This window comes from Saccopteryx leptura, chromosome X (genome assembly GCF_036850995.1).
Source record: "Saccopteryx leptura isolate mSacLep1 chromosome X, mSacLep1_pri_phased_curated, whole genome shotgun sequence".
Taxonomy (NCBI): Eukaryota; Metazoa; Chordata; class Mammalia; order Chiroptera; family Emballonuridae; genus Saccopteryx; species Saccopteryx leptura.
The window spans coordinates 57,811-129,012 of NC_089516.1; the positions used below are offsets into that span (position 1 = coordinate 57,811).

At 55.2% G+C, this 71,202-nt stretch overlaps 2 protein-coding genes across 3 annotated transcripts; both read right to left on the reverse strand.

The window, feature by feature from the left end:
* Window positions 1-7,586: 7,586 nt before the first annotated feature.
* LOC136385710 (acetylserotonin O-methyltransferase-like) lies at window positions 7,587-31,489 on the reverse strand. The gene is made up of 8 exons (XM_066356872.1): window positions 31,418-31,489; window positions 28,439-28,613; window positions 24,665-24,794; window positions 22,985-23,053; window positions 21,210-21,328; window positions 18,168-18,308; window positions 16,954-17,076; window positions 7,587-7,798 (listed from the first exon to the last, which is right to left on the reverse strand). The coding sequence occupies exons 1-8, from the start codon at window positions 31,487-31,489 to the stop codon at window positions 7,587-7,589; spliced, it is 1,041 nt and encodes a 346-aa protein (XP_066212969.1).
* A 7,648-nt stretch (window positions 31,490-39,137) lies between these two features.
* Window positions 39,138-49,616, reverse strand: LOC136385721 (A-kinase anchor protein 17A-like). Of its 2 annotated transcripts, none has more exons than XM_066356891.1 (6): window positions 49,555-49,616; window positions 48,022-48,070; window positions 47,153-47,923; window positions 44,696-44,844; window positions 41,168-41,408; window positions 39,138-40,232 (listed from the first exon to the last, which is right to left on the reverse strand). In XM_066356891.1, exons 3-6 carry the CDS (start codon window positions 47,912-47,914, stop codon window positions 39,276-39,278), a joined length of 2,109 nt encoding a protein of 702 aa, XP_066212988.1. In that variant the 5' UTR covers window positions 47,915-47,923; window positions 48,022-48,070; window positions 49,555-49,616; the 3' UTR covers window positions 39,138-39,275. The 2 variants fall into 2 exon arrangements, with proteins under 2 accessions (XP_066212988.1, XP_066212989.1); XM_066356892.1 differs by having other exon boundaries at window positions 47,153-47,930; window positions 49,555-49,595.
* Window positions 49,617-71,202: the final 21,586 nt, after the last annotated feature.

Consider the following 71,202-nt stretch of genomic DNA (forward strand, 5'->3'; position numbering starts at 1 on the left):
GGTGACAAGGGTGACACCCGGCGCCACCTCCCGGTCTGCACCAGAGCGACGCGCCTCTTGTGGACACGGTTCCCTGCGCGGGGCCTGAGGGGTCACGGTGCACCCCGAAAGCTTCGGGGAGGGGGGGGCTGGGGCCTGACAGATTGGGGGGACGCTCTGCAGAATGTAACAGGTTCATCTGTGGGAGCAACGCCGCCATGGAAACCAAGTCTCTGTGTTAGATTTCAGGGGTGGCCACGGCCTGCGGTTTAGACACTATGGAAATCTATCTTCTCTCCGTTCTGGAGACCAGACGTCTGAGGTCCAGGGGTCCCCAGGGCTGCGCTCCCTCCCTCTGGGGGCTCCAGGGAGGGTCCCTCCCTGCCTGTCCCAGCTCCTGGGGCTCCAGGTGTCCCCCGGGGCTGGTGGCCGCCTCCCTCCCGTCTCTGCCTCCGTCCCCACGTGGCTTCTCCTCTGTGTCTGTGACTCCTCCTCCGTCTCTTCTAAGGTCCCTGTCACTGGGTGCCTGCCTGGACCCAGGGTGACTCCTCTCAGACCCTTCCCTTCATCCGTTCTGCAAAGACTGTTTCCAAATAAGGCCCCGCTCACAGGTTCAGGGGGGTTTAAATGGTGACACATTCTGGGAGGGGTCAGGGCACCATTCTTCCCAGTATGTGCTGTGATTTCCGTATAGACCGCAGAATCCGTCTGTCCACCAGGCGGCTGTGACACTGTCGACAACAACAAGAACCAGAGCAGAAACCAGAAACTGACCTGAGCATCCCAGCTGTCCCTGAAGGTCCCTGTCCCTGACGGTCCCTTCCTGTCCATGCAGCTCACAAGCCTTTGATGTCATGAAACTCCCGTGGAACCAGGTACAGCAATCAGTTCACTTTTTTTCTTTTCTTTTTTTTTTTCTTTTGCTTATTTCTATAAATTCCCCAACGGTCATCAGATTTCCTCTTCCGAACGAAATGACTCAGCATTCCCGTATATAAATAAACGTGCTGACTCGGGTATAAAAACAGCAGACCGCCCTGGCCGGTTGGCTCAGTGGTAGAGCATCGGCCTAGCGTGCGGAGGACCCGGGTTCGATTCCCGGCCAGGGCGCACAGGAGAAGCGCCCATCTGCTTCTCCACCCCTCCGCCGCGCCTTCCTCTCTGTCTGTCTCTTCCCCTTCCGCAGCCAAGGCTCCATTGGAGCAAAGATGGCCCGGGCGCTGGGGATGGCTCTGTGGCCTCTGCCTCAGGCGCTAGAGTGGCTCTGGTCGCGGCAGAGCGAGGCCCCGGAGGGGCAGAGCATCGCCCCCTGGTGGGCTTGCCAGGTGGATCCCGGTCGGGCGCATGCGGGAGTCTGTCTGACTGTCTCTCCCTGTTTCCAGCTTCAGAAAAATGCAAAAAAAAAACCCCAAAAAACAGCAGACCACGTTGGAGGGGAGGGGGGATTCAAACAGAAACACCTTTAAAAAAACACAAAAAAACGCAGGCTTCAAAGTTTACGAACGAGGGAGAAAACCCCTGAAAAAGCACGTTCCCATCGCAAAGGAGACGGAGAAGGGAGTCGCGATGCGGGCGCTGGTCTGCGGGTCTCGAAAGTGGACGAGGACCCCGTGGAGGGAGAAGCAGGTGTCCCCCTCAGCTGGGGGCAGGCCGCCTGGGTTATGCAGAACGACCCTGGCTTCTTGGTGACCTGGAATTGGATCCGGGGTTCTGTAGCCCGAGTGAGAACTTCAGCCCCTCTTCCCGGCTGTGTAATATTCTGCCGTGTGCGGTAGACGAACCCTGTTCTGTGTTCCTGTCCGTCCATGGCTGGACACGTGGGCTGTTCCCACCCTTCTTGGCTGTTGTGGGCGATGCTGCCACCCATGTTCCCACAATGGGTTTTTGTGTGGACGCACGCTTTCCATCCTCTGGGGCAGTTTGAGTCCCAGGATGCCCGTGGTCATGCCAAGCTGTTTCCCAATATAGGTAGATGAAGTCTATAGATTTATGTATCACCTTCCTTCGTTTCTCTCTTGTTTCCATCCATCCATCCATGATCTATCTATCCATGTATCTGTCCTGTATCCATCCATCGTCTAACTATCCGTCCGCCACCTGCGTATCACTGTTTCCAAGTTTTGTTTTTTGTTTTTTGGTTGTTTTTTTTTTTTTTTTTTGTATTTTTCTAAAGCTGGAAACGGGGAGAGACAGTCAGACAGACTCCCGTGTGTGCCCAACCGGGATCCACCCGGCACGCCCACCAGGCGGTGACGCTCTGCTCACCAGGGGGCGATGTTCTGCCCCTCCGGGTGTTGCTCTGCTGTGACCAGAGCCACTCTAGCGCCTGGGACAGAGGCCAAGGAGCCATCCCCAGCGCCCGGGCCATCTTTGCTCCAATGGAGCCTCGGCTGCGGGAGGGGAAGAGAGAGACAGAGAGGAAGGAGAGGGGGAGGGGTGGAGAAGCAGATGGGCGCTTCTCCTGTGTGCCCTGGCCGGGAATCGAACCCAGGACCCCTTGCACGCCAGGCCGACGCTCTACCACTGAGCCAACCGGCCAGGGCAGTGTTTCCAAGTTTTTTTTATCTGTGTTTTTATCTCTCATTCATCTAAGAGCTGGGGCTGGTTTATCCAAAGACGATTCTTGTCAACATCTGGAGAGAGTTTGATTTGTGACTCATTGGGGTGGGTGCCCCTGGCATCTTGCGGGAGGAGACCAGGGAGGCCGCTCAGCACCCCACAGGGCACAGGGCGCCCCACGTCAGAGACTCAGCAGCCCCCAAACTTCAGTCGTTCAAGTGCTCCCCCTCTTCCTGTTGAATCTCTGGCCGCAATGAAGACATCTGAGCCCCCGGGAAGGCTTGGTTATGTCCACGGTGCCCTGCAGGCTTTGGAAGGGAAAGGCAGAGAGAGGTGAGGCCGTGACATTAGAAGAACACGAAGCAGTCACAAGACACTCTGCCACGCAGGCGTGTCAACACCGGGAGAAGGCGGAGCAAAGACTTGGGAAGGGGCCACGCCGGGACAGGGGGCGCCGTGGGTCCCCGTGTCATCCCGGCCACGCTGGAGCAGGGACACGGGGCGGTCAGAGAAGGAGCCGGGGCCCACGGCCGCTGAGCCGCGTCTCCGTCACTCGCGGGGGGACCCCGGGGCTGACCTGCTCAGGGAGCCTAGCGCCCCGTGCTGACAGCAAACGTGGAGCCCGTGGGCCACATCGGAGGGCGGTCACTGCTAATGAGCAGGCTGCCGGCGGGGGGCTGCTCTTTCTGAAAGGTCGAGATTCCCTGGTAAACCCACCCCCCAGCGGGATGGCCAGCACTCCGTCCCTGCTCAGAAAGGCTCGGCCGCCCAAGCACGACCTTTTCCCGTCTCTTTTATCTTCTCCACTTCACGGTCAACGAATGTCACAGCCTCTGACTGCAGGGGCGCAGGACCAGCCCTGCTGGGCAGCGGGGAGATTGGGGGGCCCCCCGCTCACACAGTGTCTCACGAAACACTCAACAGAGAGAACACGGGAAAGCCAGCATCTGCCGCCTCTCTGCCTGTGTCCTGACGTTTCGTGCGCTTGAACGACTGACGTTTGGGGGCTGCTGACTCTCTGATGTGGGGCGCCCTGTGCCCGGTGGGGTGCTGAGCGGCCTCCCTGGTCTCCTCCCGCAAGATGCCGGGAGCATCACCCCAATGAGTCACAAATCAAACTCTCTCCAGATGTTGACAAGAATCGTCTTTGGATAAACCAGCCCAGCTGTTAGATGAATGAGAGATAAAAACATGGATAAAAACTTGGAAACACTGCCCTGGCCGGTTGGCTCAGTGGTAGAGTGTCGGCTTTCTTTCTTTTCTTTTCTTTCTTTCTTTCTTTCTTTCTTTCTTTCTTTCTTTCTTTCTTTCTTTCTTTCTTTTCTTTCTTTCTTTCTTCCTTTCTTCCTTTCTTTTTCTTTCTTTCTTTCTTTCTTTCTTTTTCTTTCTTTTCTTCTTTCTTTCTCTTTCTTTTCTTTTCTTTCTTTCTTTCTTTCTTTCTTTCTTTCTTTCTTTCCTTCGTTCCTTCCTTCCTTCCTTCCTTCTCTTTCTTTCTTCTCTTTCTTTCTTTCTTTCTTTCTTTCTTTCTTTCTTTCTTTCTTTCTTTCTTTCTTTCCCTCCCTCCCTTCCTTCCTTCCTTCCTTCCTTCCTTCTTTCTTTCTCTTTCTTTCTTTCTCTTTCTTTCTTTCTTTCTTTCTTTCTTTCTTTCTTTCTTTTTTCTTTTAATTTGTTCACTTTAGAAAGAGAGAGAGAGACAGAGAAGGGGGAAGGAGCAGGAAGCATCCACTCCCCTATGTGCTTTGACCAAGCAAGCCCAAGGTTTCAAACCGGCGACTTCAATTTCTCTCTTTTTTCTTCTTCTTTTTCCAACTGAGAGGAGGGGAGGCAGAGAGACACAGGCCCCTCACATGTGTGCCCCGACCGGGATCCACCCGGCGACCCCTCGTCTGGGGCCCCGTGCTCTGCCCATCTGGGGTCAGCACCCTGGCAGGGACCCAGGAAACATCATCATCGGGGACGCAGGGACAGACGGCGGGTTTCCAACAAGACTCAGGGACCCTGGGCTTGCCTGGTCAAGGCACATATGGGAGTTGATGCTTCCAGCTCCTCCCCCCGTTCTCTCTCTCTGTCTCTCCCTCTCCTCTCTAAAATGAATAAAATAAAATAAAAAAGACTCCAAGACTCAGGGACCTGACCCCCGGAGCCTGACCCCACTGCCCGAGGCTGCCACACTGTCTTTATCAACGAACGCTGCCTTTCCGGAGAGACGGACGAGAAGACGATGGGACCACAGTGCCCCCTGCTGTCCGTTGTCACAACTGCGCTTTCGTGGCTGCTCCCGTCCACTGGGATGTGGCTTCCGGAGGTGACCACACCTCCGTCCCTCTCTGTCCCGGCCACCTCACCCGCACAGGTGTCCTCTGGCCCCGCCCACCGCTGTGGCTCCACCTCCACATCTGGAATCCCTCCTCTTGGGCAGGGGTGCTCTCTGTCCCAGGCAGGTGAGCCCAAAGCAGGGGCTGGGGGCCGGGGGCGGCCATCTGTAACCCTGATGCCAAAATACCGGCCTGCTGATGGCTCGCCAGGTGTGCCCTGACAAGCCGCCGCTTTGGGGAGTCAAATAGAGCAGTGGTCCCCAACCCCCGGGGCCGCGGACCGGTACCGGTCTGTGGGCCATTTGGTACCGGTCCGCAGAGAAAGAATAAATAACTGACATTATTTCCGTTTTATTTATATTGAAGTCTGAACGATGTTTTGTTTTTTTAAAAAAATGACCAGATTCCCTCTGTTCCATCCGTCTAAGACTCACTCTTGACGCTTGTCTCGGTCACGTGATACGTTGATCCATCCCACCCCTAAAGGCCGGTCTGTGAAAATATTTTCTGACATTAAAGCGGTCCGTGGCAAGCCCTGGCTGGTTGGCTCAGTGGTAGAGCGTCGGCCTGGCGTGCAGAAGTCCCGGGTTCGATTCCTGGCCAGGGCACACAGGAGAAGCGCCCATCTGCTTCTCCACCCCTCCCCCTCTCCTTCCTCTCTGTCTCTCTCTTCCCCTCCCGCAGCCGAGGCTCCATTGGAGCAAAGATGGCCCGGGCGCTGGGGATGGCTCCTTGGCCTCTGTCCCAGGCGCTAGAGTGGCTCTGGTCGCAACAGAGCGACGCCCCGGAGGGGCAGAGCATCGCCCCCTGGTGAGCAGAGCTTCGCCCCCTGGTGGGCGTGCCGGGTGGATCCTGATCGGGCGCATGCGGGAGTCTGTCTGACTGTCTCTCCCCGTTTCCAGCTTCAGAAAAATACAATAAATAAATAAAGCGGTCCATGGCCCCAAAAAAGGTTGGGGACCACTGAAATAGAGAGAGTAAGGAATAGAGTCGATAACATGGTCATCACTGTGGAGGGTGCCCGGTGGGTACTGGAAATAGTGCCGGGGGTGGGGGGGAGGACAGGGGGTGACGTGGCACAGTATAAACTGGAACTCATACCCTATTGAATGCCCACGGGAACGGACAGAGAGCCACTGCAAAGAAATCGAATGAGTTGCCTTTTTATTTTCTTTTTTTTTATGCTCAGTGAAATAAGTCAGAGCCAGACGAGTGCTGTGTGATCGTGACGTGTGTGTGTGTAATCTGAAAGGGGAAAAGCAAAGACCGCGAAACAGAACTCGCAGGTGCAGAGAGCAGATTGGCAGTTGTGGGGCGCGGGGCGTGGGTGAAGATGGTCAGAAGATACCAACCCCGGGGGAGGGGACCAGGCGTAGAGCGTGGGGACTCTGGTTAGCAACGCCGGGCTGTGTCTGGCGAAGTGGCTAAGGAGATACACCTTGGAAGTGCCCCTCGGAAGAAGAAAACACGGGTTGTTGCTACGTGGGCTGAACGACGTCCCCAGGAGTGACTCCGGTCCGGGCGCGGAACAGACAGACACGGAACCGTGACGCCGTGCGCCCAAAACCGACAGAACGGCGTGGGTCGGTTATTCTAGAATAATATAAACGACCCCATGAATAGTGGCCGTTTCATCGTCAAAGCTAAAAGAAGACTCTTTGAATTCGAGTGTGTCGGTAACACACACACACACACACACACACACACACACATCTCGCGTGACTCCCAGAGTCATTTGACAATGAAGAAAGAATTCGTCCCATTGTTTCCCTTTACGGGGGTGCTGGGAAGAGGACCCTCTGCAGGGAGCCCCGTGGAGAGAATTTGCTCTTCAAATTATAGACGTGATGATCTGATTGCACGGCCGGGGGTCTCAGGAAAGAGTGAGGGAGTTAGCTTCCCCCTGAGGCGCCCGTGACAGACACAGTGGGGACCTCTGGTCAGGAGACTTCGCTGTCGGGGTGTGGCAGGGCTGGAGCCCATCTGTGGAACCACGGGGTCAGCCTGTTTCACCGTCAGGGACAGAGTGGGCAGGGCACAAGGGGGCCACGGGAAAGGGGTTCATTTTGGGAACTGCTATGACAGGACATGTAGAATAATGTCCCCAAAGGTGTCCACATCCTAATCTCTGTGTGCAGATAGAATAATGTCCCCAAAGGTGTCCACATCCTAATCTCTGTGTGCAGATAGAACAATGTCCCCAAAGGTGTCCTCATTCTAACCCCCACATGGTAGACAGAATAATGTCCCCAAAGGTGTCCACATCCTAATCTCTGTGTGCAGATAGAACAATGTCCCCAAAGGTGTCCTCATTCTAACCCCCACGTGGTAGACAGAACAATGTCCCCAAATGTGACAACATCCTAATGTCTGTGCGCAGATAGAATACTGTCCCCAAAGGTGTCCACATCCTAATCTCTGTGTGCAGATAGAATAATGTCCCCAAAGGTGTCCACATCTTAATCTCTGTGTGCAGATAGAATAATGTCCCCAAAGGTGTCCTCATTCTATCCCCCACGTGGTAGACAGAACAATGTCCCCAAAGGTGTCCTCATTCTAACCCCCACGCCCACGTGGTAGACAGAATAATGTCCCCAAAGACACCCACGTCCTCTCCCCCGTGTGGCAGACAGAACACATTGGAACCATTAGAACAGAACACAGCAGAGTCCAGTGAAGAAGACAGGAATGAAATAAAATAAATAGATCATAGGGGCCGACCCGCAGGGGGCGTCACTTTCTGGCCAGGACAGCACCGTAAATGCCCCGGGTCCTCTGGCACCGGACGTCCCGGAAGCCGGCTGTGGCCAGGAGCGCCTGGTACTGGGCGGGGGTCCGCTCCTGGCCCTCCGTCTGCACCAGCATGTTGAGCGAGAAGAGTTGCGTGGTCAGGGGGCCCCGCCCGTCGGCGTCCAGCAGGCTCTCGATGACCAGGACGCCACCGCCTGCGGCAGGGAGAGGCGGGCGTGAGGGACGGAGGGACGGCCGAGGCCGAGGACCCACAGTGTCCTCTGTGATGTCCCCTCCCCACGCCCCGCTGCCCGCCCGGGGGACGCAAACCTGATACCCCTCGCTCCTTTCAGGTCCGGTCAGCCGTGCCCTTGGGCGCTGACCGCCTCCAGGTAAGTGGCCAGAGGTGCGTGCCTGCCCACAGCCAACCAACCCCGTCTGGCAGGAGGAGCGTGGGGGACGCTGACCTCTCAACATAGGGGATGACCAGCGGCCCCAAGCGCCCAGGGCGGGGGCTGCCCCTGCTGCCTCCCCCCCACGAGAAGTCCAGTCGTCCACACGCACCTGGCGGCGGCTAGGACCAGCATCCCCGCGCCCCTCGGGGAGTGGGCCGTCAAGCTCCACAGGACGCTCACCTCCGCGTGGCCAGCAGCAAGGGAAACATTCCGTTTCTCCCTCAGACATCCCACGAGCGGAGAATTTCCGAGGGCACCCCCACGGGCGCGGGGCGTGTGGGCATGGGGCAACTTCACGTCCCCTGTACCGTTCACCGGCCACCGCGGTGGACACTTAAGACACAGAGAAGGCCTGCCTGAAGCCAAGGACGCCGCTGACCAGGTCACGAGGAGCAGAGACCGACAGTCGTCCCGTGAGCGGCCCCCACCACCGTGGAAAGCTCTCGGCGACCCTCACACAGGCGACGTCAGGGTGCCCTCCGTTGGAAAACCGGGCGTCCCAGACACAAAACACCGTGGTCCCAACAAGCCCCCTTGGCCCCCTGATTGGAAGGAACCAGAACCACCAGGACCCACCGTGCATTGTTTGAAGACACACACACACAAAAAAGAAATCTGTGAATTCACGACGTGCATTTCCTAGCTCTCTCTGGCGAAGGGAGTCTAGAAATGGGGGGGGGGGTTCCCAGTGATCAGCATCTCGCCACAGCTCGGTCTCCGAAAATGACCCTGCACCCCAGAACCACAATTTCCAGGGTGGGGGTGGTGGAGAGGAGACATTCTTGAGCAGGGAGCCTGTGACAGGTGACATCACGAGGCACCCGGGAAGGGCAGGGAGACTAAGCCCACGAAGATCATAGGTCCCCAGAAGAATATGAATTTCGGATAAGGGAAATATTCGCTGGAGTCGGCAGGCCCTCTGAAATGTTCACAGTAAACCAGTTGGGAGGCGTGTTATGTTCCCTGTGCCGGGGTTTTTTCATGTAAATCGTGGAGATATTTATGGGTGGTTTTCCACGGAGTCACACCAGCTGGTGGTGGGAGCCGTTATTCGTGCGACGGGGAGGGGGTGATTGTTATAACAAGTGTGCCCATGTCCTCATGAACCGTAGTGAGCATTGCTGAGAGGGCATGGGAGGCAGTGTTCCCAGCAGACAGAGGCTGTGTCCACGCCCTCATGGACCATCGAGAAGGACAGACATCACAGGACAGCTGAGAAAGTGTCCCCACCCCACACGGAGGCTGTGCCCACGTCCTCTGGACCACCAGGATGGACACACCTCACAGGACAGCTGAGAAAGTGTCCTCACCCCACATGGAGGCTGTGCCCACGTCCTCTGGACCACCAGGATGGACACACCTCACAGGACAGCTGAGAAAGTGTCCCCACCCTACACAGAGGCTGTGCCCACGTCCTCTGGACCACCAGGATGGACACACCTCACAGGACAGCTGAGAAAGTGTCCTCACCCCACACGGAGGCTGTGCCCATGTCCTGTGGACCACCAGGATGGACACACCTCACAGGACAGCTGAGAAAGTGTCCTCACCCCACACGGAGGCTGTGCCCACATCCTCTGGACCACCAGGATGGACACACCTCACAGGACAGCTGAGAAAGTGTCCCCACCCCACATGGAGGCTGTGCTCACGTCTTCTGGACCACCAGGATGGACACACCTCACAGGACAGCTGAGAAAGTGTCCCCACCCCACATGGAGGCTGTGCCCACGTGCTCTGGACCACCAGGATGGACACACCTCACAGGACAGCTGAGAAAGTGTCCTCACCCCACACGGAGGCTGTGCCCACGTCCTCTGGACCACCAGGATGGACACACCTCACAGGACAGCTGAGAAAGTGTCCCCACCCCACATGGAGGCTGTGCTCACGTCTTCTGGACCACCAGGATGGACACACCTCACAGGACAGCTGAGAAAGTGTCCTCACCCCACATGGAGGCTGTGCCCACGTCCTCTGGACCACCAGGATGGACACACCTCACAGGACAGCTGAGAAAGTGTCCTCACCCCACACGGAGGCTGTGCCCACGTCCTCTGGACCACCAGGATGGACACACCTCACAGGACAGCTGAGAAAGTGTCCTCACCCCACACGGAGGCTGTGCCCACGTCCTCTGGACCACCAGGATGGATACACCTCACAGGACAGCTGAGAAAGTGTCCTCACCCCACACGGAGGCTGTGCCCACGTCCTCTGGACCACCAGGATGGACACACCCCACAGGACAGCTGAGAAAGTGTCCCCACCCCAGACAGAGGCTGTGCCCACATCCTCTGGACCACCAGGATGGACGGACCTCACAGGACAGCTGAGAAAGTGTCCTCACCCCACACGGAGGCTGTGCCCACGTCCTCTGGACCATCGAGATGGACACACCTCACAGGACAGCTGAGAAAGTGTCCTCACCCCACACGGAGGCTGTGCCCACGTCCTCTGGACCACCAGGATGGACACACCTCACAGGACAGCTGAGAAAGTGTCCTCACCCCACACGGAGGCTGTGCCCACGTCCTCTGGACCATCGAGATGGACGGACCTCACAGGACAGCTGAGAAAGTGTCCCCACCCCACACGGAGGCTGTGCCCACGTCCTCTGGACCATTGAGATGGACACACCTCACAGGGCAGCTGAGAAAGTGTCCTCACCCCACACGGAGGCTGTGCCCACGTCCTCTGGACCACCAGGATGGACACACCTCACAGGACAGCTGAGAAAGTGTCCTCACCCCACACGGAGGCTGTGCCCACGTCCTCTGGACCACCAGGATGGACGGACCTCACAGGACAGCTGAGAAAGTGTCCTCACCCCACACGGAGGCTGTGCCCACGTCCTCTGGACCATCGAGAAGGACGGACCTCACAGGACAGCTGAGAAAGTGTCCCCACCCTACACAGAGGCTGTGCCCACGTCCTCTGGACCACCAGGATGGACACACCTCACAGGACAGCTGAGAAAGTGTCCCCACCCCACACGGAGGCTGTGCCCACGTCCTCTGGACCACCAGGATGGACAGAGCTCACAGGACAGCTGAGAAAGTGTCCTCACCCCACACGGAGGCTGTGCCCACGTCCTCTGGACCACCAGGATGGACAGAGCTCACAGGACAGCTGAGAAAGTGTCCCCACCGCACACGGAGGCTGTGCCCACGTCCTCTGGACCACCAGGATGGACACACCTCACAGGACAGCTGAGAAAGTGTCCTCACCCCACACGGAGGCTGTGCCCACGTCCTCTGGACCACCAGGATGGACGGACCTCACAGGACAGCTGAGAAAGTGTCCTCACCCCACACGGAGGCTGTGCCCACATCCTCTGGACCACCGGGATGGACACACCTCACAGGACAGCTGAGAAAGTGTCCTCACCCCACACGGAGGCTGTGCCCATGTCCTCTGGACCACCAGGATGGACGGACCTCACAGGACAGCTCAGAAAGTGTCCTCACCCCACATGGAGGCTGTGCCCACGTCCTCTGGACCACCAGGATGGACACACCTCACAGGACAGCTGAGAAAGTGTCCCCACCCCACATGGAGGCTGTGCCCACGTCCTCTGGACCACCAGGATGGACAGAGCTCACAGGACAGCTGAGAAAGTTTCCTCACCCCACACGGAGGCTGTGCCCACGTCCTCTGGACCACCAGGATGGACACACCTCACAGGACAGCTGAAAGGGTGTCCTCACCCCACACGGAGGCTGTGTCCACGTCCTCTGGACCACCAGGATGGACACACCTCACAGGACAGCTGAGAAAGTGTCCTCACCCCACATGGAGGCTGTGTCCACATCCTGTGGACCACCAGGATGGACGGACCTCACAGGACAGCTGAGAAAGTGTCCTCACCCCACACGGAGGCTGTGTCCACGTCCTCTGGACCACCAGGATGGACACACCTCACAGGACAGCTGAGAGGGTGTCCCCCACCCCACATGGAGGTTGTGCCCACGTCCTCTGGACCACCAGGATGGATGGACCTCACAGGACAGCTGAGAAAGTGTCCTCACCCCACACGGAGGCTGTGCCCATGTTCCCTGACCACCAGGATGGACACACCTCACAGGACAGCTGAGAAAGTGTCCTCACCCCACACGGAGGCTGTGCCCATGTTCCCTGACCACCAGGATGGACACACCTCACAGGACAGCTGAGAAAGTGTCCCCACCCTACACAGAGGCTGTGCCCACGTCCTCTGGACCACCAGGATGGACACACCTCACAGGACAGCTGAGAAAGTGTCCTCACCCCACATGGAGGCTGTGCCCACGTCCTCTGGACCACCAGGATGGACAGAGCTCACAGGACAGCTGAGAGGGTGTCCCCACCCCACACGGAGGCTGTGCCACATCCTCTGGACCACCAGGATGGACACACCTCACAGGACAGCTGAGAAAGTGTCCTCACCCCACACGGAGGCTGTGTCCACATCCTGTGGTCCACCAGGATGGACACACCTCACAGGACAGCTGAGAAAGTGTCTTCACCCCACACGGAGGCTGTGCCCACGTCCTCTGGACCACCGGGATGGACACACCTCACAGGACAGCTGAGAAAGTGTCCTCACCCCACACGGAGGCTGTGCCCACGTCCTCTGGACCACCAGGATGGACACACCTCACAGGACAGCTGAGAAAGTGTCCTCACCCCACACGGAGGCTGTGCCCACGTCCTGTGGACCATCGAGATGGACACACCTCACAGGACAGCTGAGAAAGTGTCCTCACCCCACACGGAGGCTGTGCCCACGTCCTCTGGACCACCAGGATGGACACACCTCACAGGACAGCTGAGAAAGTGTCCTCACCCCACACGGAGGCTGTGCCCACGTCCTCTGGACCACCAGGATGGACACACCTCACAGGACAGCTGAGAAAGTGTCCCCATCCCACATGGAGGCTGTGCCCACGTCCTGTGGACCACCAGGATGGACACACCTCACAGGACAGCTGAGAAAGTGTCCTCACCCCACACGGAGGCTGTGCCCACGTCCTCTGGACCACCAGGATGGACACACCTCACAGGACAGCTGAGAAAGTGTCCCCATCCCACATGGAGGCTGTGCCCACGTCCTGTGGACCACCAGGATGGACACACCTCACAGGACAGCTGAGAAAGTGTCCTCACCCCACACGGAGGCTGTGCCCACGTCCTCTGGACCACCAGGATGGACACACCTCACAGGACAGCTGAGAAAGTGTCCTCACCCCACACGGAGGCTATGCCCACGTCCTCTGGACCACCAGGATGGACGGACCTCACAGGACAGCTGAGAAAGTGTCCTCACCCCACACGGAGGCTGTGCCCACGTCCTCTGGACCATCGAGAAGGACGGACCTCACAGGACAGCTGAGAAAGTGTCCCCACCCTACACAGAGGCTGTGCCCACGTCCTCTGGACCACCAGGATGGACACACCTCACAGGACAGCTGAGAAAGTGTCCCCACCCCACACGGAGGCTGTGCCCACGTCCTCTGGACCACCAGGATGGACAGAGCTCACAGGACAGCTGAGAAAGTGTCCTCACCCCACACGGAGGCTGTGCCCACGTCCTCTGGACCACCAGGATGGACAGAGCTCACAGGACAGCTGAGAAAGTGTCCCCACCGCACACGGAGGCTGTGCCCACGTCCTCTGGACCACCAGGATGGACACACCTCACAGGACAGCTGAGAAAGTGTCCTCACCCCACACGGAGGCTGTGCCCACGTCCTCTGGACCACCAGGATGGACGGACCTCACAGGACAGCTGAGAAAGTGTCCTCACCCCACACGGAGGCTGTGCCCACATCCTCTGGACCACCGGGATGGACACACCTCACAGGACAGCTGAGAAAGTGTCCTCACCCCACACGGAGGCTGTGCCCATGTCCTCTGGACCACCAGGATGGACGGACCTCACAGGACAGCTCAGAAAGTGTCCTCACCCCACATGGAGGCTGTGCCCACGTCCTCTGGACCACCAGGATGGACACACCTCACAGGACAGCTGAGAAAGTGTCCCCACCCCACATGGAGGCTGTGCCCACGTCCTCTGGACCACCAGGATGGACAGAGCTCACAGGACAGCTGAGAAAGTTTCCTCACCCCACACGGAGGCTGTGCCCACGTCCTCTGGACCACCAGGATGGACACACCTCACAGGACAGCTGAAAGGGTGTCCTCACCCCACACGGAGGCTGTGTCCACGTCCTCTGGACCACCAGGATGGACACACCTCACAGGACAGCTGAGAAAGTGTCCTCACCCCACATGGAGGCTGTGTCCACATCCTGTGGACCACCAGGATGGACGGACCTCACAGGACAGCTGAGAAAGTGTCCTCACCCCACACGGAGGCTGTGTCCACGTCCTCTGGACCACCAGGATGGACACACCTCACAGGACAGCTGAGAGGGTGTCCCCACCCCACATGGAGGTTGTGCCCACGTCCTCTGGACCACCAGGATGGATGGACCTCACAGGACAGCTGAGAAAGTGTCCTCACCCCACACGGAGGCTGTGCCCATGTTCCCTGACCACCAGGATGGACACACCTCACAGGACAGCTGAGAAAGTGTCCTCACCCCACACGGAGGCTGTGCCCATGTTCCCTGACCACCAGGATGGACACACCTCACAGGACAGCTGAGAAAGTGTCCCCACCCTACACAGAGGCTGTGCCCACGTCCTCTGGACCACCAGGATGGACACACCTCACAGGACAGCTGAGAAAGTGTCCTCACCCCACATGGAGGCTGTGCCCACGTCCTCTGGACCACCAGGATGGACAGAGCTCACAGGACAGCTGAGAGGGTGTCCCCACCCCACACGGAGGCTGTGCCACATCCTCTGGACCACCAGGATGGACACACCTCACAGGACAGCTGAGAAAGTGTCCTCACCCCACACGGAGGCTGTGTCCACATCCTGTGGTCCACCAGGATGGACACACCTCACAGGACAGCTGAGAAAGTGTCTTCACCCCACACGGAGGCTGTGCCCACGTCCTCTGGACCACCGGGATGGACACACCTCACAGGACAGCTGAGAAAGTGTCCTCACCCCACACGGAGGCTGTGCCCACGTCCTCTGGACCACCAGGATGGACACACCTCACAGGACAGCTGAGAAAGTGTCCTCACCCCACACGGAGGCTGTGCCCACGTCCTGTGGACCATCGAGATGGACACACCTCACAGGACAGCTGAGAAAGTGTCCTCACCCCACACGGAGGCTGTGCCCACGTCCTCTGGACCACCAGGATGGACACACCTCACAGGACAGCTGAGAAAGTGTCCTCACCCCACACGGAGGCTGTGCCCACGTCCTCTGGACCACCAGGATGGACACACCTCACAGGACAGCTGAGAAAGTGTCCCCATCCCACATGGAGGCTGTGCCCACGTCCTGTGGACCACCAGGATGGACACACCTCACAGGACAGCTGAGAAAGTGTCCTCACCCCACACGGAGGCTGTGCCCACGTCCTCTGGACCACCAGGATGGACACACCTCACAGGACAGCTGAGAAAGTGTCCCCATCCCACATGGAGGCTGTGCCCACGTCCTGTGGACCACCAGGATGGACACACCTCACAGGACAGCTGAGAAAGTGTCCTCACCCCACACGGAGGCTGTGCCCACGTCCTCTGGACCATCGAGAAGGACGGACCTCACAGGACAGCTGAGAAAGTGTCCTCACCCCACATGGAGGCTGTGCCCACGTCCTCTGGACCACTAGGATGGACACACCTCACAGGACAGCTGAGAAAGTGTCCTCACCCCACACGGAAGCTGTGTCCACGTCCTCTGGACCACCAGGATGGACAGAGCTCACAGGACAGCTGAGAAAGTGTCCTCACCCCACACGGAGGCTGTGCCCACGTCCTCTGGACCACCAGGATGGACACACCTCACAGGACAGCTGAGAAAGTGTCCCCACCCCACACGGAGGCTGTGCCCATGTTCCCTGACCACCAGGATGGACACACCTCACAGGACAGCTGAGAAAGTGTCCCCACCCCACACGGAGGCTGTGCCCACGTCCTCTGGACCACCAGGATGGACACACCTCACAGGACAGCTGAGAAAGTGTCCTCACCCCACACGGAGGCTGTGCCCATGTTCCCTGACCACCAGGATGGACACACCTCACAGGACAGCTGAGAAAGTGTCCCCACCCCACACGGAGGCTGTGCCCACGTCCTCTGGACCACCAGGATGGACACACCTCACAGGACAGCTGAGAGGGTGTCCCCACCCCACACGGAGGCTGTGCCCACATCCTCTGGACCACCAGGATGGACAGAGCTCACAGGACAGCTGAGAAAGTGTCCCCACCCTACACAGACGCTGTGCCCACGTCCTCTGGACCACCAGGATGGACACACCTCACAGGACAGCTGAGAAAGTGTCCTCACCCCACACGGAGGCTGTGCCCACGTCCTCTGGACCACCAGGATGGACACACCTCACAGGACAGCTGAGAAAGTGTCCCCACCCCACACGGAGGCTGTGCCCACATCCTCTGGACCACCAGGATGGACAGAGCTCACAGGACAGCTGAGAAAGTGTCCCCACCGCACACGGAGGCTGTGCCCACGTCCTCTGGACCACCAGGATGGACACACCTCACAGGACAGCTGAGAAAGTGTCCCCACCCCACACGGAGGCTGTGCCCACGTCCTCTGGACCACCAGGATGGACAGACCTCACAGGACAGCTGAGAAAGTGTCCCCACCGCACACGGAGGCTGTGCCCACGTCCTCTGGACCACCAGGATGGACACACCTCACAGGACAGCTGAGAGGGTGTCCCCACCCCACACGGAGGCTGTGTCCACGTCCTCTGGACCACCAGGATGGACAGAGCTCCCAGGACAGCTGAGAGGGTGTCCCCACCCCACCACCTACCTTCCCTGCAGCTCTGGTAAATCCTCCTCAGCAGCCGTGAGCACGACTCATCCGTCCAGTCGTGCAGGACGCGGGCGAGGATGTACAGGTCCGCCTCCGGAAGGGGGTCCTTAAAGAAATCCCCTGTAACACAGGGCGGGCCCCCCTGGGGTCAGCCCCTTGATCGACCGGGGCCAGCACCCCAGCGTGGAAGGGTCACCTGTGTTGACCGAGCCTTCCCGAGATCTCCCCGGCTAGTGACCACCCCCACACACACCCGGCCCTAGCCCCAAACAGCGCTCGACTCTTGCGACGTTTTTCCTGCAAAGCCATCGGTTTTGGAAGACGTCTCGGAGAGAGAGCCCGGTGCCCACAGGGCGAAGTCAGAGAGCCTGTGTGGCCCACACGCTGCCAACTCACGAGAACTTGGGGAGGGGGATGCGTAGAAGGACCGTCTGGACACCACCCTGGCGAGCCGAACGCCACGTGTCCAAGGCGACAGGGAGTCCCATCCCAGGTCTCGGTGGACGGTCCTCCGAATCAATAACTGTCCCCTGGTCGTGCCTTCAGCCCCCCCGTGCCTTGACTCCCATTCGGGAGTGTTTTGAATTCTCGGGCGTGTAGAATGTGCCTGGTGCTGTGGTGACAGATGACCAGAGCGTGGGGGGTTCAAACCACAGACGTTTGTCCTCTCTCCGTCCTGGCGAGCGGATGTCTGAGGTCCAGGGGTCCCAGGGCCACGTTCCCTCCCTCCGGGGGCTCCAGGGAGGGTCCCTCCTGTCTCTCCCAGCTCCTGGGGCTCCAGGCGTCCCCGTGCTGGTGGCCGCCTCCCTCCCGTCTCTGCCTCCGTCCCCACGTGGCTTCTCCTCTGTGTCTGTGTCTCTTCTAAGGTCCCTGTCACTGGGAGCATGCAGTGCCCCCTTGACCCAGGGTGACTCCTCTCGGACCCTTCATCCCGTCTGCACAGACCCTGTTTCCAAATAAGCTCCCACTGACAAATTCTCGGTGCCCGTGGACTTTGAGGGGACGCTATTCCACCCAGACAACAGTCAAGAAAGAATTTGTCGCCATTAAAACGATACACGTTTAACGCCGTTTTCCCACCGGCGGTGACTGACCGTTCTGTCCTGAGGGCGGCAGGTGTGGGGGGCGGGGGAAGAGCCGTGTGTGGACATCCCACCCCTTGCAAGGCACCTGTGTTCCCCCCCCCTTCCCCATGGATGCAGAAAACCCACCTTCACGGAAGCTGATGCGTCCCCCGTCCGGGAACGGGAAGTGCTTCTTGGCCGTGCCCACCACTTGCGGGACGTCGAAAATGGTGACCTGACACCCGGGGTACAGAGAGACGCACTCCTTGGCCAGAGCCCCCGAACAGCCTGGAGGGAGACACACAGAGGGGGTGACGGGCGGAGGGGAACCATGAGCAGCGTCACCATGAGCCCCTGAGGCTCCGGGCTGGGTGGCAGGGGAGGGGGAAACTTGGTCATCACGGTACCATCATCTGCAAGCCCCTGAACCTAGGTGGTCTTCCCGGCTGCACCGACCTGGGGTCCCACGTCCAGCACAGGCTCTGAGGTAGCTGTGTCCTCCTCCTGTGGCCGGGGGCAGCCGTCCACCCAGAGCAGGTGACGGCCACACGAACAAGGAAGCAGGAAGCCGCAGATGGACACCCCGTCCAGATGACACCCCCTCCCCCATGCACCTCCTGGGTCCTGGAGCTCCCACCCACCCGTGTTCTATTTTTACCCCTCCCTTCTCCTACCCCAGGGAGGTCAATTCTGCATTCTGCCCTTGTTTACAGAAATAGGACCACCACGAAGAAGAATCCACCCTTCGTTACGAGAGAGCCGTCTGGGATCCAGACACGCGTTTCTCGGGGAAACGATGGCTCAGAGACACCAAGCAAGCGGGCTGAGGTCACACAGTCAAGCCGGAGGCGGGAGCCTGTGCTGAATCCAGGGTCAGCTCTCACAACTGTGGTGCAGCAGGAGGGAACAACTTCGGCCAAGGACAGTCTCATCCAGGGAGCCCTGTCCTCCTGCAGGCACCGAGCCTTTGCCTTTGCTGAGGGATAGAGGGACCCCCCCCAGTTCAGGAGGGTTGTCGCCTTGGGCCGGTGTGAACCAGCAGGGGCAGTGACCCCTAAAATCCTTATCTCACCAAGGGCTCCTGATTTCTGCACCTTGACTACAGAAAGGTGGCCTGGTTGTGTGCACCGACCGAGGGGATTACTTAACACAGACAAGGCGCCTGACCGGGCGGTGGCGCAGGGGATAGAGCATCGACCTGGAAACACTGAGGTCGCCGGTTTGAAACCCTGGGCTTTCCCGGTCAAGGCACATATGGGAGTTGATGCTTCCTGCTCCTACCCCCTTCTCTCTCTCTCTCTCTCTCTCTCTCTCTCCTCTCTAAAATGAATAAATAAAAAATATTTAAAAACAAAGACAGACAAGGGACAGTCCTCAGTGTGGCCATCCCTACCTCAACTGAGCCTCACATCCTTACCCTTTAAGAGAAGAAGGAATCGTCACCTGCTCTCGAACTTGATCAAGGACACGCCCTGCTCAGCATCAAACCCTCAGCAGATGTTCAACTTCGGACGAGACACTCCTCCTGAGCCCGGGGTGACATCTGCCCCCCAGAACCCAGAAAACACCACAGGCCCAGACAGCCTATGCCTCCGCCAGCCTGTGACACCACGTGTCACCTCAGCGTCTCTGGGAATGGCTTTCTGGCAGATGGGGGAGGGGACAGGACATCTCCTTAGATGAAACCAGAGGTCAGGAACCTATGGCTCGCGAGCCAGATGTGGCTCTTTGGATGGCTGCCTCTGGCTTGCAGACAAATCTTTCATAAAAAAATAGTGTTAAAAATATAAAACAGCCCTGGCCGGTTGGCTCAGCGGTAGAGTGTCAGCCTGGCGTGCGGGGAACCCGGGTTCGATTCCCAGCCAGGGCACATAGGAGAAGCGCCCATTTGCTTCTCCACCCCCCCTCCTTCCTCTCTGTCTCTCTCTTCCCCTCCCGCAGCCGAGGCTGCATTGGAGCAAAGATGGCCCGGGTGCTGGGGATGGCTCCTTGGCCTCTGCCCCAGGCGCTAGAGTGGCTCTGGTCGCGGCAGAGCAATGACCCGGAGGGGCAGAGCGTCGCCCCTGGTGGGCGTGCCAGGTGGATCCCGGTCGGGCGCATGCGGGAGTCTGTTTGACTGTCTCTCCCCGTTTCCAGCTTCAGAAAAATACAAAAATAAATAAATAAATAAATATATAAAACATTCTCATGGATTACAATCCATTCATTTCCTACCGCTCACGTTCATGGTTGCGGGTGGCTGGAGCCAATCACAGCTGTCCTCCGGGACAACACCACATTTTTATTGAATAATGTGTCACATCCACGGGTCATTGTATGGCTCTCACGGAATGACATTTTAAAATCTGTGGCGTTCATGGCTCTCTCAGCCAAAAAGGTTCCCAACCCCTGGACTAAAACATCCACTTTGGGGCTGGGCGATGCCTGGGGTGACCCCTGGACTGGCCACATCGGCATTTCTGGAAGCCGGTCAGAAGCTCAGATTCCCAGCCCCGCCCAGGTGTGCAGGGTCAGAGCCTCAAGAGGGTGGTGGTGTGCCCATATCTGAGTTGTGACGGGTCCCACAGGGGGTCCCGACTGTCCTCACATTGACAACCATGAACCTTCAGATGTTGTTAATTGCCTGTGGGTGGTGAGGAGCTGAAGTCAAGATAGCCCTCAGGATGCGGAAGGAAGATCTCGCACATCCTGTCCCGACTGGGATTTCCGTTCTCACTCCTTCGCTTGTTTACAAGGAATTATTCAAACATGGTTAGGACGCTCCTCATACAGAATTTTTTTTTCCTTCTTTTTTGTATTTTTCTGAAGCTGGAAACGGGGAGAGACAGTCAGACAGACTCCCACATGCGCCCGACCGGGATCCACCCAGCACGCCCTCCAGGGGCGACGCTCTGCCCCTCCGGGGTGTCGCTCTGCCGTGACCAGAGTCACTCCAGCGCCTGGGGCAGAGGCCAAGGAGCCATCCCCAGCGCCCGGGCCATCTTTGCTCCAATGGAGCCTTGGCTGCGGGAGGGGCAGAGAGAGACAGAGAGGAAGGGGAGGGGGAGGGGTGGAGAAGCAAATGGGCGCTTCTCCTATGTGCCCTGGCCGGGAATCGAACCCGGGTCCCCCGCACGCCAGGCTGATGCTCTACTGCTGAGCCAACCAGCCAGGGCCCTCATAGAGAATTTTAAGCAAGGAGATGCTCACCACCAAGGTCGCAGACGAGAGGGAACGGGGAGAGGTCGAAGGCAGTCATCACGCTTCTCCCTTGGACGCTCCAGACATCCTGCAGACCCCGCATAAACTGCAGCCTCTCCTCCTCGGACCTGGGGTGCGAAACCACCCCGCCAGCTAGTCAAAATCTCGCCACACCCACGGTGGTCACTGTGAGCAAGGACAGGAGGCGGCGTCCTGCTGAGCAAAGGGCTGCCCCCCCCACACACACACACACGCCGGGCTTGCGTTGTTGGTGAAATACAATCTCCGTGGTCCTCCAAGTATCTCTCTCATTCCACGTGGCGAGAGCCCCGGGTCGGGCGGCAACCTAGACCCAGCTCCCGGGGTGGGGTGGGAACCAATTCTCTTTCTCTGGAAGCCACGATGGAGCCCCGTCTCCATCGGAAGGGAAGTTCAGATGCTTCCTGATCAGGGACATCAATGTGTGTCCTCCACGCCACACGCCAGAGGGCAGGACTGTGAGGTCCACTTTGTAAGTCTCCACATGCTGGGGCAGGGGCTCCCAACAGCGGGGATTTGGGGAGATGGGCAAGAGACAGTAAGGGAGAGGGATCTATCTTTCTATCTATCTATTATATCACCTATCTATCCATCATCTATCATCTATCTATCTATCATCTATCTATCCATTATACCACCTATCTGTCTATCATCTATCTATCATCTATCTATCTATCTATCTATCTATCTATCATCTATCTATTATCTATCTATCTATCTTTTACCTATCTATTATATCACCTATCTATCCATCATCTATCTATCTATCTATCTATCTATCATCTATCATCTATCTATCTATTATCTATCTATCTATCTTTTATCTATCTATTATATCACCTATCTATCCATCATCTATCATCTATCTATCTATCATCTATCTGTCTATTATACCACCTATCTGTCTATCATCTATCTATCATCTATCATCTATCTATCTATCTATCTATCATCTATCTATCATCATCTATTTATCTATTATATCACCTATCTATCCATCATCTATCATCTATCTAACTATCATCTATCTATCTATCTATCAATCTGTCTATTATCCATGTATCTACTAACCTACCTATGACAGTGACTATCAAGAAGACAATTGTGTTCCCAGGAGACATTCATCAATGTCTGGAGACATTTCTGTTTGTTACACCTAGAGTGAGGGGTGGTCCTAGCACCTAGTGGGGGTAGACTAGGAAGGCTTCTCAGCACTCTACAGGTCACAGGACACCCCATGTCAGAGAGTCACCAGCCGCCGATGTTGGTAGGATTGAGGGTGAGAAACCCTGACCTAGCATGAGAGACTTTATCATCTCTCTCTCTCTCTCTCTCTCTCTCTCTCTCTCTCTCAATCTGGTCTATCTATGTATCTATGTATCCATCCATCCATCCATCCATCCTTCCATTCATCCATTCATCCATCCCTTTATTATATCTATCCATCCATCACTTGTCCATCTATCTACATATCCATGAACCTATCTCCCTATCACCCATCTGTGGAGCTATCTACACCTATCTATCTATCCATAGATATCATCTATTGATATCTATTAATATTTACCTATTTATAATCTATCAGTATATATCTACCAATGTATACCTACCATCTCCAGATCTATATTTCTCTCTAGAAAGAGAGGAGAAGGGGAAGGGAGGGGAGGGACAGGGACCAGGTCTCGAGAATAAGAAATGAAAAAGTCAATAAGAATAATGGTAAGAGAGTCGATGTGTGGCATTACCTGTAGATGGCCGTGAAGAGTTCTTCTGAGGGGACCCCAAATGTGTTCAGATACTGGTTCTTTCCTTCCCTGAAATCAGGGAGCAAGGTTGTCACGAGAGGACTCACACGTTGCTGGAACATTTCCACTAACACATACAGGGGGACACCCTTCCTCCCCTCCAATCATAGATGGGACGAGCAGGAAGCGTAAGAAAGTGACCAGACAGACCCACGCATTCCTTTCTCGGGCGAAAGGCGTGCATGTTCGGATCTGCGGGGTCCCCAGCTAGCACCTTTGTCTGACGGGAGGAAAGAAGGAATGAGATTTAATAGCAGTAAAAAGAGAGTCTGGAAATGAGGTACCATGTGGGGACACCACGCTCTAGAGCAGTGGTCCCCAACCTTTTTTGGGCCACAGACCGGTTTAATGTCAGAAAATATTTTCACGGACCGGCCTTTAGGGTGGGACGGATAAATGGATCATGTGACCGAGACAAGCGTCAAGAGTGAGTCTTAGACGGATGTAACAGAGGGAATCTGGTCATTTTTTAAAAACAAAACATCATTCAGACTTAAATATAAATAAAACAGAAATAATGTAAGTTATTTATTCTTTCTCTGTGGACTGGTACCAAATGGCCCACGAACCACTACCGGTCCGTGGCCTGGGGGTTGGGGACCACTGCCATAGAGTGACTCATTGCCTGGCATCTGAGGACAGAATGTTCCTCACAGGTGGGAAGATTGCTGGTCTACTTGTATCTGGATGGATGGATGGATGGATGGATGGATGATGGATGGATGGGTGGATGGATGGATGGATGGTGAATGGATGGATGGATGGTCTACCTGCATCTGGATGGATGGATGGATGGATGGATGGATGGATGATGGATGGATGGATGGATGGATGGATGGATGGATGATGGATGGATGGATGGATGATGGATGGATGGATGGATGGATGATGGATGGATGGATGGATGGATGGATGATGGATGGATGGATGGATGATGGATGGATGGATGGATGATGGATGGATGGATGGTGAATGGATGGATGGATGGTCTACATGCATCTGGATGGATGGATGGATGGATGGATGATGGATGGATGGACGAATGGATTGTGAATGGATGGATGGATGGATGGATGGATGGATGGATGGATGGTCTACCTGCATCTGGACGGATGGATGGATGGATGATGGATGGATGGACGAATGGATTGTGAATGGATGGATGGATGGATGGATGGATGGATGGATGGTCTACCTGCATCTGGATGGATGGATGGTCTACCTGGAGCTGGCTGGTGGTCTACCCCCAGTTTCTCCTCCTTCCCCGTAGCTGGGGAAAGAATTTCTGGGGCATCTAATCCCACCCTAAAGAGCTCCCTGGTGTCCAGGACAGCCACCATCAGCCCCGTCCTGTCAGAGATACAGTTCAACAGCCCAAGCTCTCCCTTCCACAGCTCTGAACAAGCCACTTTCCTGCAGACTCTCAAAGCACGAAGACTTCTTATCACAACGGATCTATCTCAAGTGACTTCCACAGGTCAACACCGGGTGACTTAATATCTTCTCTGGATTTCTAAACCCACAGGGGTCTCATTTTATCCTCCAAAAACCCAGGCATGTTGACTCCTCAACGCCCTGACCCCGGCCCAGAGGCCGCCCTGGGATACAATCTACACCCACCTCACGGCCTGGGCCAGGTGTGCCCAGCACAGGTAGGTCGTCCTCCCCAGGTACAGAAGCATGTTCTGCTGGGACCGGGGGCTGGACCTGACCAGGTAGGTACTGGAGAGCTCCGTGTTTTTGTATAAAGCTGAAAACAGACAAAAAAAGGCCAACAAAATAGTTAAATTTCAAGATGTTGCTGCATGCCATCACCAATGTTGACAACATCATGATATTTGTGTGTGTGTGTGTGTGTGTGTGTGTGTGTGACAGAGACACGGACAGAGAGAGGGACAGATAGGGACAGACAGAGAGGAAGGAGAGACATGAGAAGCATCAATTCTTCATTGTGACACCTTAGTTGTTCATTGATTGCTTTCTCATATGTGCCTTGATGGGGGGGGGGGGGAGGCTACAGCAGACTGAGTGACCCCTTGCTCGAGCCAGCGACCTTGGGTTCAAGCTGGTGAGCTTTGTTCAAACCAGATGAGCCCGTGCTCAAGCTGGCGACCTCGGGGTCTTGAACCTGGTTCCTCCGTCTCCCAGTCCGACGCTCTATCCACTGCACTACCGTCTGGTCAGGCAACAACATCATGACTTAAATGTGAACTTCCGCTGTGAGCGTGGAGAACCCAAAAGCTTGGAGCTTATCCTGAAGGAGCAGGTGACCAGAGGGAAGGTCCCCACAGCTGGAATCTTATCCTGAAGGAGCAGGTGACCAGTGGGAAGGTCCCCACAGCTGGAATCTTATCCTGAAGAAGCAGGTGACCAGTGGGAAGGTCCCCACAGCTGGAATCTTATCCTGAAGAAGCAGGTGACCAGTGGGAAGGTCCCCACAGTTGGAATCTTATCCTGAAGAAGCAGGTGTCCAGTGGAAAGGTCCCCACAGCTGGGAATTTATCCTGAAGGAGCAGGTGACCAGTGGGAAGGTCCCCACAGCTGGAATCTTATCCTGAAGGAGCAGGTGACCAGTGGGAAGGTCCCCACAGCTGGAATCTTATCCTGAAGAAGCAGGTGTCCAGTGGGAAGGTCCCCACAGCTGGAATCTTATCCTGAAGAAGCAGGTGACCAGTGGGAAGGTCCCCACAGCTGGAATCTTATCCTGAAGAAGCAGGTGACCAGTGGGCATGTCCCCACAGTTGGAATCTTATCCTGAAGAAGCAGGTGTCCAGTGGAAAGGTCCCCACAGCTGGACTCTTATCCTGAAGAAGCAGGTGACCAGTGGGAAGGTCTCCACAGCTGGAATCTTATCCTGAGGAAGCAGGTGACCAGTGGGAAGATCCCCACAGCTGGAATCTTATCCTGAAGAAGCAGGTGTCCAGTGGAAAGGTCCCCACAGCTGGGAATTTGTCCTGAAGAAGCAGGTGACCAGTGGGAAGGTCCGCATAGCTGGAATCTTATCCTGAAGAAGCAGGTGACCAGTGGGAAGGTCCTCACAGTTGGAATCTTATCCTGAAGAAGCAGGTGACCAGTGGGAAGGTCTCCACAGCTGGAATCTTATCCTGAGGAAGCAGGTGACCAGTGGGAAGGTCCCCACAGCTGGAATCTTATCCTGAAGAAGCAGGTGTCCAGTGGAAAGGTCCCCACAGCTGGAAATTTGTCCTGAAGAAGCAGGTGACCAGTGGGAAGGTCCCCACAGCTGGAATCTTATCCTGAAGAAGCAGGTGTCCAGTGGGCATGTCCCCACAGCTGGACTCTTATCCTGAAGGAGCAGGTGACCAGTGGGAAGGTCCCCACAGCTGGAATCTTATCCTGAAGAAGCAGGTGACCAGTGGGCACGTCCCCACAGCTGAGAACTCATCCGTTAGTTTGCATGGGCTCCCGGCATGGTCCTGTTCCTCACGTGGCATCTTTGCAAACCTCTTAGAACAGGAGCACGACTAGCCCGACCCATGAAGAACAAACTGTTATCTTTCCATCGTGTCTGAACAATTTTCTGTACCTGCTGAATGCAGCTACGTGGAGGAGGGTGTGAGTCTCCTCCACGGACCCCCGAATCGGGGGCCAGAGAACAAGCCGGTGTCCCTGCCTCCCACAGAGCATTCCGGAGCCTCCTGGTACCTGGACCAGTAGGGATGGTCTGCCAAGATTGCTCATGGCATGGCTACTGTGGTTTCAGTGAGCTTGCTCCCTGGGACGGGCTTGATTGCTAAGCCCGCCTCTCTGAGAACGGTCACCTCCTAGATCAGTGGTCCCCAAACCCCGGGCTGCGGACCAGTACCGGTCTGTGGGCCACTTGGTACCGGTCCGCAGAGAAAGAATCAATAACTTACATTATTTCCGTTTTATTTATATTTCAGTCTGAACCATGTCTTATTTTTAAAAAATGACCAGATTCCCTCTGTTCCATCCGTCTAAGACTCACTCTTGATGCTTGTCTCGGTCACGTGATCCATTTATCCGTCCCACCCTAAAGGCCGGTCCGTGAAAATATTTTCTGACATTAAACTGGTCCGTGGCCCAAAAATGGTTGGGGACCACTGCCCTAGATGACGTCTTCCTGATGAACGTTACCCGTGAATGGCACCCATGCCAGCGTTTGTCCCCGGGACCCCAACGGGCACGTGACTGCTTGTTCCTGCCTAAAAGGGCGTCCCCAACCCTGACACCGCGGTCACCACACCCTCGTCCCTCCCCCGGACCAACCCAAGCACTGGTATGCAGACGCTGCCATGTCACGGGCGGACAGAAATCTTTCAAATGCCCTGAATGCTCAACCTAGGCTGGACAGTTTTGAAGTTGACAGAGAAAGAGCCTTTTTAAAGCACCAGTGTCCCCGTATCCCCTAAGAGGAGAAAATGGTTTTAAAAAGTCGCAACGCCATCTAAAGAGAATATAAGGGCCAAAGGAACGGACACCCTTGAATTGGATACATTTAGCGTGACGGAAGAGGGCTGTGTTGGGATGCTTTCTTTCCCTCATGTCTGTCTCTTGTTCTTCAGAGGCCAGTGCTCACACCCCGGCATGCGGACACCTCTAGACCAGACACCGGCCAACCGCAGAACTGGATACTGCTACATCCGGTCCCCCAGACACCTCTAGACCAGACACCAGCCAATCACAGAACTGGGTGCTGCTACATCCGGCCCCCAGACACCTCTAGACCAGACACCAGCCAATCGCAGAGCTGGATGCTGCTACATCCGGCCCCCAGACACCTCTAGACCAGACACCAGCCAACCGCAGAACTGGGTGCTGCTACATCCGGCCCCCGGACTCCTCTAGACCAGACACCAGCCAACCGCAGAACTGGATACTGCTACATCCGGCCCCCAGACAGCTCTAGACCAGACACCAGCCAATCACAGAACTGGGTGCTGCTACATCCGGTCCCCCAGACACCTCTAGACCAGACACCAGCCAATCACAGAACTGGATACTGCTACATCCGGTCCCCCGGACACCTCTAGACCAGACACCAGCCAATCACAGAACTGGATACTGCTACATCCTGCCCCCGGACACCTCTAGACCAGACACCAGCCAACCGCAGAACTGGGTGCTGCTACATCCTGCCCCCAGACACCTCTAGACCAGACACCAGCCAACCGCAGAACTGGATACTGCTACATCCGGCCCCCGGCTTGTTGTTGTCAATAAAGTTTTATTGGAAGCTACCCACGCCCCCTCGTTGACACGATGTCTCTGATGTTCCGAAGGACCACAGAGCTCACGGTCCTGAACATACTCAGCCCCTGCCTCTTTATAGGAAAAAAAAATTTTTAAAAAGGGTGCCCACCGTGTGTGTGTGTGTGTGTGTGTCGAAAAAGCCCCCTTCCCGAGGACACTGACCTCTCCCTCCTCCGGTCTCCACGTGGAGGAGTTTTAGGGACGCACAGGTGTCCAGCAGCAGCTCTATCCCCCGGGGGCTGGAGCCCAGACGTGCGGCCACGGCGTCGGAGCCCAGGGGCTCCCGGGCCTCGGCGAGAACATCGAACACGCCCAGCTCGCAGGCGGCAAAGAGAACCTTGGGAGAAAAGGAGGGACTCGAAGAGAAATGGCGGCAGGGATGGAAAGAGACTCTTCCTGCCGCACAGAAGGGGGCGTGTAGACGGTGTCCGGTTGCGTTGTGCGCTGGAAACTGTGTCACACGCCAATTCGGATATAAATAAATAATATACATCGGTAAATGAAAGAAAGGAATCAGCCAATGAACGCATAAACAAGTGGAACAAATTGACGTTCTTCTCTCTCTTTTCTTCTCTCTCTAAAACAAACAAAGACGAAATATCATATAAATACAAAGGCTACGATAAGGGACAGAGAAGGACACGACGTAACAGTCAAGGAAGGTGTGTAACCCTCGTAAACATATATGCGCCCAACATGGGAAGCACCTGACTATGGGAAGCACGCCTTGATGGACATACCGGGACATGTGAACAGTAAAACAGCGATGATAGGGACATTTTAACACACGCTTCATCGACATCATGGAAGAAGGAAAGAAAGAAAGAAAGAAAGAGAGAGAGAGAGAAAGAAAGAAAAAAGAGAGAGAAAGAAAGAAGATAGAAAGAAAGAGAAAGAAAGAAAGAAAGAGAGAGAGAGAGAAAGAAAGAAAAAAGAGAGAGAAAGAAGGAAAGAAAGAAAGAAAGAGAGAGAGAGAAAGAAAGAAGATAGAAAGAAAGAGAAAGAAAGAAAGAGAAAGAAAGAAAGAAAGAAAGAAAGAAAGAGAAAGAAAGAAAGAAAGAAAGAAAGAAAGAAAGAAAGAAAGAAAGAAAGAAAGAAAGAAAAGGATATATGGCAGCATTGTTCACAATAGCGAAGATCTGGAAACAGCCCAAGTGTCCGTCAGAGGACGAGTGGATTAAAAAGCTTTGGTACATATATACTATGGAATACTACTCAGCCATAAGAAATGATGACATCGGATCATTTACAACAACATGGATGGACCTTGATAACATTATACGGAGTGAAATAAGTAAATCAGAGAAAACTAAGAACTATATGAATCCATACATAGATGGGACATAAAAATGAGACTCAGAGACATGGACAAGAATGTGATTGTAATGGGGGGATGGGGTGAGGAAGGAGAGAGAGGGGGTGGGGGAGGGGAGGGGCACAAAAAAAAAACCAGATAGAAGGTGACGGAAGACAATTGGACTTTGGGTGATGGGAATGCAGCATAATCAAATGTCAAAATAATCTGGAGATGTTTTCTCTAAACCTACGTACCCTGATTTATTAATGTCACTGCATTAAAAGTAATAAAGAAAAAGAGAGAGACAGAGAGAGAGAGAAAGAAAGAGACGTGACGTGACATAAGCCAGTCACAGATGGACAAACCCTGTCTATGTCCACCATGGGTCCTGAACACGGTCACCACTTCCTTCTAACGCCCGCATTGAATAGACCTGACACCGCTGTATCTTTAAAAGGGGAGATCTAACTTGCCTCTATTTTTTTATTTTTTTTTAGGTCAAATTCCCATCACCTAAGATTCATCAAGACCCATGGAAACACAGCAATTCAGTGGCATTTAGCAGACTGATAATATGGCGCAGCCGTGACCTGGATCTTATGTCAGGGCGTGTTCATCATCCCGAGAGGGGACCCGCCCCCGTGAGACGTCCCTGCTAACCCCCTATACCCCCACACCGAACTCCTCACGCCCTCCTGTTGATTGGAAATCCCCCCACCCCGATCGCATACACAGCCGATGACACGTCTTGTGTGGGTTCTATGGACCGCGTACTTACTGTATCCTTGGGGAAAAAAAATGAGCTAGAAAAAAAGACAACGTTATTAAGAAAGCCATAAAGAAGAGTGAACTCCTCTATAGCGTTTACTGGGGGAAAAAAATTTAAAAAAAAAAAGAAATCTGCGTAGACGTGGATTTTTTGACATCGGATCATTTACAACAACATGGATGGACCTTGATAACATTATATGGAGTAAAATAAGTAAATCAGAAAAAAAACTAAGAACTATATGATTCCATACATAGATGGGACATAAAAAATGAGACTCAAGAGACATGGAGAAGAATGTGATGGTGACAGGGAGTGGGGTGGAGGGGTGGTCCATATATACTATGGAAAATCTCTGCGGTTCAAACCACATTGTCCGAAGAGCTCGTTGTTTGACGTGAGGAGACAGAGCTGTGAGCGTTACACTACCACAAACGGTGTCCGATATGGTGGTACCTGCATTCCCACAGCCACCGCAGGCTTTGTAAGCTGTTTTTATGGTGAGCATTTAAAAACATCGTACTGAGGGTGGGGGTCCCGGTGACCAAGGAGAAGGGACTGAGAAGCCCAGGTGGGCAGTCACAGCGCAGTCACAGGACGTCACGTCCAGCACAGGGAATAGAGTCAGTCGTATGGTCATCACTCTGTGTGGTGTCAGGTGGATACTGGACTTACCGGGGGTGAGGGGGTGGGGGACACTTTGTAAGTTATATAAATGTCTACTATTGTGTACATCTGAACTAATACAGTATTTATTGGATGCCCGCTGTAACTGGAAAAAAAAATATTTAAATTAAAATAAATGAATAAAGAAACAAAGTATTAAGAAAGGAAGTAATGGAAAATATCGTTCTGAGATGAGGTCTCCGGGGTGCTGAGACATCCCCAGAGGGGTCCCCAGCTTCCAGCGGCCAGACCTCTGCCCAGACGCCCGCCTGCCTGCAGCTCCCGCACGCTGCCGTCCCCCCCACCCCGAAGGAGAGACCCCCACCCGTGAAGGAAGCAGTCACACCCACGCTCCATCCACACCCCCCCCTCTTCCACGGGATCTGAGCGCGCCCATCCTGGTTCCTACCTGGGAGACCATGAACCCCTGTGTGTACTCGTCCAGGAGTCTCGGGGTGACCTCTTCCCCCACAGAACTCATCTCCTCTCGGGCCACCGGGATTCCAGGGTCCCCGGTTTGTTAGCAAACGGGGAACGGTCAGCCGGGCGGAGCGGTGGCGGGAAGCTTCTGCTCTCTGCCCAGACGCGGAGCCGCTGACTCAAGACAGACGGACCTGGGGGGGGGGGGTCTTATTAAAGGGGCTGAGACGGCTTGTGGGTTCCTGCTGATTCTCTGATCCCACCTGCTGGCCCTGAGCTGCACACGGCCCCCGAGGACCATTTCTTAGGGAACTTGTGATTGTTTACAATGTAGGTGATCTTGAGATTAAATTTTTAAGTGTTGGCCCTGGCTGGTTGGCTCAGTGGTAGAGCGTTGGCCTGGCGTGCAGGAGTCCCGGGTTCGATTCCTGGCCAGGGCACACAGGAGAAGCACCCATCTGCTTCTCCACCCCTGCCCCTCTCCTTCCTCTCTGTCTCTCTCTTCCCCTCCTGCAGCCGAGGCTCCATTGCAGCAAAGATGGCCCGGGCGCTGGGGATGGCTCTGTGGCCTCTGCCTCAGGTGCTAGAATGGCTCTGGTTGCCACAGAGCAATGCCCCAGATGAGCAAAGCATTGCTCCCTGGTGGGCATGCCGGGTGGATCCCGGTCGGGCGCATGTGGGAGTCTGTCTGACTGCCTCCCTGTTTCCAACTTCAGAAAAACACAAAAAATCAAAAAATAAAGATTTTTTTTAAGTTTCTTTTTATTTCTCTCTCTCTCTCTCTCTCTCTCTCACACACACACACATACACACACACACACACACACACACACACACACACACACACACACACGGGACTACATCCCACGAAAAAGGCTGCATGCAGCCAGTCAAGGAAGCGTCCACGGAACAAAACAAGAACCAACTAAATGACAGAAGATGCGTCCCCGTCACTTGTCCCAACAAGGGGGGCCTCCTCTCCGAAATAGAGAATGAGATTCGTACAGCAAAGCAGTAAATTCAGCTAAAACTGCCCGTTGGTCTCCAAAGAGAAAACAGAGGCCGCCCACAGACCAGACGGCAATTCAAAAGCTACTTTGCCAAAAAAATTCAACATCCGTTTATGCTGAAACCTCTTTACTGTTCTGAGGAACTGAGGTAGCATCCTTCAACATAATAAAAGTGGATGTCTGCCTGACCTGTGGTGGCGCAGTGGATAAAGCGTCGACCTGGAAATGCTGAGGTCGCTGGTTTGAAACCCTGGGCTTGCCTGGTCAAGGCACATATGGGAGTTGATGCTTTCTGCTCCTCCCCCCTTCTCTCTCTCTCTCTCTCCCCTCTCTATAATGAATAAATAAAATCTTTATAAAAATAAATAAATTAAAAAAAATAACAAAAGGCGATGTCCTTTTAATTTAATTACTTATTTACCTCTCGAGTTATTTTTTTCTGTTCATTTATTTTGAAATGGACTTCTTAGAAAAATTTTCATCTTGTATCTCATTATTTCCTTATTTTCCATTTGTGCTTTATTTTCATTCATTTCATGATCTTTAAATACCATTTATGCCTTGAGCTTGACATTTTATTTACTGATTTTTTTCAAATTCATTCACGTATTTGTTTTTCATTGAACGGGCGGTCCCCGGCTTACGCACGAGATGGCTTCTGTAGGTTTGAAAATGTTTTCCGTATTTTCTAGGCACGGAAAGGTGAAAAAATAAATACTCTATGAAGGCAGACATCCGTCTCAGTTGCGTTTAATACGTTACATCAGGGGTCCTCAAACTTTTTACACAGGGGGCCAGTTCACTGTCCCTCAGACCGTTGGAGGGCCGGACTATAAAAAAAACTATGAACAAATCCCTATGCATACACTGCACATATCTTATTTTAAAGTAAAAAAACAAAACGGGAACAAATACAATATTTAAAATAAAGAACAAGTAAATTTAAGTCAACAACTGACCAGTATTTCAATGGGAACTATGGGCCTGCTTTTGGCTAATGAGATGGTCAATGTGCTCCTCTCACTGAGCACCAATGAAAGAGGTGCCCCTTCCGGAAGTGCGGCGGGGGCCAGATAAATGGCCTCAGGGGGCTGCATGCGGCCCGCGGGCCATAGTTTGAGGACCCCTGCATTACACGGACCCGTCCCACCATACCACACAAATTCAGCTTTATCAAACCTATAACACCCATCTCGCTCAGAACCCGGCAGGGACCGCCTGGATTTCGTTATTTTCTAAAAACTAATCTAAGTCAACCTCATCCATATGGGAAAATCGGGTGTCCCAACAGCCTGTGACCCATTCAGGCTTTTGTCCTCTGGCCTGAACATCCTTTTCTGTTTCCCAAAGGCCCGTATGCACCCACACTCCACCATGGGTTCTGTATTCAGCGCTGTCTGTCCCTCTGTTACTCCGGGCCATGTCCACATAACCGTCCTTAGCACCGTCCTCAACAAGTCCTCTTAGACCAGGGGTCGGGAAGCTTTTTGGCTGAAAGAGCCATGAACGCCACCTATTTTAAAATGTCATTCCGTGAGAGCCATACGACGACCCGTGGACGTGATGCATTATCCAATAAAAATGTGGTGTTGACCCGGAGGACAGCTGTGATTGGCTCCAGCCACCCGCAACCATGAACATGAGCGGTAGGAAATGAATGGATTGTCATACATGAGAATGTTTTTTACTTTTAACGTTATTATTTTTTTATTAAAGATTGGTCTGCGAGCCAGAGGCAGCCATCCAAAGAGCCACATCTGGCTTGCGAGCCATAGGTTCCCGACCCCTGTTCTAGACGCTATGGTCCCTGCTGCTATTTATGACTCTTTTCCAGAATGGCGTTCCCTGTTTGCGGACTTCCGTAGGGCCTTTCAACCAGTGTGTCAGGTTCTCTGACAATTTCCACCTGTTGTTTTGATCGACACGCCTTTGAATGTGCAGACCCGTTCCGTCCACTTTCCGGGACGCAAGTTTCCCCGTGAGGACCTTCTGCGAGGGGTCACTGCCGATACGTGTGAATGCTCTCCATTCCTGCGTCTGTCTCGAGGAACAAACCGGTAGTTCCCGGCGACCTTACAGGCTTCCTGTGAATTGTGAAAATGTGTGTGTAGAATAAAAATGAGGCCTCTTGCCCTGGCCAGCTACCTCAGTGGTAGAGCGTTGACCAGGCATGTGGAAGTCCCAGGTTTGATTCCCGGCCAGGGCACTCAGGAGAAGCACCCATCTGCTTCTCCACCCCTCCCCCTCTCCTTCCTCTCTGTCTCTCTCTTCCCCTCCCACAGCCAAGGCTCCATTGGAGTAAAGTTGGCCCTGGGCACTGAGGATGGCTCTGTGGCCTCTGCCTCAGGTGCTGGGAAGAGCTGGGTTGCTGAGCAACAGAGCGACGCCCCAGATGGGCCGAGCATCGCCCCCTGGTGGGCATGCCGGGTGGATCCTGGTCAGGCACATGCAGGAGTCTGTCTGTCTGCCTCCCTACTTCTGACTTCAGAAAAATACACACACACAAAAAGAAATGAGGCCTCTTATTCTTCCTAGGTCTGAGAGTCGGCAGGACGAGGACTGGATGTTGGGTAGGTGTCTGTGAACGATGTTTAATTACCCGTCTGGCTTGTGGTTCCTCCCACACTTGGTTAGTGTCCCATGAACCCGATGTCAGTTTGGCATCTCTGGCCTTCTCTTCGCCCCGAGCCGAGGTCCCACCTGGGAGGTGCCCATCTCTCTCCCACGGTTTCCTACGGCCCAGCTTCACACAGACAAAGCCCAGAGGGGGACGCTGGCTCTCCCCACCCTGGACCCAAACAGCTGAGGGTCAGTATCCTCCCCACCCCACCTCTCTGCCCTGTATCTGGGGACGACGTGTCACTTGTTTGGGGGCAAAGGGTGAGGCCAAACCCCTCTCGGCGAGGGGTCATGTTTGCTTTGTTGCTGGGGGGGGGGGTGATATGTTCCACGTGGGACCCAGGAACATGGGCTCATAGGGGACAGGGGTCATAACCTGCAGATTCGAGCGAGAAGGACCGTCTGGGACCCTCTTTCTTACAGCTGGGACAGAGTGACCGGCCATGGATCACAGTTCCTTGATTAAACTGTAAGCAGCTTTTCTTAAGACGGCCAAATCCCACCCCACCTCCCCACCCCCCCGGCCCCATGAGCAGCAGGATATCCGCGAAATCTACTTTTAAGGCGATGACTTCATCGGTAATGAGATTGGGTGTTGAGAACAAACAGTCTGGACGCCCCCGGAGCCTGATGCGTGAAATTCAAGGTCGGTGCGTGGACTTCCCCCTGCCAGAGGCAGCGTCTCAGAAGACAAGGAGAGAGGAAAGATCCCATTGTGGCAGCAGAGAATGCACAGCGGCCCGGGTTTAAGATGGGAAAGAGTGGATCGGGCACCAGAGTTCTTGAAAAACGGTTGTAGGATTCTTTGGCGGGGGAGACAAAAAAAACAAAAACAAACAAACAAAAAAAAACGTCCTCCGTTTAGATTGTGGGAAGGGGTATGAAACTCTAAATGGGTTAGATCAGGGGTCCCCAAACTTTTTACATAGGGGGCCAGTTCGCTGTTCCTCAGACCGTTGGAGGGCCGGACTATAAAAAAACTATGAACAAATCCCTGTGCACACTACACATATCTTATTTTAAAGTAAAAAAAACAAAACGGGAACAAATACAATATTTAAAATAAAAAACAAGTCAATTTAAATCAAGAAACTGACCAGTATTTCAATGGGCACTATGGGCCTGCTTTTGGCTAATGAGATGGTCAATGTGGTCCTCTCACTGACCACCAATGAAAGAGGTGCCCCTTCCGGAAGTGCGGCGGGGGCCGGATAAATGGCCTCAGGGGCCCGCATGTGGCCCGCAGGCCGTAGTTTGGGGACCCCTGGGTTAGAGGGGGAAAAAAAATGGTGAATGGTCCTCTTTAAATGGGTGGATGTTTTCGTAAGTGAATTATATGTCAATAAGGCTGTTTGTTTAAATGCCTTTATTTTTTAAAAAAAATAAAAAAGTTTTTAGGGTCATAGAAATTTAATAGAGAGAGATGCAGGTTTTAACTATACACCTTCAGCCCTCGCAGAAGAGCGTTAACTCCCCAGTGAAGGTGTTTTCTAAAGAAAAAAAGCAACGTATATGGGAGAGCACAGGACCAATGACATGGAACGAGCCTCCAATGACCTCCCTGGAAGTTTCTTCCAAATTCACTGCCTGGCGCTCTCTGTCTCCTAACTCACCGGCCTGTGCGTCCCGGGGTCCCCACCCCCACAGGGAACTCACTCCGAGAGACGCCGGTGGGGGGCCGGCCGTGACAGCCCCGTTCTGTCCCGCTTCTGAGGACACTGGACGGAGGAGGCAGGTGCAGGCAGAGGCCCGAGCAGGGCCGGGCTGGGCGCGGAATGTCCCCAGGGCGAAACCTCCAAGCGGAGGCATAGCAACTGGCAGAAGCAGAGAAACAAGTATGACGGGCTAGGACCATATGACCTCCCCTCCCCCACAGGGGGACCCTGCTGATGCGGTTTGGATCCCCCCCCCCCCCCCCCCGGCCTGTCACAGCAGTGGTCATGTGGCTTAGACCTCTTTCAAGAGGAGGAACGAGGGAGCCCTGGACAATGACCGCTCAGGACTCCTGTAGCCTGGCCACCCTCTTAAGCATGGGTGTCCACACTACGGCCCGCGGGCCACATGCGGGCCCCTGAGGCCATTTATCCGGCCCCCGCCGCACTTCCGGAAGGGGCACCTCTTTCATTGATGGTCAGTGAGAGGAGCACATTGACCATCTCATTAGCCAAAAGCAGGCCCATAGTTCTTATTGAAATACTGGTCAGTTTGTTGATTTAAATGGACTTGTTCTTTATTTTAAATATGGTATTTGTTCCCGTTTTGTTTTTTTTACTTTAAAATAAGATACGTGCAGTGTGCATAGGGATTTGTTCATAGTTGGATTTTTTTTTTATAGTCCGGCCCTCCACCGGCCTGAGGGACAGTGAACTGGCCCCCTGTGTAAAAAGTTTGGGGACCCCCTGCTCTTAAGCATGAAGCCCTCAGGAAAACGAGGTTCTCATCAGCATCAAATCATTTTTAAGAACGAAGCTCCGGTCTCCGCTGACCAGAGAGACAAGACGTTTGGTCAAACCAGAGACGACCTCTAGGCCTCAGTTGTGTGTCCTTGGCTACAGGCCCAGACAAGCAGCAAAAGCAGAGGGAATGTCCCGGCTGGCCATGACCAGTGACCTCCGTCCCCCGGCCCCGCCCCCCCGGGTCCCCGCCCTAATGCCAACCCATCCGCGGAGAGCACAGCCCTGTAAGGAGACACCCTGCGAGCTGAGATATTCTAGTGAGATCCTCCCCGGAAACAGACAGGGAGACGGCTCCCTAAAATCCCCAGCTTTGTTCAACAGGTAGAAGCCTGTAAGACAAAGGACCTATAATGCCCCCTTCCCCGTCTCTCTCTCTCTCTCTCTCACACACACACACACACACACACACACTCACACGCACAGCCCGCTTCTCTCTACCCCTGTGACGTTCTAAATCAATTTCTCACGCCAGAGTTCTCAGCTCAAGGACGGGGATCTAACTCCGCATTTGCCACCCACGCCCGCGTGCAGAGCTGGGAACCCCGTGCTCCCTCCGCCCCCGCCCTCCTGAGACGCAGCTCCGAGAAGTCTGAAACGCTACTCAGGGGAAACCTGATGTCACGATCTTACCCCCTCCCCACCCTCTGAGTCCCCTCCTAGGTGATCCCGGGCCCCGGGCTCCAGGAAGTAAAGTCAAGCACCTCCGAGGACCATGGATTCCCCTGGTTCTCTGGTAACAGAACCATTAAAAATTGCTTCACTGCAAATGAGCCGTTTCAGGAAAAGCAAGTGTCCTCTGTGTTTCACATACACTCACCTAGGCTCAGCTCAACCAGAGTCCAACAGAAATTTCAAATAAACAAGGAAACTACACCAAGATAACCATCTCATTGGAAAAAAGATTTTTATTTCACCATAAAAAGGCAAACTGGAATCAACAGCATCTTTTCCTCACGCAAACGTTACAGGGATTGTGAAGTCTGTCTGCGCGTCGCACGGAGAAGCAGCTGATTATAAAACCGAGCGCGCTCGCAGCCTCAGGATCTGCTTGCTGGAAACATTCCGAGTAAAAATAATTTAGCAAAACAGCTTTTAAAAAGAAAACCACACACGCTAACCTCGACTGGAAACCAAAGCTTTGAACCATCCTTTTCCAGGATTCATGACTTGACTGTGTCAAGAGTGAACGCTGCTGAGGTTGGGGAGCCTCCAGCCCCCCCAAAACGTTGAAAGGCCGGCACATTGGAGACTCGGGGTGGCAGGTACCCTCTTCTCCGGCCGGGACTTCCTCTCCCTACGCAGGTCACTTGGCTCTTTTGGCGTCCGAGTTTCTGCCTCCCGAGCAGTTAAAATGACAAGAAACAAAACAGAAAACGCAATAAACAAAAACCCAGCAGGACACGGCTGTGCCTCCCACGTCTTGTGGGGGGCACGGGCGGGGTCCCCGCGTTGATCCCCAGAGGCCTGCAGGGCATCTGCTGGGCCGCCAGCGCGCGTGGGGCGGGGTGAGCCACACTGAGAGTGTCCACCTCGCCGTGCCTGCGGGTGGAGAGGATGATGGCCAGAGGACAGCTCTCGGTCAGCGGGTGAGACAGAATCTGGGGGCGCGTGCCGGCGGCTCGGAGGGATCTCGGGGCAGCCCGGCTCTGATTATCAAGAACTTGAGGCTCGTGGGTGCACGCTTCCGGGACAGCGAGGTCAGAACGCTCCACAGGCCGATCTCCCCGGGCGGGGCGGGGGCGGGGGCAGGCCGCAGCCGGCATTACCTGTCCCAGCTGCTGCGGTGCCGGCCCGGGGAGCCCGAGCGCGAGCGCTGGCTGCGGCGGTGGCGGCTGCGCTTCCTGCTCGAGCCGCCCCCGTGCTCCCGGCTCCTTTCCCGGTGCCCCGAGCGGTCCCGACTGTGGGAGCGCCGTGCCCGGGCGTGGGCCGGGCTTGCGCTGCGCCGGCGCGGGCTGTCGTCCTTGTGCGAGCGTTTCTTGTGGGAGCGGCGCTCCTTCCGTGGCCTCCGGTCCTCGCGGCTGCCCGTGCGCCGCGTCCGGCTGCGCTCGCGCTGGGGTCGGTCCGCGCTGCCGCCGCGCTCCGCGCTGGCCCGGCCGCGACTGGGCTCGCGGTTGCACTTGTCTTGCTCGGAATGGGTGTCCTTGCGGGGCGCGCTCTGCTCACAGGCGGCAGGGGCACCCTTGGGCTGCTGGTTGTTGTCGGGGATGCAGGACAGGACGGCCGGGCACCGCTTGTCCAGTGAGGTGTCGTCGTCGGCGGAGGCGGCGGTGGCAGTGGCCGCCGGGCAGAAAGGCTGCTGGTCCGGGCCCTCGGCGTCCTCCGCCACGTTCCCATTCATGTTTCCGGGCGCGGACTCGGTCTCTGGGCGCGGCGGGCTCTCCTTCGGGGCGCCGGCGGGCGGCGGACCCCCGAGCAGGTGCGGGGAGGCCACTCCCACGCAGCTGGCCGACACGGTCTGCAGGATGTCCAGCACAGGCTGCAGCAGGTCCGCGTGTGCCGCGCCCAGCTCGTCCTGTGCCTGCGGGTCGTCCGCCTTCTTGCTCAGCAGGATGCTGAGCAGGCGCTGGCGCAGCTGCCGCTCCTTGCGCTGCAGCCCGAGTGCCCGCTCCTTCTCCTCCTCCACGCGCCGCAGCTCCGCCTCCTGCAGCCTCCGCCGCTCCTCCAGCTGCTGCAGCCGCAGCGCCTGCTCCTTCTGCTCCTGCTCCTGCACCTTCGCAGCCTGCGGGGGACAGAGCGCAGCTCAGGGGAGGGGCTCTGGGCGCCAAGCACTTGGGCTGGCACCGCGCACTCAGGCGCCCCGTGGCCTAGGGCGCAGGACCGCGCCCTCCCTGCCACGCCCGGCGGTCATGCGTCCGCCGAGCAAGGTGCACACCCCACAGCGAAGCTACGGGGCGCAGCCCCGGGGCGGGCAGGTCGGGTGCGGCCCGGGCCCCACCGTGATCCCCACAACAGGGAGCTGAGATGACGACACAGACACAGGCCCCACAGCGGCCACGGGACGTGCTGGGCCTAGCCTGGGTCAGTGTCTTCAATATTCACCATGAAATAAGAACTCAGCTGCCACGTGTCTCAGCACGCCGCCATTGTCCTTCCCGGGGCCTTATCAACACTGTAATTAGACAACAGGTTATGGGGTCGCCCCGTGGGGGGACGGCACAGGGCATGCGGCCGCCTGAGCAAAGTCTGTCTGCGGAGCAGGGACACGGCCCGCCGGGCTCTGCGGCACACCCGGGGTTCCCAGGCACCGGGCTGAGCCCGCGGAGTCTCGTCCTGGGCTGCTGGCCCACAGGGGCCAGGGCGAGGCCAATGACGACCTGACCAGGCCCGGCCAGCACATCCCTGGCAGGAGGAAGCGTGGGACCAGGTGACTGGGAGCCATGCCACTCCCTGTCTCCAGGGGAACGTGACTCGCAGCCCTGCACCCCAAGGCCACCTGGTCAGGACCGGGCGGCCCGAACACAGGGCAGTCTGACTCAAAGCTCGACCACCTCCCAGGTGTGTCATCCAGAACGACACGGGAGGGCGGGTCCCCCTGCCCGGGAAGCAGCTCCTCCTGGCGGCGGCTGTAAGCAGCCCAGGCGCTGGGCTGGGGCGTGGCCCCGCGCGCGGCAGCAGGAGGCGCGCCCTCCGCAGACAGCCCGGCGGGCGGGGTACCTTGGCGCGGCTCAGGAGCTCGGCGACCAGGCGGATGGACTGCAGGTTGCGCTGGGCCAGCAGCAGCTTCCGCTCCTCCAGCCGGATCTTCTCCTGCAGCCTCCTCTGCTCCTCCGCCTGCAGCTTCTCCAGCTTCTTGCGGCTGCGGCGCTGCTCGCGGTCCCGCTGCTTCTGCTCCCTCCTGCGCAGCTTCTCCTCCCGCTTGCGCTCCCTCTCCAGCTCCTCCAGCTCCTTCTGCCTCCTGTGCGGACACCGCGGCCGTCAGGGGGGAGACCCGGGCAGCGGGCTCGCGCGGCCCCCACTCGGAGGGGAGGGGGCGGAGGTGAGGGGGCGTCTCAACTGGGCAGGGAGGGGGTCGTGGGAAAGTGTGTTAGATTAACCCCGCCCACTCCCCATCCCCAAACCCCTTCAGTTGCGTCAAGGAACGCACGCAGCAGCAGACACACCCAGCGAGGGGCAAGGGGGTCACTGTCTCTCCAGGGACGGTCATACTCTGTGTGACCCCAAACCTGAAACCCTGTAGACAAGAAACAACAGACTCGACCGTGTCAGAGTGTCATTCTGAATAGGCAAGACCAGCACCAGCTGGAGGGCACAGGGCACAGGCACAGGCGCCCAGAACACCGGGTGAATGCAGGAGCAGTTCCCAGTGTGGACAGTCCCCGTCCTCAGGGCTCTGGGTGACGCTGGAGCCCCTGGAGAACCATGGAGCCCAGAGGAGGACAGAAACCGACGGTGTGCAGCCACCTGGAAGATTCTGGAAGCATCCCACCAGGGGAAGAGCACACAGAGTCCCGTCTGAACCACCTCTTTTGTATGAAATTCCGGAATATGCAAACCCACTCTGACAGAGCCGAGAACAGCTCGCTCTGAGGTGTGTCCGCAAGCGTGCGGCCAAGAGCACCCACATCCACGGAAATCCTGGGAGGCTGAGACGCTACGTGGAGACGGAGACTCTAGATAAACCCACCACACACCCGAACAACTTAGCTCGTACGGAGTTTTTTGGGGAGAAGCGTTAAAATGACTACACAGATGCGACCAGGGCCGGGTAGGACCGCGGGGGGAAGTCTGGCACACCTGTGGGCGTGTGTGTGTGTGTGTGTGTGTGTGTGTGTGTACGCAGCACCCTCCCGCGCTCCTGGGCTTCAGGATTATCCACACAAGCGAGGGACACGATGACAAAGGCAGAGGCGCTCGGGCAGGACGAGAGACGGGGGGACTCAGAAAGACACCACGAAGGGAACAGCGCGTGGGGTGAGGGAGCCGGGCCGGAACTGCCCTGGGACCGGGAGCGGGCAGAGAGCCACGGGCCACGCACCACACTTCCTGCCACCCCCGGGGTCCACCCTGCCAGGGCTGCAGGTCACCAAAGCCTCAGGTCGCCTGCGAGTGGCCGTCACTCTGAACACAACCAGCTCAAGCCCACGCGGGCCCTGTCCAGGGCCCTGACGGCCGCAGCTGCGCTCTGTCCCTCGTTCAAGCTGAACCACCCACTCGGGCGCTCACCTGTGTCCGGGCAGACGCAGAGCAGGCGCGGAGGCGTCCAGGGTCTGGCCTGCAGCTCCGTCCAGCCCAGACAGGGCGAGGGCCAGCCTGGCACGACCGCAGCCCTGAGCCTGAGCCCTGCACCCCCTGGCTGGCACACCTCGGGTCACAGGGCCCCTTCCTGCCACCACCCCACTGCCCAGAACCACCTCAGCCCTGCTGCACCCGTCCTCCTGGGCCACGACGCCTCCCACTTCCTGACCTGCTCGTCCTCCTGTGAAGACCAAGGAAATGGCTTCTTAAACGGCCCCCACAAGTGCTTTCTCAAACACTGGGGTAACCCGGGAGGCGGACAGCCGTCTGGGGGTCACGGGAGACCCATGGGGACAAGCCGGCTCCAGACAGGGCCTGGGGACTCTTCCTGCTGCAGGATGAGTCCCCTCCAGTAAGTTTCCTGCCACAGCTTTCCCTGACTGTGCCAGAGAGGGGACGTTCTACTCTGGGTACAGCCTGTCCCCACACTCTGGGCGCTGCACCAAGGCGGCTGCCCGTCCCCACCCGCGGGAGCACGGCGTGGGGTCACTCAGGGACAACACCGTGGTCGGGACGCTCCGGCTGGGACCGGGGCTCCGAGGCACAGATGGGGACAGCTCAGGGCAGACGCACGTTCCCAGCTGCCTAACTGGCCAGGTAAACAAGGACCCACAGCGGACAGCGGTCAGCCGCAGCGAGGTGCACAGAAAGACTGGTCAGGAACGGTCCAGGCAGACCCCGTGTCCGAGACGGAACAGAGCGAGCCGCTCCACACACAAGGACACGCTGGACACGGACAAGGGCAGGGTCGTGCAGAACGCCGTCCCCCACGTGGAGGAAGGGCTGTCAGCGACGCTCTCTCCTGTTACGAGGGGGAGTCGATACAGGAGTGGAAGCCGTGGCCGCAGCTGCCTCGGGACGTCCAAAGGGCAGGGAAGGACAGGGGCCGTGAGGGTCAAGGCCTCTCGACGGGACGTGGTTTGTGCCACACTCCGTCCCTCGCCCGTTCTGTGAACGCAGCTTCAAACGCAGGACGCACGGCCGCCAGGACGCCCCCTCCCCGGGTTGGGCAGGGGCCACGAGGGTGAGCGAGGGCCGCGCTCCCGGGACCCATGCAGCCGTGTCTCGTGGGACTCAGTCTGGGGCAGGACAGGGTCCACACGCGCTTTGTGCCGAGTCCCCAGGAGCCAGAGCACGTGAGCACACGCACGCAGCTGCGTGTACATGGGTACACACACAACACACACGTATGCACACAGATACACGCACATGGACACGGGGATGCACTTGCACAACGATGCACGGGCACACGCACGCACACCAGCACACCGGTGAACAGACAGGGACACGGTGCACACGCATGCACACCAGCACACCGGTGGACAGACACGGACACGGTGCACACGCACGCACACCAGCACACCGGTGGACAGACACGGACACGGTGCACACGCATGCACACCAGCGAACAGACAGGGACACGGTGCACACGCATGCACACCAGCACACCGGTGGACAGACACGGACACGGTGCACACGCACACACACCAGCACACCGGTGAACAAACATGGACACGGTGGACACGCACGCACACCAGCACACCGGTGGACAGACACGGACACGGTGCACACCAGCACACCAGCACACCGGTGGACAGACAGGGACACGGTGCACACCAGCACACCAGCACACCGGTGGACAGACAGGGACATGGTGCACACCAGCACACCAGCACACCGGTGGACAGACAGGGACATGGTGCACACGCATGCACACCAGCACACCGGTGGACAGACAGGGACATGGTGCACACGCATGCACACCAGCACACCGGTGGACAGACAGGGACACGGTGCACACGCATGCACACCAGCACACCGGTGGACAGACAGGGACACGGTGCACACGCACGCACACCAGCACACCGGTGGACAGACAGGGACACGGTGCACACGCACGCACACCGCGTCAGGCACGGCCCCCAGGCCCCGAGAGCACAGGCCCACCTCTCCTCCGCCCGCTGCCGCTCCTCCGCCTCCTTCTCTCGCCGCTTCTGCTCCTCCCGCTGCTGCTCCAGCTCCTGCAGCTTCTGCCTCTCCAGCTGCCGCTTCTTGATGGAGGCGTCGCTCAGGTGTTTGGTCGAGTCGAAGGAGACCTTCGGGAGAAGAGAGAGCCCAGTCGAGACCAACAGCCCCGTTCTCTAGCCGAGAGCAACACGGCCCAGGTGGCGTGCCGCCCGCACTGGGAATCGGATCCTCCCTGCGATGAGAGCTACAGGGGGCTCTCCACTCGGGAGCGGGCCGAACCCAGGACGCGGGCCGGAATGACAGATCCAGTTTCCGCTTCAGACTGACCCACCCCGCGCCTGGACCGACAAAGTGCCGATTCAACCAGGGAGGGCAAACTCGCCCTGAGACATCTACCTGCCTTCGCCACTTGCTAAAAAGAAGAGAGATGCCTTTTTAAAAAAAGTGTTAATTTATTCATTTTAGAGGAGAGGGAGAGAGGAAGAGAGAGAGACAGAGAGAAAAGAGGAGAGGAACAGGAAGCGTCTACTCTCATATGTGCCTTGACCGGGCAAGCCCAGGGTTTTGCACCGGTGACCTGTGTTCCAGGTCGATGCTTGATCCACTGCCCCACCACAGGTCAGGCGAAAGATGCCCTTTTATGAGGCCATTTCCCCTTCTGCTCCTGGGGGCCCCACCGCCCCGACTGTACCCACGACCCACTGCCACAGGGCCTGTGCCCCTGCTGACGGGGTGCAAGCTGTCTGTCTCACAGCCTCTAATGCCCGACTCCTGCACCAGGCAGGTGTCCTTGTCGCTGCAGAGGGCAGGGTTGACACAGAATTGACGGCTCTTTCAGACAACCTCACCTGTGACTACATTCGATGCCTGGCCATCCTCACTGTACTAGACACGGGTTCCACAAAATCCCCAGTGGGGGCTACTCGTCCATCTCTGCACCTGACATTCTAGAGATCACAGGGCTTTGCGATGTCACCCCTACTCCAAGCTGTTACGATGTCACCCCCCCTGCTCCGAGCCATTGCGATGTCACCCCTGCTCCGGGCCGCTGCAATGTCACCCCTACTCCGAGCTGTTATGTCACCCCTACTCGGAGCCGTTGCGATGTCAACCCCCTGCTCCGAGCCGTTGCGATGTCACCCCTGCTCCAAGTCTTTGCGATGTCACCCCTACTCGGAGCCGTTGCGATGTCACCCCTACTCCGAGCCGTTGCGATGTCACCCCCACTGAGGCATTGCGATGTCACCCCCCTGCTCCGAGCCATTACATCACCCCTACTCCGAGCTGTTGCAATGTCACCCCTACTCCGAGCTGCTGCGATCTCCCCCCTAATCCGAGCTGTTGCAATGTCACCCCTACTCTGAGCTGTTATGATGTCACCCCTACTTCGAGCTGTTATGATGTCACCCCCTACTCCGAGCCGCTGCGATGTCACCCCTACTCCGAGCCGCTGCGATGTCACCCCTGCTCCGAGCCGCTGCGATGTCACCCCTGCTCCGAGCCGCTGCGATGTCACCCCTGCTCCGAGCCGCTGCGATGTCACCCCTGCTCCGAGCCTTTGCGATGTCACCCCTACTCCGAGCCGTTGCGATGTCACCCCCCTGCTTCGAGCCGTTGCAATGTCACTCCGAGCCGGTGATTTCAGCCCTACTCTGAGCCGGTGCAATGTCACCCCCTACTCCGAGCCGTTGCCATGTCACCCCCTACTCCGAGCCGTTGCCATGTCAACCCTGCTCCGAGCTGTTGCGATGTCACCCCTACTCCGAGCCGTTGCGAAGTCACCCCTGCTCTGAGCCGTTGCCATGTCACCCCCTACTCCGAGCCGTTGCCATGTCAACCCTGCTCCGAGCTGTTGCGATGTCACCCCTACTCCGAGCCGTTGCGAAGTCACCCCTGCTCTGAGCCATTGCCATGTCACCCCCTACTCAGAGCCGTTGCCATGTCACCCCCGCTTCGAGCCGTTGCAATGTCACTCTGAGCCGGTGATTTCAGCCCTACTCTGAGCCGGTGCGATGTCACCCCTACTCCGAGCCGTTGCCATGTCACCCCTACTCCGAGCCGTTGCCATGTCACCCCTACTCCGAGCTGTTACAATGTCACTCTACTCCGAGCTGCTGCGATCTCCCCCCTACTCCGAGCCGTTGCGATGTCACCCCCCTGCTCCGAGCCGTTACGTCACCCCTACTATGAGCCGTTGCGATGTCACCCCTACTCCAAGCTGTTGCGATGTCACCCCTACTTCGAGCTGTTACGATGTCACCCCTACTCAGAACTGCTATGTCACCCCTACTCCGAGCCATTATGACGTCACCCCCCTACTCCGAGCTGCTGCAATGTCACCCCTGCTCCGAGCTGTTGCGATGTCAGCTCTACTCCGAGCCACTTCGATGTCACCCCTACTCCGAGCAGGACAGAGCGCCCCCCCTGACCTCTCACCTTGATGTTGCAGGCCACGGCCTTGCCGTCCTCCCCTTTGTACATGAGCTTCATCCCGCGCAGGGCGCTCATGGCCTGGATGAAGCCCGCGTACTCCCGGTACTGGACGTAGGCCTCGAAGTTGAGGTGGCCCCCGAAGCTGAAGGTGTGGAAGTTGCGGCCAGTCATCTCCTCCCGGTAGGGGTCCAGCATGGGGATGTCGACGTTGCGGATCTCCCCGAACTTCTCGAAGACCCGGACCAGGATGTCCTCGCTGGGCTTCTCGGAGCCCGACTCCTTCAGGGCGAACCACTTGCAGGGCAACCCCTCCAGGTGGATGGTGTCTGGCCGCTCGCCGGGCAGGGTCTCGTTCATGTCCTTGGCGTCGCGGAAGAAGGAGTCCCAGTCGTGGCGGGTGGGGAAGTCGATCTTGAACTCGGCGGCCCGCACCTTGAGGATGTCGGAGAAGCCGCTGAGCTTGATGGTCTTGCCGTCCAGGCAGGCCAGGAAGGACTTGACCAGGCTCTTGTTCTCCACCTCGCCCTCGAAGCGGATGAAGTCCATGGTGCTCTTGGAGATGCGCAGCGTGGAGAACTGGTGGTGGTGCACCATGCTCTTGAGCCGCTCCATCACCTCCCAGTTGGAGATGGACTTCCCCGGCTGCTTCAGCTGCGGCAGAGCCACGCTGATGGTCATCTTGGTGATGGGCTTCAGGTAGAGGCCGTGCGGCGGGCACAGCTCCACCGCCTCCGACGTGTCGTGCACGATGGTAGCCGCGGCCATAGCCGGGACCTGGGGCCTGAAACGGACGCGGCGGTCAGCTCCCCAGGCCGGGAGGGAGGAACCGGGGCTGCCGCTCTGCCTCCTCCCGCCACGGGGCACTCACTGACCTCGATAGAAGCCCTAAGATGGCGGGTGTTTCCAAATCATCAGGTTACACTAAAGGGAAAAAGAACCGGATGAGTGAAATCTTTCGAGAACAGCTCAGCGTCCAGACGTCTGCTGGGGCTGACCCGCAGCCAGGCCCCGGGGGCCGCTGTCCCATGGCCAGCCCCCCACCCTCGGAGCAGCATGGGGTGCAGGCAGCCCGCTGGGGGGGAAGGTGCACAGCTAAGCTCCAGGCGCCTGGGAGCTGAGGGCCTAGAAGGAGGCGGCCTGGTGTTTGCTCAGACGAGACGGGCACTGATCAAGCGACCCCTCTCTCTGCCCGGGTTAGAGCCGAAAGCCGGACTCCCTCCCCGGCTCAGGACTGCAAACGCTCGGCCACCGTTTCCTTCCCCCCACTTCTCGGAGGCAAGTCACCCCTACAGGTCTGACCAGTCTTAGAGAAAGCCGGGCCGGGCTGCGGCCGGGAACTGGACTCTGGGCACCCAGACCCTGCAGGGGGGGGACCTGCCCGCCAGCCCGGCCGGGGCAGTTCCGGAGGCGCAAGGCCTGGGGCGCAGCCAGAGAGGGAGGCAGGGAGGCAGGGCCCCCAAAGGAGGCGGGTCTGAGCCGGTTGCAGGAGTGACCCGGCCTGACCCGGCTGCCAGCGCCCCCTGCACGTGTGGGGGTTCAGGCCTGGGCTGAGGGGCCCCTGAACTTGCCCCCCAGGAGACCCCTCCCACCGCCAGGCCTCGCCCCGGGTCCCCACCCCCTGGAGTGCCCTTGGCGCGCCCAGGCCGGGGCGCGTCCCCTCGTCCCTGCAGCAGCCCCGGGGGGCCGCCCTGCTGCTCCCCGCTGCTTCCCCTTCCACCCCCAACACACACACACGGGCCCCGGTTACCCCGTAACCTGCTGCGGCCGCAGCTCCCCCGGGCCCCCCGCCCTCCGCGTGCCTCGGTCTCCATGGCAACCGCCGACCACCCCCCCCCCACCCTCTCCCATAGGCCGCCGCTGGTCCTCGGCGTCCTGCACCGACCCCAACCCGCCCGTCCGCCCGCCCGCCCGGCCCGCGGGACCTCCTGAGCCTCCAGAACCCGAGCGCGGACCCGAACCCGAACCCGAACCACCGAACCGGACGCCCCCGCCCCTTCCCGTAGGCCGCCGCCGCTGGTCCTCGGCGTCCTGCACCGACCCCAACCCGCCCGCCCGCCCGGCCCACGGGACCTCCTGAGCCTCCAGAACCCGAGCGCGGACCCGAACCCGAACCACCGACCCGGACGCCCCCGCCCCCTCCCGTAGGCCGCCGCCGCTGGTCCTCGGCGTCCTGCACCGACCCCAACCCGCCCGTCCGCCCGCCCGCCCCGCGGGACCTCCTGAGCCTCCAGAACCCGAACGCGGTCCCGAACCCGAACCACCGACCCGGACGCCCCCGCCCGCCCCGTGGCGCGGCCTCGCAGACCCCCCCCCCCGGGCGCCCCGGTCGGGCCGGCCCCCGAACCTCCCGCAGAACGCTGACCCGTCCCCAAAGACCCCCCTCCAAAAACCGTGCCCCGCGCTACCTCAACCCCCGGGCCCCCGGGTCCCCCGACGCCCGCCCAACACCGCCGCCGCCGCCGCCGCCCGCCGTTCACCGGAAGAGCCCCGGACGCGACGCGCCTCGTCGCGTGGCCCGCCCCTGTGACGCACTTCCGTTTCCGGCGCTCGGGCCGGCGGAAGCGGCCGCGCGGCGGCTCCAGGTTGTTCCTCCCGACCCTGGCCCCGCCCCTGGGGCGGGACTTCCGGGAGCCCGTGGTGGAGGCGGGTCGGCGTTCACCGTCTCTGGACTGCGCGTGCGCGAGTCCGCCCCGCCCCCCATGCTGTAACCTGCCAGAGGCCTGACCTGTGGGCGCACCGTGGGGTCCTCTCCTCGCCTTGAAGTCACGCAGGAACCTGGCCTGGTGTTTCCGGCCAAATTATTAGAATAATCCCCTAGTCACGTATATCATCAAGTCCCAACAGGCTTTAGTTATAAGTTACTTATTATCTAAATATTCATTAGATACTAAGTGTATATTGATATAGCTATATATCTAAATATTGATTAGACACTAAGTGTATATCGATATAGCTATAGAATTTAACTACAAATTACTTACTATCCAAGCATGCATTTCTCGCCGATTTCACTTGTTATGCTATGTTGATTCATTATACATTACACGTCCTTCTATAGCTATAGACTTTAATGAGAGATTATTTATCTCATCAAGCATTTATTAACTATTCAATTACTCATTTTGTGTCTTCCTCGTCTAGATTAGACCCCTCCCTCCGGGTTATGTTCTATTCTTATGTGTAACTGCATAATGCAATATAAATGTATGCTATTTTAATTTGCTACAATTTTTAGAATGTCATATCCCAGCTACCACTGACTTTTAATAACATAACACCTAAAAATTATGACTTCTATATGCGATTATTGCAATTCTATATATTTATATAGTATACTCCTATATAATAATATAGTCTTTTTTAAAAGATTTTATTTATTCCTTTTAGAGAGGAGAGAGAGAGACAGGAGAGCGAGAAGGGGGGAGGAGCAGGAAGCATCCACTCCCATATGTGCCTTGACCGGGTAAGCCCAGGGTTTCGAACCGGCAACCTCAGCATTCCAGGTCCACGCTTTATCCACTGCGCCACCAGAGGCTGGGCCTATACTAATCTATTCTTTTTCTTTTTTTTTTTCCTGAAGCTGGAAACGGGAAGAGACAGTGAGACAGACTCCCGCATGCGCCCGACCGGGATCCACCCGGCACGCCCACCAGGGGCGACGCTCTGACCACCAGGGGGCGATGCTCTGCCCCTCCGGGGCGTCGCTCTGCGGGTACCAGAGCCACTCTAGCGCCTGGGGCAGAGGCCAAGGAGCCATCCCCAGCGCAGGGGCCATCTTTGCTCCAATGGAGCCTTGGCTGCGGGAGGGGAACAGAGAGACAGAGAGGAAGGAGGGGGGCGGGGGGTGGAGAAGCAAATGGGCACTTCTCCTATGTGCCCTGGCCAGGAATCGAACCCGGGTCCCCCGCACGCCAGGCCGACGCTCTACCGCTGAGCCAACCGGCCAGGGCCTAATCTATTCTTATATGATGGCAAAACTGAATTACAAATGAGCAAATTACACTTTGCTAAACTCCCATGTTATTCCAGACGCTATACGTCACACGAGTCCCCCAGACTGAAAGTGTAAGGTTGGAAAAGAAGAACAAGGACCACTCCGTTGTTCAACACGGGGTGCTCATGCATTCGCCTCAGACGGGGGACCCCGAAGTCAAGTGGCATCTCAAACAGAAAGGGGCACCTGGCTGATTTCTGGGTTTTCTGCCTCAAGTGCTCCGCTGTAGTCCCATTCACACACTGTTCACAGAGCCAACTGTGTGAGCCTTACCTGCATCGGGGACAGAGGAGACAGGCCCGCAGGAATGGGGACCTCCGTGCAGGGAATAAAACATGCTATATTACCGGTATTCATCTGACTGGCCAGGCAATAGAATTAAAATAAGAACGCATGATTAAAATGAGCTTATATATAATAGAATGTCTGTAAACCTACTCACATTAACCTTACGAAATATTACGTCCAGCTAGTTCCTCTCACTGTAACTACGATTTCATGTTATTTCTTGAGTAACCCAAGTTCTGTATTCTGTAACCAATCAAACGTATATACCCACCCTGACCAGTGGCTCAGTGGGTGGAGCTGTCAGTCTGGCATATGGATGTACTGGGTTGGATTCCTCGTCAGGGCACACAGGAGAAGTGACCATCTGCTTCTCCCTCCTTTCCTCTCCACCTTCTCTTCCTCTTCCCTTCCTGCAGCCAGTGGCTCAATTGGTTTGAGGGTGGCCCTGGGCGCTGAGGACAGCTCTATTGGAGCACAACAGCCTCAGGCACTAAAAGTAGCTTGGTACGCCAAGCATTAGCCCCAGACAGGATTGCCAGGTGGATCCCGGTACTGGGGGACAGGCAGCATGCAAAAGTCTGCCTCACTATCTCCCCTTCTCTCAGTTAAAGAAAAAAAAAAAAAGTGTGTAACCAATCCTACGCTGGCCAAGATCTTGTTACAGTTGAACGACCTGTTCCCCTCCCGGAATAAGGAATGGTCATGGTAGCAATGAATCTCAGACCTCCCATGGAGGCACAGGGGTAAGATGGCATCAGGGTGAGAAAGAGGGGTGTACGCAAGAACTATCTGACTTTGCCGCATGCCTCTCCACTCTCTCCCACCACGCCGAGGCTCTGCCATTTTGCTGTTCACACACGGAGCCAGGAGGACAACTGTTGCGGACCATAAATGGCAAAAAGTCATTATAGATTCGAAGCTTAGCAAAAGGCTAAGTTCTCTCTCCTCCACCTCCATATTGGCTGTGATGCTGAGTATTTGCACCCACTCCACTTGCTTCCTTGGGTTGCCGGGAGCAATATACATGCCCTTCCTCTGACTCTTTGTTTTCCGATGTTGGTAGATTTCACTAATGTATACTACTTATGCCTTGGGAGAGTTCCTGTCTTAGCCTTGGATGTGCAACTTTGTATCAGGGTCCTTAATTTGCATATGGCTACATAATAAAGTGAACTGGGGCTCTGGAGCACACGGATACTGCCAAGCAGTTTGAAGAGTTCTCCCCGGTCCCATTGTTTTTGTTTTGACAAGTGTGTTTCCTTAATTCCACATCGTTCTTTGGAGCCGTGCTGGTCCGCGGCAGACAACCTCACCGCAGGAATGCGCGAACACCTGTCTCAGCAGAACAGTGACTCTAGTTTATGAGTCGCTTGTGAACTTCAGGCCCCCGTTCCAAGGCCAGGAGGAAATACATAATGTATATCAGGTATTTACATTCCGAATCATAACTGTAGCCAAATTACAGTGATGAAGTAGCCACCAAAATTATTATTGTTTGGTTTGGGGTCACCGCAACATGAGGAACTGTATTGCGGGGTCACGGCATTAGAAAGGTTGAGAACCACTGCCATAGAAGTTCCCAGATTCTCCCAATTCCCTAGATCAGGGGTCGGGAACCTATGGCTCGCGAGCCAGATGTGGCTCTTTGGATGGCTGCCTCTGGCTCGCTGACAAATCTTTAATTAAAAAAATAATAATAATGTTAAAAATATAAACTGTTCTCATGTATTATAATCCATTCATTTTCTACAGCTCATGTTCATGGTTGCGGGTGGCTGGAGCCAATCACAGCTGTCCTCCGGGACAACACCACATTTTTACTGGATAATGCGTCACGTCCACGGGTCGTCGTATGGCTCTCACGGAAGGACATTTTAAAATATGTGGCCTTCATGGCTCTCTCAGCCAAAAAGCTTCCCGACCCCTGCCCTATACAATCTCGCTAAGGCGTGTGAGCTGTGAACACAACTGTTCGAGGACAAGGGTCCCCCATCTTCCCAGGTGGCCGACTCTCGAATAAACTCGAGTCCTTCTCAACAGGACCTCTGTCACAAACCTTGGCCGTTCATGCAGCTGACTGGCCATTCGGTAACAGGACGTGTCTCTGAACGCAGGCAGGCTTTCCCGTGGGGGTCACCTCCTTGCTGCTCTTCATCCTCTTGTTCCTGGGAACACTGGGGTGTTTGGCATCCTCTTTACGACCCTTCTGCCAAAGACAGCACGTCGATGATGCTCTTGTGCCCCGCCCCCTTTCCAGGAAGAACTGCGCCATTTGGACCCACCTGGCGGGGGTCTTCAAACTTTTTATAAAAACCACCCACTTTTGCAGTGCTGGTAGACCTGGTTCCTACCGCCCACTAGTGGACGGTCCAGCTTTCATGATGGGCCAATCGCAGCGCTGTTTGGTGGCACGGTCGGGACCAGGTTGACCAGCACTGCAAAAGTGGGCGGTTTTTATAAAAAGTTTGACGACCCCTGTTGCTCCGCCCCCTTTCCAGGAAGAACTGCGCCATTTGGACCCGCCTGTCCACTCTACACTCCAAAGCATCCACCAAGCAAATAAAGAAACGCGAAATTTATTATTCACTCCACCCAAGAGGTGAAATCTCTTATAATCTGTTGGAGAAATGTGCTCGTTACAGTTTCGAGCGAGATACTTCTCCTCATGAAGGAAGTAACTTCTCCTCATCTCAGCTCGGAAGCGGATAAACAAAGTATCAGAATACCCGCAGCCGGCCACCATCCTTGCCATTAGTGTGATATGTGCGTGCCTGAAGAAATCACACCCATCGCGAGTGTGGACAGGGGACTGGGAACAGGATGGCGTATCCCTCCCGGCAGTCTGTGCCAGAGGTCAAGGAATCTTGCAGTTGTGCTGCAAGTCCCTAATCAGTCGATTCAAGCCAAGCCAGATTCCTCTGGGTGGGCCTGGCCTAATCAGGTGTCGAAGTCAGAGTTGAGACGTCAGTCGGAGAGGTTGGAAGCAGCAGAGAGACACCGTTACCACGAGGAAGCAGGGCGTCTTGTACAGAAGACCGCCTTTCAACTGCGCCCCCAACCTCACCCTCATCCTGAAAGCAGATGCTAAATCCAGAGGCGGATTTAACGGCGGGCGCGCACCCTGGGCCCCGACTTCTGAAGGGCCCCGCAAAACCCCAGCTGGACACTTTATTTTTTTCCTAACGACAAGGGGCCCAATATTTTCTTCTGCGCCCGGTGGGGTGGGGGGTGGGGGGAGCCTCAACCGACCTTGATCCGCCTCTGACTCAACCTGACCCCCATCACCACCACCGGAATCGTAATCCTAATTCGAACCTCAGCGCTTACCCTAAACCCCACCCTGGCATTAACACCTGATGTGAATCCGGACCTCAGCCCAAATCCTAACCCTAAACCTAATGAATCCATCTGTCCACTCATCCGTCCATGTGTCTGTCCCTTTATCCAGCCACCTATATGTCCGTCTACCCATAGACCCATCTGTCTGTCCACTCATCCAGGCGTCTCTCTTGACCCATTACTCACAACAACTTCTCCTCACCAGGGGGCGCACTCCTCCAATGAGTCTTGGAAATAGCCCCCCCCCTCGCTCCCTGTCCCCCCCCACATTCCCCCCTCATTGGACTGACCTTGAAGCCAAGTTCTTGAGAGTCAGTGCATCCATTGTCTGTCCTCCCCCAAGGACATGCGCTCAGGGGTTTCCCCTTGACCATAACCACCCTTGGCAACTTTGTAACAAGATACTTCTTTTTTTTTTATTTATCCCGGAACTTCTAACGCCAAGAATGTTCCCTTTGCCTTAGGAAAAAAAAAAAAGAAAGCCAAAACTTTCAAGTGGTCTTTGAAGCGGTCACACCCAAGCGTTGGAGACACTGCAGAAACCGCCCTCTTCTGTCTGTCTCTCTGCTGGGTATTGGGCGTGTTCATTAACCTAAATCTCAAAAGGAAACATGACGAGGTCTATTGATTACCATTGCCCACGCACACCTGCGTGCAGGCTCTTGGACTCAGCAATCCCACGGCCGGTCATTTATTCTGTGAATTATTTCCCCACGGATGCACAAACGGATATGTTGTGCAAGTTATATTTCATCTATGGGATATATATAGTCATATATATATATATATATGATAAATTTGGGGCGGGGGTGATAAAGGTGAAATGAAACACTAGGTGCGAAATCAGTGGTTCTCAACCTTTCTAATGCCGTGACCCCTGCAATACAGTTCCTCATGTTGCGGTGACCCCAAACCAAAAAATAATTTTGGTGGCTACTTCATAACTGTAATTTTGCTACAGTTATGATTCGGAATGTAAATACCTGATATGCATTATGTATTTTCTGATGGCTTTAGGCGACCCCGCCAGAGTGGCGACCCACAGGTTGAGAACCGCTGTCAGCTAAATTAAGGGTGTTTGGCTAGATTGCAGGAGCCAGTGTTGGGGGCAGGAGCAGGAATGACACTGACGTCCAGGCTCTGGCCACCGGCTGAGGCTCATGACAGACGATCTGAGAGGAAAAGCAGATGGACAAGGGACGGGTTGGGAGCAGGAGGAGGCAGGCGTGTCCAGTTGGGCTGACGTTGGCTTGGAGACGTCTGAAGTCTTGACTGAGCTGTCCAGTAAGGTCAGGAGCCTGGGGTGATTGCAGAGGCAGGGGAAAAAATGACATGGGACAGAGAAAGGAGAAATTGCATAATCCATCTATTCCTCAATTTATCCATCCATTTATCTATCTACCTATCCATCTATCCATCCACCAATTTATCTATTCATCATAAAACTCATCTACCCATCAATTCAATGATCTATGCATCCATCTTCCAATTCATCCATCCATTTATCCATCATCCATCCATCATCCATCCATTCATCCATCATCCATCCATCATCCATCATCCATCCATCCACCATCCACTCATCTGCCCATTCATCAATCCATCATCCATCCATCATTCATCCATTCATCCATCCATCCTCCATCCATCATCCATCCATCATCCATCCATCCACCATCCACCCATCCATCATCCATCATCCATCCATCATCCATCCATCCATTCATCCATCATCCATCCATCCACCCTCCACCCATCCATCATCCATCATCCATCCATCCATCCACCATCCACCCATCTACCCATTCATCAATCCATCCTCCATCCATCATATATCCATCCATCCATATATCCATCCATCCATCCATCCATCCTCCACTGTAAAGCCAGTAACCACGGCCACCATCACAGCTGCCTGGCCCATGCAGGTCGCAGTTGATTCAGACAGATGGTAATGAAACAATGAAGCCAATAACTGGTGGGCCATTACCTTTAATCCTACCTTGCACCTGGCGGGCAAGTAAAAACACACACTGGGCTCCAAAACCCACTCATTCAGTGCTCACAAAGCTACTGACTTATTCAAGTTTCCTAGAATCAAAGGTTTCTAGCTCACCAGCCTTATTCACCTCTGTTCCCCATCTCCTTCTCTCTGCACAAACTGGCTTCTCCCTCAGCACTCCGCCATCTTGGCTGCTTCTCCTCTCCTCCACGTGGCCTTTCTCTGCTCTCCTCTCTAATGCTAATCTCAGGAACCGAGAGAGAGAGAGCAAGCTCCCATTCTGCCCCACTTTATAGTGTAGAAATCAAATATACAAACAAGGAAGTCTTTGATACAAAGTCACTTATCTGAGGCATAATGGAATTCCTCATGAGAGTGCACCACCCCACATCATGCAACAGTCAAGGGTGTGGGGAAAAGCTTAGTCTTAAAACTAAGCCTTAGAGCTGTAACCACCCTGCCTGCTTACAGCCTGTCCCCCACACCCAATGCAAACTATAAGCGAGCAAACATATATCATATTTACAAACTTATTTGACCAATGTCCATCCACCTATCCATCCATCATCCATCCATCATCCATCCATCTATCCATCCATCCATCCATCCATCATCCATCCATCATCCACCCATCCATCCATCATCCATCCATCATCCACCCATCCATCCATCCATCATCCATCCATCATCCACCCATCCATCCATCATCCACCCATCCATCCATCCATCATCCATCCATCATCCACCCATCCATCCATCATCCACCCATCCATCCATCCATCATCCATCCATCATCCACCCATCCTTCCATCATTCATCCATCATCCATCCATCTATCCATCCATCCATCCATGCAGTATGAATACATGACCATATACACAGAACATTGACAACCAGGGATGCTCACCTGAGTCTCTGCATCTGCTTTTTCTTGGTACTCAACCACACACTCTCTGTCTGACACGTCTGACATTTGGTCTCCAGCCCTCTCAGATAATATTTTCCATTCCCACCCCCTCCTAAAGGTTGAAACTGATAATGGCATGTCCCCAGGACCCCATCAAGAAAGCACACACACACACACACACACACACACACACACACACACTGTCTCTTGGCCAAATCACCCCAGGCAAACGCAAAATGCTCCTGTTATACAGGACATTGCAGGAGATTATTCGGCAGGAGCAGAAGGTCAGTAAGTGTTTGCTACACAAAAGTGCTTCAACCCCTGTGGTAAGTGCTTTGAAGGAAGATGTGGAAACATGATAAAAAGAGAGGAGGGAAGAGCAGGGTCCTCTAAAGAGAGCAGGGTGTGTCCCGTGGAGGGGACCCAGGCTTCCAGGAGCAGCGTGGGGTCCCCTGTACGTCAGGGAAGCTGTGGGGACTGAGCAGCGGCCGTGAGAGATCCCACTGGCCTCCCGTGAGCTCCTCCAGCGTAAGGGAATCCTGGCGGAAGCTCTGGTGACAAGATGCTAGGTCTGGGTCAGTCTCAGTTGAGGAGCCACTGAGCCACTTCACCCGCAAGTGTTGGAAAGTACCAAAAGCTACAGAATTCATATTAATATTTTAAGAGGCTTGGAGAACATTTTATTAATTTGGGTTCAGGTGTGCAGAGAAATTGTGAGAATAGTTTCTGTACTGTGTGATTGGCATTAAAATGCAAAGGGGAGGAAAACATGGATCCCCAGACATTCCACCACACCTGTGGGGAAAGGGGTGAATGGCTAGCCAGGTGCAGGGGAGAGAAAAGCGAAAAATCAACCTTTCCTTATAGCAACAAATCATTTGCGGGCATTTGTCCCCAAGGAAACTACCTCTCCTATGTAAATGCGTGTGGTTAACACGTGTGACTCTGGACAGAGAGATGGCAGATAAACACTAGATAATATAGGAATGCCTTTTAATATGCAAAGAGACATCTTTCTGCCATTGTGTTGACTTGTAAATTTTGTTTTCTCCAAAATAATGTATGGCTTGCAAATTGAACGTGGTCCTATCATGTTAAAAGACATATGACTATAACCAATCGTGGTAAGGGGCTCCTAATTACAATTTTTGCTTCTGTACTTCCCACTTACAGAACTATAAAAACTAAGTAGAGCAAAGGGCCGGGGCACGCTCCCTCAGACCACTGTTGGAGTTGCTGCTTCTAAAGCCAGAACCCATGGCCACTATCACAGCAGCCTGGCCCATGCAGGTTCGCATTGGATTCGGACAGTCGGTAAAGAAACAACGGAGCCACAAACTGGTGGGCCATAGTCTTTAATTCTAGCTTGCACCCGGTGGGCAAGTAAAAAACACACACTGGGCTCCAAAACCCACTCACATTCAGTGCTCACAAAGCTACTGACTTATCCGAGTTTCCTAGAATCAAAGGTTTCTAGCTCACCAGCCTTATTCTCCTCAGTTCCCCATCTCCTGCCTCGTCCCAGATACAAACTCTACACAAACTGGCATCTCACTCAGCACTCCGCCATCTTGGCTGCTTTTCCTGGCCACATGGCCTCTTTCTGCTCTCTGCTCTGCTCTCTCCTCTAATGATAATCTCAGGAACCAAGAGGGCAAGCTCTCATTCTGCCCCCATTTTATAGTGTAGATTCCAAACCTTTAATCCAATATACAAAATAGGGAAGTCTCTAATACAAAGACACTTCTCTGAGGCATGATTGGATTGTACCGCCCCACATCAAAACGGGTGGGAAAGGCTTAATCCCAAAACCAAGCACCAGGCTACAAGGATTCTACCTGCTTACAGAGACAAACATTAATATCACCTGGGCGATGGCCTCTTCGTGGGCAGCGCCGTCTTTAACAAAGTGAGCATAATATATTTTATCTGCCCAACACTGCTGCTTGGCCAAGCTAGACAATAAAGCTTTGGTGTGTAATCGACAGATTTTGTTACTGTCTTCAATGTTTTTGGGTCCCTCCGGATTAGGATTAACACAGTTCTGACTCATCGACAAAGACGGTGTTCCCCTGGAGAGGAACGGAAAGGTCGTCGTTGGCTGATTCCTTCCGGAGACCAACTCTTCCAGTTTCAGCCTGCTGCACTCCTGCTTTTGTAGACATGCATCCTCACGGGCGAGGTCTTCTCCATTTCTGCCTCTCAGATCGGCACCCTGTGAGGACTGAGATTTGTTGTTGTTGTTGTTTTAACATAAATTGTGCCCTGTCTGGGCTCTGTCAATCTTTACCAAAAAAGAGGAAAGAAAATGTGTCACTCGGGGTTCTTTCGGAGGGGGACGATCTCATCCTCCCATTCTTCAGCCCCCTACAAGATGGCACACAGTCATCATTGACCTTTGGTGTGGGTGTGGTTAACAGAGAAGGCACCTCCTTCCCCATCCCTGGAAATGTCTGGGGGGGGGGGTTGCAGGGGAAGTCTGCAATAATAAAGATGGTGTACATCCAGCCGTGTTAACGATAAGATCACCAGGACACCAAGAGCCTTTACGACCAGGAAGAGAGACTCCCTCCATGGGACACGGAACAGGACCACCAGCCCAGCGAGGTTGGTGCTAAAAGATTGGGGGAGGAGGGGAGGCAGTGAAGAGTAAGGAAATCAGACAGTTGCAAAGATAAGATCAAAGACAGGAAGAAGACAGAGATACGAAAGGCAGATAAAGAAGGGGCCCCGCCCTTCAGAGGAAAGACTTTCTCGTATCACTCACCCAATCACGTGCTGGCCTTCCCTGTTTCTCCTTATCGTGACTGGGGTACGATTCAGAACACAGTGCTGGGCGCCCGGCCAGGAAGGATGAGCAGAACCAGAGGAGAGCCCCCAGAGGAAACTGAGCAGGGATGGGCCATCAGGAGGCTCCAGGTGTAGGTGACGGCAGGGACAGGCCCAGGAGTGTGGTCCCAACAGGAGGCCTCCCTTCCAGGGAGGCTCGTGGGTGGGGCCCCATCCTCAGATGTCGGAAAGCAAAGGCCGTATCGTTGGAGATGGAAGAATCACCCTCGACAGCTGGGTCCTGAGGTTGAAGGGCAGGTATTGCTAGGGTGTAGAGTCGCAGTGACCAGTTAACAGAACCGGAATCCAGTGTCACAACACTGGTCACCTTTGCACTCTTTGCTAGTCTCTCCATCCATCCATCCATCATCCATCGACCCATCCACACATCCATTCATCTGTTGACCCACTGACCCATCCACCCATCCATCCATCCATTCATCCATCCTCCCACCCAGACATCCATCCACCTATCCAACCATCCATCCATCCATCATCTATCTATCCACCCATCCATCATCCATCATCATCCATCCATCTACCCACCTATCCATTCATCTATCCATTTATTCATCCGTCCATCCATCCGCCCATCCATTCATCCATCCTCCCACCCAGACATACATCCATCTATCCAACCATCCATCCATCCACCATCCATTCACCCATCCATCCATCCACCCATCCAACCATCCATCCATCCATCCATCAACCATGCATTCACCCACCCAGACATCTATCCATCTAAATACTAATCCATCCATCCATTCATCCATCCATCATCCATCCATTCATCTATCCATTCATCCATCCATCATCCATCCATCCATCCACCCATCTATCCATCCATCATTCATCCATCCATCCATCCATTCATCCATCCATCATCCATCCATCATCCATCCATCACCCATCATCCATCCACCCATTGATCCATCCATTATCCATCCATTCATCCATCATCCATCCACCCATCATCCATCCATTCATCATCCATCCACTCATCCATCCATTATCCATCCACTCATCCATCCATTATCCATCCATCACCCATCATCCATCCATCCATCATCCATCCACCCATCTATCCATCCACCATCAATCCATCCATCCATCCATCCATCCATTCATCCATCCATTATTCATCCATCATCCATCCATTCATCCATCCATCATCCATCCACTCATCCACCCATTCATCCATCCATCATCCATCCATTCATCCATCCATTATCCATTCATCACCCATCATCCATCCACCCATTCATCCATCCATTATCCATCCATTCATCCATCATCCATCCACCCATCATCCATCCATCCATCCATCCATCCATCCATTCATCCATCCATTATTCATCCATCATCCATCCATCATCCATCCACTCATCCACCCATTCATCCATCCATCATCCATCCATTCATCCATCCATTATCCATCCATCACCCATCATCCATCCACCCATTCATCCATCCATTATCCATCCATCACCCATCATCCATCCATCCACTCATCCATCCATCATCCATCATCCATCCACTCATCCACCCATCTATCCATCCACCATCAATCCATCCATCATCCATCCATCCATCCATCCATCCATCGCCCATCCATCCCTCCATCCACCCATCCATTCATGCATGCATCAATCAATCATCTATCTACCATCCCAGCCATTTATTCATCCCCTCATCCATCCATCTATTTATTCATTTCTTCCAACCCCAATCCTACCTTACATCCACCTCCCCATTTCTCCATCCATCCATCCATCCATCCACCCACACTGATCCATTCACTCACCCACCTAACCATCCACCATTTCCCTATCTCTCTTCCCCTGACTCTAATGGAACTGTGCTCCTCAAAAATATTCTCACACTCTCCTTCTTCCCCATCTCATTTTCAACAGAGGAAACATCGACGTCTCACAGTTTCTCCTGACCAAGTGACTGTCTACCTTCCGGGATTCCTTAACTCCAGTTCACCGGTCGGTCCCGGCTTTATTAAACCGGTAATGTTTTCTCGATCACAGATTTCTGCATCCGTCCTTACTGTTTTTTTGTTTGTTTGTTTGTTTTCATTTTTCTGAAGCTGGAAACAGGGAGAGACAGACAGACTCCCGCATGCACCCGACCGGGATCCACCCGGCACGCCCACCAGGGGGCGACGCTCTGCCCATCCTGGGCGTCACTCTGCCGCGACCAGAGCCACCCTAGCGCCTGGGGCAGAGGCCAAGGAGCCATCCCCAGCGCCCGGGCCATCTTTGCTCCAATGGAGCCTTGGCTGCGGGAGGGGAAGAGAGAGACAGAGAGGAAGGAGAGGGGGAGGGGTGGAGAAGCAAATGGGCGTTTCTGCTGCGTGCCCTGGCCGGGAATCGAACCCGGGTCCTCCACACGCTAGGCCGACGCTCTACTGCTGAGCCAACCGGCCAGGGCCCCGTCCTTACTGTTTTTAAAGATTGCACTAGGCGATCCTCATTATGCTGGTGAATAAGTTCGGGATAGATATTTTATTGCCTCTGCACCAGGGGGGATGAATGAGCGAAACAGGAGGAAACTGTCACTGAGTTTCTCTTCTGTTTTGTTTCCCTAGCAACAAGGTTGCCATCACATCTTAGTCACGCGTCCTTGCAGACGGGCAGGTGCAGGACATCCTGAGGGGCTGCTTTCACGGTGGCCCTTGTCAGAGGTGTGGCTTCCCCGGGCTTTCCATTCCACTGGGCTGAGCGGGAAGGTGGGGCCCAGTTCTTCATTTCCTGCCTTTTTTTTCTGGTTCCATTTTCACCTCCTCACTCCCCGGGGCATCCTGTCACCATGGCGACAGAGACTGACATGCAGAACTGTCAGGTCATTTAGGGCGGGAGGGGCCCTTGGCCACCCTGTCCACCTTCTGAGAGGTCCGCCCCCCCCTTCATGCCCAGGGCTCCCCCTGAACTTCCAGTTCCACGGTATTCACTGTGTCTTCCTCTTGTCTTGGGGCTGATGGAGAAACATCACAGGTGGGGCTCAGGCTTGGCCGCAATGGATTCTGGACATTCAGAGGAGTGACGGAGACAGGGACGGGGGAGGGGGTGCTCAGGGAGGGGAATCGAGGCAGGGGCCCGCTGTCCTCCGCAGGGCAGGGCAGGGCGTGTGCCTCTGAGGCCGGTGGCAACGATTGGGCAGCCAGCCCGTCCGTGAGTGACACAGTCTCACATCGAGCCCGTCCCGTGGCTCCTAGTAAAAATAAATAAATAGCCTGACCAGGCGGTGGCACAGTGGATAAAAGCGTCGACCTGGAAATGCTGAGGTCGCCGGTTCGAAACCCTGGGCTTGCCTGGTCAAGGCACATATGGGAGTTGATGCTTCCACCTCCTCCCCACCTTCTCTCTCTCTCTCTCTTCTCTCTCTCTCCCTCTCTCTCTCCTTTCTAAAATTAAAAAAATAATAATAATAAATAAATCAATAAATAAAACACAACACAATGAGAGGCATGTCTGGAATGTCACACACCTGACACTATACCCACAGGATCACTGCTTCCCTCCTGCATAGGATTTTGGGGGCGGAAAAGCTATCTCTGTCAAAACTTCCTACACCTGCTGCCTCAGGGCTCTGGGCATTTGGTTCTGCGGAAAACTGAGAAACGCTTTGTGTTGTCACATAATCTGCCGATTCCAGATAGATAGATAGATGATAGATAGATGATAGATAGATGATAGATAGATAGATAGATGATAGATAGATAGATAGATGATAGATAGATGATAAATAGATAGATAGATGATAGATAGATGATAGATAGATAAATAGATAGATAGATGATAGATGGATAGATGATAGATGGATAGATAGATGATAGATAGATAGATGATAGATAGATAGATAGATAGATAGATAGATAGATAGATAGATAGATGATAGGTAGATAGATAGATAGATGATAGATAGATAGATAGATAGATAAATAGACAGATAGATAGATGATAGATAGATAGATAGATGATAGATAGATAGATAGATAGATAGATAGATAGATGATAGATAGATAGATGATAAATAGATAGATAGATAGATGATAGATAGATAGATGATAGATAGATAGATAGATGATAGATAGATGATAGATAGATAGATAGATAGATAGATAGATGGATGGATAGATAGATAAATAGATGATAGATAGATAGATAGATAGATAAATAAATAGATAGATAGATACATGAGTTTCTTTCCCCACTTTCTGGCTGCTGAGCGCCAGGTAGTCTCAGGAGGAGAGAGGGTCCCCCCTCTCTCTGAGCTACTCCGTCTTCATCTTCACAAGCAGGGATCGGAGGTTGGGTGGCCCAGCGTGTGACTCAGAGGAAAACCGCAAACCATACAGGGGTGGGTGCTCTCTGTGGTGGGCCCACAACCCGCACGCTGCTTCAGGACGCCCCCATTTTCCACAGTGAAGCCAGCCAGCAATCGGGGCGGCCCCCTGTGCCCTGCAGGTGAGCCCTGGAGGCCTGAGGACTTCGGGCAGCCCCTCCAGGGGAAGGACTTAGGCAGAGGGGCCCCTGGATGACGGAGGGGTGAGCAGGGAGAACCCGGGGTCAGGACAGACAGGCTCCCGAAGACCCTCCGCCCCAACCCCGGTTACTAACATCTATCTCATCCTGGGGTCATGCATTTATGACCATCATGGACCAACACCAACCCATTGCTTGCTGTCCGCTGACGTCTCTATTTTATGCACGGATTGTCTCAGTGTTTCCATAACGTCTTGGGCTCCTCTGGGCGGTGAGGGTGTCTCTGATTCCCCTTGTATTGGCGGCTTTGACGGTCTGCAGCAGGGGTCCCCAAACTTTTTACACAGGGGGCCAGTTCACTGTCCCTCAGACCGTTGGAGGGCCGGACTATAAAAAAAAACAACTATGAACAAATCCCTATGCACACTGCACAGATCTTATTTTAAAGTAAAAAAAAACAAAACGGGAACAAATACAATATTTAAAATAAAGAACAAGTCAATTTAAATCAACAAACTGACCCGTATTTCCATGGGAACTATGGTCCTCTCACTGACCACCAATGAAAGAGGTGCCCCTTCCGGAAGTGCGGCGGGGGCCGGATACATGGCCTCAGGGGGCCGCATGTGGCCCGCGGGCCGTAGTTTGGGGACCCCTGGTCTGCAGGAGCACTGCTCAGGCGTCTGTAAGGTAAATAAATAAAATAAACCTCTTTTATTTGGGACTTGCGTGGAGTTTTTTTCATCAAGATCCGACAGGAGGCTGTGGGTTTTGGGGGAGGAAGAACCCCCCTCCTAGAGAAAGCGCCTTTCTTGTCACGTCTGGTGGAGGGACCCGGTCCCCACGTCACTGAATCACGGCTGTCGTGGATGGGACTTCAGTCACCAGGTCGAGGTGTGTTTGTCTGGAGGCGTGGATGTCGGTCACTGTACGCAGCCCACACTCAGGGGCGGACGCTGTCTCCGTCCACCTGCGGGATTTTAACAGGAAGCAGACGGCCCCCCCTGCTGTGTAGAAATGGGGTCAGGGGATAAAAAAACAATTCTTGTAGCCCGCCCAGCCCCAAGGAATGCTAACTGCCTTCCACCTTCCTGCAAGAGAGACTCTATACAGTGTGTCCGCAAAGTCATGGTGCACTTTTGACCGGTCACAGGGAAGCAACAAAATATGACAGAAATGTGAAATCTGCACCAAATAAAAGGAAAACCCTCCCAGTTTCTGTAGGATGATGGGGCAGCATGTGCGCATGCGCAGATGATGACGTCACACCGTGTACACAGCGGAGCAGCCCACGGCCATGCCGGTTGAGATGTGGACGGTACAGAGGACAGTTCAGTGTGTTCTGTGGCTCGCTCAATTCAAATCTGTGACCCAAGAGCAACGTGAATATCGGCGCGTTTATAACGAAGCGCCACCACATAGGAATAACATGACTCGGTGGGATAAGCAGTTGAAGGAAATCGGCAGTTTGGTGGAGAAACCCCGTTCTGGTAGGCCATCAGTCCGTGACGAGTCTGTAGAGGCTATATACGGCATAGCTACCTAAGGAGCTCTAAAAAATCTGTGCATGAGCCCACATTGAACTGTACTGAATAGGCACGAAACTGGGAGAGTTTCCTTGTATTTGGCGCAGATTTCACATTTCTGTCGTCTTTTGTTGCTTTCCTGTGACCGGTCAAAAGTGCACCGTGACTTTACGGACACACTGTATTTAAGAGGAGGCTGCAGCTACTGTCCACCACGTCGGCACAACTGCTGTGAGACGGGAGAGCCCCATCCTCAGCCACGTCTTCCACCACCTGGAATTTCACCTTAGAGATTCATTCCTTTGGCGTTGACGAGGGCAGCTGCTGAAGCCCTTACTAAGCAGCATGGTCGCGGGAGGTCATTGATCGACTTAACGTCCAACTAAGACAAGGGTAGAGACGCAATGAGGAGTGTCCCCACATCCGAGGCAGAGGCGTGACCTGAATGCTCTGGTCCTCGCTTGACTTCTCGGTCAGTTCCCCGCACTGACGACACCTCCTGACTTTTCCTGCACGGGGACGCCCTGATTTTTCTTTCCCCTCCCCCAGGGTCCTCCTGCCTGCACCCCCCAAAACCCCGTCCGTCCACCTCTCCTCCTTAGACCCTGTGATCTGTTCACGCACGGCCCACATACAGAACTGTGTGGAATCATCTTCCTCCTGCCGGTCACAAATGCTAGGCGGAGGTCAGATGCTGTGGCCATGGGAGACCCCGTCCCACACAGGGTGTTAGAGACATGGCTTCCTGCCACGACCCATCTCCTGAAGGACCCTGCTGGACCTCTCCCCGCCCAATTTCTCTGTCCAGCTGCAGCTGTGTCCCAACTCCCCACGTCTGTAGACAACAAACCAGCCTGCACTTGTATCTATCATGTTCTCCAAGTCAATAGAGCAGGGGGCCCCAAACTACGGCTACATGCGGCCCCCTGAGGCCATTTATCCGGCCCCCACCACACTTCCGGAAGGGGCACCTCTTTCATTGGTGGTCAGTGAGAGGACTGTATGTTGGCACCACAAAGCGCGGCGTCGCTCACGTACAGTACTACTTCCAGTGACGCGGGCCGCACGCCTCACGGCTCCGGAAGTGCGTCATTATCACTTGTTCCGGCTAGCAGTGACAAATAGGGAACCGGACATTGACCATCTCATTAGCCAAAAGCAGGTCCCCATAGTTCCCATTGAAATACCGGTCAGTTTGTTGATTTAAATGTACTTGTTCTTTATTTTAAATATTGTGTTTGTTCCTGTTTTGTTTTTTTTACTTTAAAATAAGATATGTGCAGCCCTGGGCGGTTGGCTCAGTGGTACAGCGTCGGCCTGGCGTTCAGGGGTCCCGGGTTCGATTCCTGGCCAGGGCACACAGGAGAAGCGCCCATCTGCTTCTCCACCCCTCCCCCTCTCCTTCCTCTCTGTCTCTCTCTTCCCCTCCCACAGCCAGGGCTCCATTGGAGCAAGGATGGTCCGGGCACTGGGGATGGCTCCTTGGCCTCTGCCTCAGGCGCTAGAGTGGCTCTGGTCGCGGCAGAGCGACACCCCAGAGGGGCAAAGCATCACCCCCTGGTGGGCGTGCTGGGTGGATCCCGGTGGGGCACATGCAGGAGTCTGTCTGACTGTCTCTCCCCGTTTCCAGCTTCAGAAAAAAAATGTAAAAAAAAAAAAAATAAATAAGATATGTGCAGTGTGCACAGGGATTTGTTCATAGTTTGTTTGGTTTTTTTTATATAGTCTGGCCCTTCAACGGTCTGAGGGACAGTGAAACTGGCCCCCTGTGTAAAAAGTTTGGGGTCCCTTGCTCTAGAACAGGGGTCCCCAAACTACGGCCCGCGGGCCGCATGCAGCCCCCTGAGGCCATTTATCCGGCCCCCACCGCACTTCCGGGAAGGGCACCTCTTTCATTGGTGGTCAGTGAGAGGAGCATAGTTCCCATTGAAATACTGGTCAGTTTGTTGATTTAAATTTACTTGTTCTTTATTTTAAATACTGTATTTGTTCCCGTTTTGTTTTTTTACTTTAAAATAAGATATGTGCAGTGTGCATGGGGATTTGTTCATAATTTCTTTTTTATATCCGGCCCTCCAACGGTCTGAGGGACAGTGAAACTGGCCCCCCTGTGTAAAAAGTTTGGGGTCCCCTGCTCTAGAACGTCGTAGCATAAGATGGTGTTTTCAGATCTCCCAGGGGCAGCAGTAAGGGTGCAAAGGCCGATAGGTAGCTTACACACCCTCTTCCTTCCCCCAGTGTCCAGGGGAGGAAACTGAGGCACCAATGCTTTGGGGGGATGCTCCTCCAACGGCAGATCAACGTAGGGAGACGCAGGTTGTTAGCCTCTGGGGCCCGTGTTTCCAAACACGATGGGAGAGATTCCGGGAGCCCGGTTTGCACCCTGGGCAGGCCGTGCGTGAAGACGTAGACAGGGAGAGACGCAGCCGTGCTTACAGCTTCCCCAGGACATTTGCACGGCCCAGGTACTTAAAACGTGCAAGCTTGCAAGCCCCGCATGCATGCATAGAAATCAGGGCACTGCAGACCCCTGAGGGAAGGGACTGGTTGGGCTGTTGAGTGTCTGCTGGGGGGTGGGTGGGGGGTGGGGTGGGCTGAATCTTCGGCTGGAAGCCCAGAGACAGCTCCAGTTGGGTCCACTCGGGCGTCCACCCTCTGTGGGGCTTCTTCTCGGTTTTACAGACTGGTGAGGCCATTTCCCAAAGCCTCACAGGAAACTCACGGCACGTCCTAACCAAAGTGGAGCGCGGTCTGTTTGTGATACGTCGTTGGGATGGGTGTTACTTTTTTGTTTTTCTTTTCAGAGAGCTGCTCAGAGGCAGTCCTTATCTTCGTCGGCCATCTGGGTCATCTCTGCGGGGTAACAGTAGCGAGGAAGGGACGTTTTTTTTTCCTGCATCCCACGTTCCTCGTGCCCCGGGGCACCTGTGGGCACAGTCCTGAGCTCTGGGCTCACTGCAGGGACCCAGGGAGACGGTCACCGGAGTGGCCGACATTCCGATGAACGGGAATGAGTCTCTCTCCTTTTTTTTTTTTTTACAGAGAGAGAGAGAGTCAGATAGAGGGATAGATAGGGACAGACAGACAGGAAGGGAGAGAGATGAGAAGCATCAATCATCAGTTTTTTATTGCGACACCTTTGTTGTTCATTGATTGCTTTCTCATATGTGCCTTGACCACGGGGCTACAGCAGACCGAGTAACCCCTTGCTTGAGCCGGCGACCTTGGGTCCAAGCTGGTGAGCTTTTGCTCAAACCAGATGAGCCCGCGCTCAAGCCGGCGACCTCGGGGTCTCGAACCTGGGTCCTCCGCATCCCAGTCCGACGCTCTATCCACTGCGCCACCGCCTGGTCAGGCTCTCTTACTCCTTTTTTTTTTTTTTTTTAAATTGAGGCAGCACTCACACAATGCACAACTCAGCCTTGTTAAAGTGCACACACAGCTCAGGGGCTTTTTAGCATATTCACCAGGCTGGGCAACCACCGTCTCTGTCTGCTGGTTAGCTTAGTGGATAGAGCATTGGTCTGGCGTAAGGATGTCCTAGGTTTGATCCCTGGTCAGGGCACACAGGAGCAGTGACCATCTGCTTCTCTCCCCTTCCCTCTCCCACTTCTCTCCCTCTTCCCCTCCCAGAGCCATGGCTTGATTGGTTCAAGCATCAGCCCTGAGCACTGAAGATGGCTATAGTTGGTCTGAGCATCAGCCTCAGGCACTAAAAATAGCTTGGTTGGTTTGAGCAACAGCCCTAGATGGAGTTTGCCAAGTGGATCCCTTTTGGGGCACAGAAGCAGTCACTCCCATTTCCCCCTCCCCCAGCCCCTGGACCCACTTTCTCTCTCTGTGGATTTTCCTGTTCTGCACGTTCCACACAAACGGAATCCCACCCTGTGGGACCCCGAGTGGGTGGCTTCTCTCCCTGAGCATCGTGTGTTCAAGCTCCATCTGGGTTGCAGCCCGAGTCAGAGTCTTGCTCCTGTTCATGGCTGCGTACTATTCCACCGTGTGCTCGGACCCTGTTCTGTTTGTCCATCCATCCCTCCCTCTCTTCTATGGAGGCCGGCTTGTTGCCACCTTTCGCCCATGGTGAGCCACGCTGGTGGGACAATCCCGTGTGGACACGGCCCTGGGGAAGAGCAGCAAACAGCACGAGGCCGTCCCCTCCCCAAGCTCCACGGCCCCGGAGACGAGGGGGCCTTTCTGACAACGGACACGCAGAGACCCCGCCCACGGGTGGAGGCCCCGCCCACAGATGGAGACCCCGCCCACTGGTGGAGGCCCGCCCACCGGTGGAGACCCCGCCCATGGGTGGAGACCCCGCCCACTGGTGGAGACCCCGCCCACTGGTGGAGGCCCCGCCCATGGGTGGAGACCCCGCCCACCGGTGGAGGCCCCGCCCCCAGTTAGGTCTGCAGGGAAGTGGAACTGGCCCCCTCCTGGGCCTCCTGCCCCCGTGACTGTGTTTGTTTCTCGAGGTGCCTGAGTAGAGGGGGCGGCGGCCCCCAGGTGGAGAGGGCGGGGTGGGGTGTCAGGCGTAGGGCGTGGCGCTTCCTCCCCCGGGGGCCTCCTGGGTCGCCGCAGCTGCACCCGGGCTGCAGCGCGAGCAGCAGCAGCAGCAGCAGCACCCAGGCTGCTGAGAACTTGAATCTGCAGGGCGCCTGGCGTCCCCACC

Coding starts and splice junctions, on each gene's coding strand:
- LOC136385721 (XM_066356891.1), bottom strand. CDS start 47,914: ATGGCCGCGGCTACCATCGTGCACGACACGTCGGAGGCGGTGGAGCTG. Junction 44,845..47,152: donor CCGTGGCCTGCAACATCAAG/GTGAGAGGTCAG, acceptor CTTCTCCCGAAG/GTCTCCTTCGACTCGACCAA. Junction 41,409..44,695: donor CGGCAGCGGGCGGAGGAGAG/GTGGGCCTGTGC, acceptor GTGTCCGCACAG/GAGGCAGAAGGAGCTGGAGG.
- LOC136385710 (XM_066356872.1), bottom strand. CDS start 31,489: ATGAGTTCTGTGGGGGAAGAGGTCACCCCGAGACTCCTGGACGAGTAC. Junction 21,329..22,984: donor CTCTTCACGGCCATCTACAG/GTAATGCCACAC, acceptor TTCGCACCCCAG/GTCCGAGGAGGAGAGGCTGC. Junction 17,077..18,167: donor ACGCATCAGCTTCCGTGAAG/GTGGGTTTTCTG, acceptor CCTGTGTTACAG/GGGATTTCTTTAAGGACCCC.